Source organism: Cryptomeria japonica, chromosome 6 (assembly GCF_030272615.1).
Source record: "Cryptomeria japonica chromosome 6, Sugi_1.0, whole genome shotgun sequence".
Classification (NCBI taxonomy): domain Eukaryota; kingdom Viridiplantae; phylum Streptophyta; class Pinopsida; order Cupressales; family Cupressaceae; genus Cryptomeria; species Cryptomeria japonica.
The window spans coordinates 555,320,424-555,392,512 of NC_081410.1; the positions used below are offsets into that span (position 1 = coordinate 555,320,424).

Genomic DNA, 72,089 nt, shown 5'->3' on the forward strand with positions numbered 1-72,089 from the left:
ATGTTGATGCTAAAGTTGACCTTGAAGGAGAGCTAATATGTGCTCTTGAAGAAATAGATACATTAAAGAAAGAACATGCCAAATACAAAAGGTCAGCCATAAAGGAACAAAATCCGCTGAGAAAAAGCCTTGAAGGATTTGATCTGAACATCATCACTTTGAGAAATTAGTTGGAAGAAGCCAAAAGGATGAGTGAAGTAATTAAATTAGAGTTGGAGTCAAAAGAAAAGGAGTGTCAAAAGTTAGAAGAAGAAGTCGTAACTCTAAGGAAAGAGATTGAGAAATGATCTTAAGCTGAGATTCAAATGTGAAAGTAGCACCAATGAATTAAATGACATGTTCAGCAAGAAAAGGAAGAAGAAAGACAATCATGGTCTAGGATATGAACGAGGAGAGAGCTCTAAGGCAAAATAAACTCCTAAGAAGAAGATTGATTTGAACTCCCTTATTGATAATAAAAAGGAAGTCAATGTTACTTCAAAAGAAGAGAATGCTACCTCAAAAGAGAAGACCGAGCATAATAATGATGGCTTCACAAGAATTAAAGACACAAGAAGAAATTTTAGAAGACCTTTTGTTGAAAGAAGACCAATATGGAATAACCATTAGTTCAATAATCGGTATGTACCTGAATTATTTGGTAGTTGTTATAAGCGTAATGTTTATGCCACAAATTTTCAAATTGTAAAATCTACAATAGACCAGCCTAGACTTCATTAGCAAAAATCCTTTTCCTCCTTTATGGAATAAGGATGTAGTTTGTTATAATTGCAATATGCTAGGACATAGGAGTTTTGAGTGTATAGGAAGAAAAAATCAGTCTAGTAGAAACTCCTTCACTCCCCTGTTTAATGAGAACATAGTATGCTACAAGTGCAACAACTTTGGCCACATTGCAAAATATTGTAGAAAAAAAGTAGTCAAACAAGAAAAGAAAATGGACATTTCTCCTTTGGACAAATATGAATCAAAAGTCGCAACAGAGAGGAAGAAAGAAACTAAGCAGGTTTGGAAAGAAAAGGGAAAAGAGAAGGTTGAGTCAAACTTGCTAGTTCAAATAGCACTTCATGTCGAAAAGAAAAATCTTTGGATTATTGACAATGGCTACTCCAATCACATGACAGGAGACAAAAATAAGTTTACAAAACTTGAAGATTGGAATGGTGGTTCAGTTAGGTTTGGTGACAACTCTTCCATCAAGATAAAAGGCAAAGGAACTTTAATCATTGATAGAAAGTTACTTACACATGATGTATACTATATGGAAGGGATAAAACACAATTTGTTGAGTGTTAGTCAAATATGCGATAGCGGCTGCACATTCACATTTAATTCTAAAGGTTATGAAATCAGAAGAGAAAAGAGTGGAAGGCTTGTGGCTGAAGGTAAAAGGACTAATGGAAATGTGTACAATCTAAAAGAGTGCCATCGGTCACAATGTATGATGGGTCAGGTGGATGAAAGCTATTTATCGCATAGAAGATTAGGCCACATAAATTTTGGTAGTCTTGTTAAAGTAATTTCAAAGATATGTGAGACACTTGCCTGAGATTACTAGACTGACAAACACTATATGTGATGAGTGTTAAAAAGGCAAGCAGAAAAGGGTAAGTTTCAAGACAAAGGAATACTCAACCACAAGGTCATTGGAACTACTACATACATACTTGTGTGATCCTACCAAGACAAGAGATCTAAATGGTGAAAAGTACTTCATGTTGATAATTGATGATTATTCAAGGATTACTTGGGTAACTTTCTTACAAGACAAGTCACAAGCATTTGACAAGTTTGAAATTTTTAGAAAAATGGATGAGAAAGATAGTGGATTCAAGATAAAATATTTGAGATCATACCGAGGAGGTGAATTCACTTCAAATGAGTTTGAAGAATATTGTGAACAACATGGAATTAGAAGACAATACTATGTTCCTAGAACACCCCAACATAATGGCATTGTGGAGAGAAAGAACATGACAGACAAAAAAATGACAAGGACATTGCTAAATGAATCAAATTTGCTATATGTCTACTGGAAAGAGACTTTCCATACAGCAGCCTATACTCTTAGTAGAGCTCAACTAAGAGTGAACAACAAAAGGACAACATATGAGTTGTGGTATGGTAAAAAACCCTCTGTCAAATCCTTTAAAGTTTTTGGAAGTAAACTTTTTATTAGAAAAGATGACCATATGCTAGGAAGTTTTGATGCAAGGTGTGATGAAGGCATATTCTTGGGCTACTCAACTCATATTAAGGCATACAAATGTTTTAACAAACACCTTAAGAAATTTGTTGAAAGTGTTAATGTAAGGATTGATGAAAATTTACAAAAACCAAAGCTAAATTTTGAAAATATAATTGAGGAACCATGTTATGAAGATGAAGAAAAAATAAAAAATGAAGAAGAGGTCACTAAGAAGCCCCCAAATAGGTATATGCAGAAAAATCACCCTAAAGATTAGATTATAGGCATCAAGGAAGAGGGTGTACAAACAAGGAGAAATGAACAAGTCAATTTTTACCTCTTGACTGAAATGGAACCAAAGAACTATAATGAGGCCAGTAAGAGAAAAGATTGGGTAAAGGTAATGCATCTTGAAGAACTACAATAGATATAGAAGAATAAAACTTGGGATTTGGTACCAAAGCCAGCTGATAAAAATGTTATTGGCACTAAGTGGGTCTACGCAAATAAAGTAAATGAGGATGGCAAGGTGATTAGAAACAAAGCCAAACTTGTGTGCAAAGGATACTCACAAGTAGAGGGCATAGACTTTGAAGAAACATTTGCCCCTATTGCCAGACTTGAGGCCATTAGAATTTTCTGGGCATTTTTAGATTACAAGGGTTATAAAGTATACCAAATGGATATTAAATTAGCATTCCTAAATGGAAACCTTGAGGAAGAAGTATATATTGAGCAACCTGAAGGGTTTCAGTCACCTGAGAAAGGAAATTTTATTTGTAGATTGAGGAAAGCACTATATGGTTTAAAACAAGCTCCCAAAGCGTGGTACTCTAGACTAAACAAGTATTTACATCAATAAGGCTTCAAGAAGGGATGTGCTGACAACAACTTATACATTAAAGCTTAAGGTAATCTCATGATTATAGTTGTTGTTTATGTAGATGATATTACCTTTGCTGGGAACAAAGATAGCTTGCATAATTACCTTTGTTGGGAACAAAGATAGCTTGCATAAAGACTTTGTTGATCAAATACAATTAGAGTTTGTTCAAATTCCAATGTTAAGAGAGTTGTCCTAATTCCTTGGTTTGAAAATATCCTAGTTAAGCAAAGACATATTTATTTCACAAACCAAGTATGCAAAGGATATGTTAAAAAGGTTTCAGATGGATGATTGCAAGCTTGTTAGTACACCTATGGTGATTGGATGTAAGTTGATAAAAAATGATGATTCACCTGAATTTGATTAGACCATGTATAGATCAATGATTGTAAGTTTATTGTATCTAATTTCTTCTAGGCAAGACATTGTACAAATGGTGTGCATGGTAGCTAGATTTCAATCTACTCCAAGGAAATCTCATGTCAATGTAGCAAGAAGAATATTAATATATCCACAAGGCACTTTGGACAATGGTTTGTGGTACCCTAAGAGTGCTGACTTTACCTTGCAAGCCTTCACAAATGCAGATTGGGCAGGTTGTGTTGATGATAGGAAGAGCACCAGTGGTGGAGCTTTCTTCCTTGGTGGTAGATTAGTTTTTAGATAGTTCAAATAATTGGAAGACAACTGAGAGGGGGGTGAATCTATTGTCAAAGATTACCAAAACATTTAACAATTTAAAATTTAATACCGGAACCCAAAACATTAATACCGGAATGCTTAAACCAAATACCAGAATAGCAGATAAACCAATTAATCATAAACAATAATTAGAGAATAAATACCATCCACATGACACCAAGATTTATATGTGGAAAACCCGGTAAAGGTAAAAACCATGGTGGGAAGCGTACCCACATTCATATAATACTTCTGCAGTAAGTCTGTGAATTACAATTGAGGGGCCTGCACTTGCAGGAAGGCCAATAGCCTAGAGTGCACTGCTCATCACAAAAGGAGTCTCACTGACTACATAGAAATCTAGACTACAATCCGGAGAAATGATGAACTGCAAAGATAGCATCTCCTATGCATGATTACAATTCCAGTTAAGCTCAATACCTGAGGACTAAATCCTCTTACATAAACCCAATTCAATCTCCAATGATTGACCAAATCCTCTGCCTGAATGATGGTTTATCTCCAATGATCGACCAAATCCTCTGCCTGAATGATCGACATAATCAAGATCCCCATTCAAAAATACACACTTAACATACATCTGATAAACCTTGTAGTTCTTATGGGCAGCATAGGCAAGAAATAATCTTACAACTTCAATCCTAGCTACAGGTGCAAAAGTCTCACCATAATCAATTCCTTCCTTTTGAGAATATCCTTTACAAACCAATCTATCCTTATTCCTTACAACTTGACCATTCTCATTCAGTTTAATACTAAAAACCAGTTAGTTCCAATAACATTCTTATTTTTAGGCCGGGGAACTAAAGTCCATGTGTTATTCTTCTCAATCTGATCAAATTCTTCGTCCATAGCTTACAACCAACATTCATCTTTACATGCTTCAATTACTGATAACGGTTCAACTTGAGAAATTAAACATACCTCATTAGTTGCCAATCTTCTTCTTGTCATCACTCCATTATTCTTATCCCCAATGATCTAATCTTCTAAATGATTCAATCTCACATACCTAGGAGTCTTCTGACTCTCTATTCCTCTTCTTGGTTCTTCAGTTACTGTTGAATTTTTTGATACTACCGGAGTAACTAGTTCAACACTCTATTCCGGTAAAGGTGGTATCGGTTCAGATATAATCATTTCCACTGTTGGTTCTTGCTTATAAATTCTTATTTTACTTCTATTCATCTCATCTACCTTGACATTAGCACTCTCCACAATTCTCTGCAATCTCTTGTTATAACATCTATATGCCTTGCTTTCATTAGAGTAACCAAGAAATATGCTTTCATCACATCTAGGATCAAATTTGCCAATGATATCATCTCTCCTGATATAACATTTACTACCAGAGATTCTGAAATACTTAACTGTAGGTGTATTGCCAAACCATAATTCATAAGGTGTCTTACCGGTTTCTCCTTTGATATGTACTCTATTGAATATATAAATTGTTGTGTTCATTACTTCTCTCCAGTAGATATGAAGTAGACTAGCTTCCATCATCATTGTTCTAGCAGCATCCGAGATAGTTATGTTCTTCCTTTCCACAACTCCATTCTGTTGAGGTGTTTGGGGAGCATAAAATTATCTCCTTATACCATGCTTCTCACAAAATTTATTAAACTCACTGGATGTGAATTCTCCACCATGATCTGACCTCAAAAATTTAATCTTCAATCTTTTCTCTGTCTCAACTTTAGCTTTAAACATTTTAAACTTTTCAAAAGCTTTAGATTTATCCCTTAGAAAAGTAACCCACATCATTCTAGAATAATCATCAATGATTAGCATGAAATATCTATCACCTTGAAAACTTTTAACTCTAGCAAGGCCACACAAATCAGTATGAATAAGATCAAGAACATCATTAGATTTATCTTGTATACTCCTAAAAGAGTTTCTGACCTATTTTCCCATTTGACATTCTTTACATACCGGATTCTAGGGCTTCACAATCTTAGGTATATCTCTAACTGCCTTAGTTGAACTAATCTTCACAATGCAATCAAAATTCACATGAAATAGCCTCTTATGCCATAGCCAACTCTCATCAATTTGTGCAATCAAACATGTCTTTTCACCGGAATTCAAATGAAATATATTACCTTTTGTCTGTGTACCAGTTGCAATCTCCAAACCAGATCTGTTAATGATTTTGCATTTTCCATCCTTGAACTGTAATTGAAATCCCTTATCCACCAATTGTCCTACACTCAAAATATTATACCTTAAACCTTCAACATAATGAACATTATCAATATTGTGCTTACCATCCAATGATATAGTTCCTTTTCCTTTGATCATACATTCTTTGTCATCTCCAAATCTAACCAGACCGCCATCAAATTCTAGAAAAGATACAAACTTCCTTTTATCTCTAGTCATATGATGTGGACAACCACTATCAATTACCCATTCATCCTTGTCTTCAACTTTAGCATCAAGTGCCTTCTCTTCAGGTACATTCTCTTCTAGTGCCGGAACATCTTCCTTGATAGCCAGGAACACCCATTCCTTCCCATTGTCAGAACCACTAGCAGAGTCTTCTATCGGTTCATCATCAGAATCAGTAACACCTTCCTCATCCGCTATGTAGCATGATTTGTCTTTATTTTTCCTGTACCTATACTTGTTCTGATATCCAAGGTTAGGCTTAAAATATCTTCTCACTCTTTCTTCAAATCTTTAATTCCTTTCAAGACATCTAGATGCAAAATAACCAATCTTATTACATGCAAAACATTTAAAAGGTTATTTTCCTTCATACTTACTTCCTACCGGTCCTTTAGGTACTCTTCTAGCAAATAGTGCTTCAAGTTTCTCAAACTCATCATCTTCTCTCTTCATATCATCCAATTTTGTTGCATATAAAGCTTTCCAATCTTGCTTACCAATTGATGATGCAGATGCATGAAAAGCAAGTTCAAACTTCACAACTCTAGAAGGTCAAAATTCTTCAAGCTCAAAAGTAGATAATTTCCCAACCAGGGTATATCTGTTGACATAAGTATTATCCATTGTTCTCAATTCATTAATTGCAGTAGCCTTCATCTTGTAAGCTAGTGGTAGAGCTCTCAGAACTTTAGAAACAATTTCATCTTCACTCAGAGTTCCACCACAACATTGAATTCTCATAACAATCTCATTTACCCTTTCCATGAATGCAGTAATCCTTTCATCTTCTTCCATCTTCAGGTTTTCATATCTCACCCCGTAACCATCAAGTTTAGCAATCTTCACAGTAGGGTCACCTTCATTAAGAGTCTCCAACTTATCCCATATAGCCTTCCAGATGATTTATCGGTTAATCCCATTATTTATTGATCAGAAAGTGCACACAAGAGGGCTTCTCTTGCTCTACAATCATTCTCAAGCTCCTTATCCAAGTTTGTCAGAGGAGGATTTCCAGATGTCGGATTATAAGGTGTAACACCATTCTTTGTGATCTCCCAAATCTCCTTACCGAGACATCTCATATGAGTCTCCATCTAAATCTTCCATACTGTGTAATTTTTTCCATCAAGCCTGGGAATATCTCTCCAAAAGATAGCTCCAAATGAACTAGAAGAACTTGAACTATTATTCACCATAGGATCTTCCTCAAGTGGTTAATATTTCTGCTGAGAGGACCAGAGCTCTGATACCAATTGTTAGACAGTTCAAATAACTGGAAGACAACTGAGAAGAGGGGGTGAATCAGTTGTCATAGAGTACTAGAACATTTAACAATTAAAACTTTAATACTGGAACCCAAAACATTAATACCAAAATGCTTAAACCAATACCAGAATAGAAGATAAACCAATTAAGCATAAACAATAATCAGAGAATAAATACCATCCACATGACACCATGATTTATACGTGGAAAACCCAATAAAGGGAAAAAACATGGTGGGAAGCCTACCCACAGTTAGATAATACTTTTGCAGTAAGTATGTGAATTACAATTGAGGGGCCTACACCTGCAGGAAGGCCAACATCCTAGAGCACACTGCTCATCACAAAAGGAGTCTCACTGACTACATAGAAATCTAGACTACAATCTGGAGAAATGATGAACTACAAAGATAACATCTCCTATGCTTGAGTACAGTTATGGTTAAGCTCAATATCGGAGGACTAAATCCTCTTACATAAACCCAATTTGATCTCCAATGATCGACCAAATCCTCTGCCTGAATGATATTACATTATTCGCACATTACATATTCATATCCCATTCCTATGACCATTATAATCTACAATAAGATCTTACATCATATATATACAAACCCTCGACCATAAACAATCAGGTCGGCCACCAGACAATAAACCAATTACATAATTACAAAACATGTTGGCCTTAGACCAAACAAATAATATCCAACTCATAAGACATCCCGGAAACACATCAAGAGGTCCAATCCACATGTTACATTAAGTCAGTCCATAACCTAGATCAACAGGGACCCAATATAGGTCCACACACTAAAGTAATGATCCCAATCTACCAAGTCTCAAACATAATCACCATCAACATCCTGAATCCATACCAGAAGCTGCACCAACACCACTTACGCATATCATCAAAGATCTTCAATAAATCTTTGTCGGTGAAACCCTCGTCGGAACCACAAACCAATCTTTCAAGCAAACAGGACAGCATTTGTTCACCAGATCAAAACCAACTGACTGAATATGAACATGAGTAGCATGAATAAGAAAATTCCATAAACAAAACATACCGGAGCATACCAGATCATGTCAGATCCAACCCAACCAGAAACCATACAACCTACCTAGTCCAAAAGGGTGCCAGTAAAGTATCCAAAATAGCTAGTGTTGACATCAATGACAAAATGTCAATGCAACACATAATCAATTCCTCCAAATGGCCAACATTAGTTTCATGGCACAAAATATGTAGGAATCCATATCTTTATCTACTACTGAGGCCGAGTACATAGCAGTTGTTTCATGTTGCACACATGTTCTATGGATGAAACAAACACTCGAGGATATTCAAGTATAATACTCATACCTCATTTCCATTATGTGTGACAACTCTAGTGAAATTAATGTTGGAAATTGATGGAAGTATGCTACAAATATGTGATTGATAGATACTTGAGGATGTTTGAGAGATGTGTTGTCATTGATGTCACCATATTTCTCTGTTTGTGACAGTGATGCAGTGAAGTTCGGTGAGTTGGTTTGTTCTGTATGGTGATGATCAAAGTTTGTAGATTAAAAGGTTTGTATAGGATTGTGTATAGATGATTCAGTGTAATTTTTTGAGGTCCGCATAAATATTTGATTGAGCTATGAGTATTTGTGTTGTGGCCAATTTTTTTGTTGTTCTATGATGACAGTGTTCTGTATTTTGATCTGCATTGCTCCGCATTGTAATATCTTGTTCTACGGATTTGGATTTATGTTTTGGACATTGATTTATGTCCTCAAGTCAAGTGGTTCATGATTTGGAGGTCTGCAAGCGATTTTTCTAGGTTGACAGTCATTGCAGTTTGTGTTCTTGAGGTTCGATATAGAGATAATGATGATTCTAGTAATTTGAGTTGGTGTGAATGTTTATGTGGTTATTCATTATGATTGCGGATGTTTTTGGATCATGTGCCTTTTGTGTTGGTGGTCTACATTGATCATTGAGATCGTATTAATGATTTTCTTGGTATGTTTGTGTTATTCGATTCTTGGCTGACTGGATGATTATAGCGTGTTGCGGATGTTCGATGCATAATTCTTGGAGGTGTAGCATGTTCAAGGTAGTTGATTTAGGTATGTGCTATGTCTTAGCCAAAATTTCTTGGTCTGCATATGATATTGTAGCGTGTGTGGTTATATTTTTGTAATTAAGTGGTGGGTGTTGAGCCAACCTTGATGATCTTCACAAAGTTGATGTCGTGTATAAATAAATGTAATATCTTTGTAATTGAGTGTGTGTATGGATGAGAATCAAAATCTATGTGTCCATAATGTATTGATCTTTCGAAAGCCAAGAAAAAGTATGAGAAGAAGAAAGTTGTTATCTTCTTAACTGAAACTATAACCAAGCATTAAGAAGATGCTATTTTTTAGTTCATGATCTTCCGGATGTGATCCGAATTTGTTTGTAAGACGGTGAGTCTTCCCTGGGTTTTAGTCCTTGTTGTTTTTAAGCAGTGAGCTCTAGGCATTGTGTCTGAATGCATGTGCATTCCCCATTGTAATATTTCTAATACTTCTAACAGAGTATCATCATATTGTGGGTAGGTTCCCACCATGGTTTTTCCCTTGACCAGGTTTTCCATGTCAAAAATCTTGGTGTTATGTGTGTTCTTGATTTGTTGTTCATTAATGTATTCATGCTTAATTACCAGATCTAAGAATAAGTTTAAATTGTGTGAGTTTTTGAGACAACTGATTCACACCCCCCTCTCAGTTGTCTGCCCAAAATCAGAGCTATTTCATCAATTAATATCTCAAATGACCCGATCATGCACTCAAGAACCAAGCACATAGCCATTAAATATCATTTCTTGAGGGGAAAAGTGGTTGAAAAGGAAGTTAAACTTGAATATGTGAACAAGTAAAAAATATATTCACAAAGCCACTACCTAAGGACACTTTTGAATACTTGAGACTGTGGTTGGGAGTTGTCCCTCCCTCTTTCAGTACTTAAATGCATATAGTGGTTTTTGGTTCAGGAGTAGTTCATTGTTTTAAGTATACATACCTAAATTGGTTTGTGCTCCAAGGGAGATGAAGCATAAAGATTATAGGTCTCAGGGGGAGATGGTTTCTTAGTAAGGACAACAAAGAGATTAGTACACAAAAATAGGGGGATAAAAGAAGCTTAAAATTCTAGGTACACCTTTTGCCATTGTTGTCAAGTGTGGTTGACATCAATGCCAAACAAGGAGATTGTTGGCATTGGATTGTCATTGATGTCAACTTTGAGAAAATTGAGTGTCACTGAGATGAAAAGGCATTGAGAAGATAGGTCAGAACAAGTAGATTTGAACAGAGAAGAAAAGCTATTGTGATGTCATAAGGATGAGTTAATTTAGTGTTGCAGTTGTATGCATTCGTAGGGAGAGTTGAATGAAGTGTTGACCTCAATCGGGTTGGTAGAATAGACAAGTCGAACATTTAATGGATAGACCTGTGCGTATAATGGTTTTAACTATTTATCCCACATTAGCAATATGGAGACAGTATCAAATCTTTATATTGATCAACAAGTATAGGTTAACTGAGTAATTTCTCACTTGTTTTTGCCACCCAACTTGGAGCATGCATCAGGCGCAAATTCGCAATGGTCAAGACAAAACCACCGATGAAGGTTGTGATCCTGCAATGGAACTATAAAATGTGACATTAAGTGTTTGGGTGCAAGTTTAAAACTGTCAAGATAGACCGCCAAGGAGGCTGCAAAGATGCAATAGACCATCAAGCACATGATTGCAGTGGTCAGAGTTAATTGTTCCTATGACCTGCGATGTTGTGATAAAACCGTGAATAGTCACACAAGATGTCAAGCGCATGATCATGGCTTGGAGATAACAATGAAAAGTTATCTTGTAGTGTGGCAAGAGACTGACACATGTCACTCTGCACCATTACATGGATAGGTGATGACATCAGGAAAGGCTTGCGATGAAGCGACCAGTTGCCATGTGTTGTGTCAGGCCCTACAAAGCTAGAAGAAATAAACAAAGCGTGTCTTTGCAAGGTTTGATATAAGAAAATGTCAGGTTGCAATGTTGTGACTTAATGCCATGTGTCGAGGGAGAAGTAGTTGAGGTTTTCATGATAGTCAGATAGGACTACTAACCAAGATAGACCTGCGGATTTGTCAAGCACAATATTAATACTGCTTACCAAAGAGAATTTATTTTGGTCTGTTCGATCAACTAAGGAAGAGTGAATAAATGCTAATAGAGAATTGTTACATGAGAATACCAAAAATGGTAGCTGGATGCCTGATCAAATCTTATCACAGAGATTGGAAACAAAAGAAGGAAATGATGCATTTGATTTTGATGGCTACCAGACTGCAAAATAGAGACAAGATCAAATGTGTTAGTGGCTCGAGAAGATTTGAAATCTTCAGTGAATGGTAAATCCCCAAATGAGCAGGTGAAGAACCAAAAATAGTAGTTGGATCAAATCTAAATTCAGGGATGTGAGACAAAAGATAAGCGGTGCATTCAATGATGGCAGACAATAGTCTGCAAGGTAGGTGGAAGATCAAATCTTTATGCAGCTCAAGAAGAGTACAACCAGATGGATGGGAGGAGATTACTTGAGATAGAAGTAGAATATCATTTAAAAAGTTTGTTGATGGTATAGAGAAGTGGTAGAGTGTAGAGGTGTAGAGAGCGGGTGCAAAATAGAGAATTGTAAGTACACAAAGAGAGGTTATCTGAAGGGAGTGCAGAGGAGAGACAAAAGAATTTGAAGCTACATAGGCAAATAATTTCTAAAAGATAGAGAGGAAGAGTTGTAGACAAAGAGCATAGTTGAAGGCAAGACAAAAGAAGAGATCAAAAGTACAAAGTCTTACAAACCCTCATTTGTAACAAGGAACTTAATTATAACTGAAACTTATCTTTAAATCATCTTAGTGGATGCTCAGATTAGGGTTTGGTGCTCCTTTGGGTTTGCGCCCATAAATTTAAGGGTTAGTTCTCCTTTGGGTTAGTACCCATAAATTTGTAATCAGATATTTTCACTATGAGGCTGGATTAGAGTAGTAGACTCTAGCAGCTATTCTCACCGAGGTTTTTCCCCATAGTGGGTTTTCCTTGTATACCTAGTGTTATGTGTGTTCTTGTCCTGTGCATGTGTGTTCAACATTTCTTCATTGATATTCTTGTGCTATGTCTTTAGTGTTTTAAAAGCTTAAAAAACAAATTTTTAATATCCACTCATTCACCCCCCCCCCCCCTTAGTGGTATGTTTGTTTTCCTTCATCACTATCCTCCTCTAACTCACCAACCTCCTCAATCTCCACATCCATCCTCTCCTCACCCACTCTTGTTGACAGCATTGGTGTTATCACTATGGAATCCTATCCTAGAATTCATCCCCCATCTCTCCCTCGACCTCCTCTTAGCCTTCATCTCCCCATGTAGCCTCAGCACATCCATCTTTGCCTCCATACCTACCTCTCCTCCTCCCTCTCCCTTGGCCTCTATCTCCTCACCCTCCATCATCTCCTTTGTCCTCACCATCACCACCATCACCTCCCTCACCCTGACCATCTTGCCTCTATCTCATCCATCACCCTATGCCACCAACAATGGGAACTATCAAATTTTTCAAAGAAGTAGGCCTGTGTACTTCCACCATATGTCATATTATGGAGTAGTGTTAGCATCAATCACTACTTGTTAGAGTAATCAGGTTTTTACTTGATTAATTAAACGACATTTGTTTAATTAATTAAGTTCTCCTTTATCTCTTTTACACTTAAGCTAACATTAGGTGCATAATAATTAATTCTTTTATTAATTATTATGTACAAGCCTAGAGTTTTCCCTTTTAGGGTTTTTTTGACCTATTAGAGGTTGAATTCTTTCTTTTGTATCATTATTCTATTACACATTTTTGTGAATACAAAGCTCTCATATTCTTGAGCATTTTTCTATGTTTATGTTTTTCTTTGTTGCTTCCTTGCTTCTCCTTGTAACAGGTTTATTCAACTTGCAGAGGTCATTTGGGCTCCTGTGGTGTTGTATTTCTCAACTCTCACATGGTATCAAAGCTTCAGATCTGCAGCTACCTGTTCTTGTTTTGAGTTTCTTTTACATTGGAAGCAGATCTGGAGTTTCAGAAGTTTTTTTTTGTGCACCTAGGGATAGGCCTTTTTTTCTGAGCACTTTGGGCCTAAACGAACCTCGCCATCGTGCTCAGAAGGGCCAAAAACCGCCATGGTCATATAAAGCTTGATCATTTTTGACACCTGAGCCTTTGGGGGTATTTTTTTGTTCTGTACCAGGTCATACGACCCTGGCAAGCAATTCAAGAATTTATTTTTTTTAAATCATTTTTTTGTCTTTTTACGACATGCAGGCTGAAATTTGTTTTTCTTAAAAAAAAAATCATTCAACAAGTTTGGCAAAATTTTGTTTTCAAAAAAAATAAAAAATAAAAATTGTTTGGGTCAACCCACGATACGTAGGGTACCGTGGGCCCCCTGGCCTGCAGCAGGCCCGTACCTCTGCCAGCTGCCGACCCTGATAGAGTGGACCCCGCCTCCACCGGCCCCACCAATCGCCTCCCGACCCTGTCGGCCGCCACCACAGCCCGATCATCGCCCCTAGGCCACCTCTGCTCGGCCCTGCCACCAGACAGCCTCTCTCTTGCCTTTGTAGGGGGAGGTTGGTTGTTTCTTCATATCTTGAGCATACGGAGTCATTTTTTTGAAAATGAATAGGCGTTGGAAAGATAGTTCTGAGCCAGACCTCATGGTATTGGAATTTTTTTCAATTTTTTCTGTTTGACTATACTTTTTTCCAGTCAAAGTGGAGTCACTTTTCTGCTCTTTTGGGGCCGTAGAATGTGCAAACAGACTCCGTTTTTCAAAAATGAATAGGTGCTGGAAAGCTCTCAACATTCTCTATTCAAATATGTGATCTTGTTTCTCAGATATTTCACTTGGTACATTATATTTCAGTTTAAAGTTTTTTTGCTTGTGCACTGCTTCATTCTCATCAATATGTACTAGGGTTTGGGTTTATCTCTTGTGGGGGGGTGTTTTTTCTCACTTTCTATCATTTATATCAGAAATATAGAAAAACAAACCTCTCAAAACAAACAAACCCTTATGCATCTTCTGTCTATTCTGAAAGATCACATAATAATAAAAATCACAAGCAGGTACAGGTGCAGAGTTTTATGACAGATTCTTCAGTTGAGTTGTTGACATCACACAACTATCACACCTGGAAGCCTCGCATCATTAGGCTTCTCAGGGCATGAGGGTTGTGGTCTTGTTTGGATGAGTTTCAGCCTCTTTTGCAGCGTCCTTTTGAGATTCTTCGACACAGATTCAAGATGGATGAGGCCATGGGTTTGCTCTCATTACATGTTTCCGACAGTCTTTTGTTTCACCTTGATGCTTTGCTCGCTCCTCGAGCTATGTGGTTGAAGTTTGAGACTCTCTTCAAGAGAGTTAATGAGATCTAGGCATTACAGATTGAGGCAGAGTTGGTTTCCTTGTCACCTGATTCCTTTCCCACCATTGAGGATTTTTTGAACAAATTCAAGACCACCGGATCTGTTCTCCAAGGGTGTGGAAAGATCAAGACAGACCCAGAGTGCATTCACTTGATCCTTTCGAAGCTTCAAGGTCCCTTTCAATTTTTTGCCTCTACTTTCTACTCCACCATGGATGGCTTGGGTGCTCATTTTACCATGCCTACCTTTGATGTGTTTTGTGAGCGTTTGCCTCGTGAGAAGTCTCACCTTTCTCAACTAGACATGCTCTCAGGGTCCAAGAACAAAGCATTGGTTTCTCATTCATCTAAGGAGAAGAAAAAGCCGAAACCGAAGCCAAAGTAGAATTTTGCAGGTGGTGAGCATTCCTCCAAGCCACCTCCTAAGTCTGATTCTAAACCACCATTTAATCCGAAGCAAGGGAAATCTTCATAGTCTGGTGAGTCTTCCTCCAAGACTAAGAAGAAATCAGGAGATACTTGCAATTTTTGTGGAAAGGAAGGACATCTAGTTTCTAGGTGTTGAAAATGATTAGAGGCTTCAGAGGAAGCCATGCAGCAGCATCACATCTCCTCACCTCAGGCGTCTTCTCCTTCCATAGGGAAAGGTCATGCTCTCACTACTTGAGCTTCGACCTATGGGTCCATTTGGATTTTAGATTCTGGTGCTTCTCACCATATGACTCACACTCAGCATTTGGTTACTTCTCTTGCTCTTGTGGTACTTCACAGATTGCAGTGGGTGCTCTATTCAGCTTTCAGTCTTGAGTTCAGGTTTTGTCTCTTTGGATGGGGGTACTTTGCAGGATATTTTTTTTGTTCCTGACATCTCGACGAACCTCCTATCCATTTATCAGATTTGTCATTCTATCTTTGGTAAGATAGTTGAGTTCTCACCACATGATGTGGTTATTTGGGACCTCCATGACTCTGATTTGGTTGTGGCTACTGGGAGTGTTTCTACTGCATCTCATCTCTACAGATTTGATGGATTTGAGCGCTCTACAGGTATAGGTTCATCTCTTATAGCACATGCAGATTCAGTGAGTAAGCTTTGGCATGAGCACTTGGGCCATGTCAATTACAAATATCTTCAGCAAATGAGTACACAGGCACTTGTTCTTGGGCTCCCACAGATTTCCTGCACTGATGGTGTTTGTCATGGTTGTGTGCTTGGAAAGCATCACAAGGATCTCTTTCTGAAGGGAAGAGCCCCTCATGCTTTGGCACCTTTGGAGTTGATTCACACTGATCTCATGTCATTCCCTACTCCTTTTTCTGGGACCAAGTATGTACTCACATTTATTGATGACTTCTCCAGATGCACATGGGTGTACTTTCTTAAGTACAAGTCTGATGTCTTTGATTCAATTTGAATCTTCAAGACATTTGTAGAGAAGCAGTCTGGTTGTTCTATTTTGCAGATACGTACAGATAATGGGGGGAGTATGTGAATCAAGCTTTCAGAGATTTTTGCACTAAGCATGGTTTACAGCATCAGTTTATTGTTCCCTACACCCCTCAGCAGAATGGTGTCGCTGAGAGAAAGAATAGGACTTTACAGGAGATGGTGAATTGTATGATTCAGTCCAGGTCCATGGATTTGTCTTTTTGGGCTGAGGCAGTCAATTGTGCCAACTACATTCAGAATCGAATGCCTCACAAGGCGATTCGACATATGAATCTTGAGGAGGCTTGGTCTCATGACAAGCCTGATGTTTCTTTTTTCTGAGTATTTGGCAGTGAGGCATGGGCATTTATTCCTGATGCTCAAAGGAGAGAAATGGAGCGGAAGAGTTGACCCCTCATTTTTATTGGCTACTGTGAGGATGTTAAGGCATACAGGTTGTTTGATTCTGATTCCAGAGAGATCATGTTTTGACGGGATGTTCAGTTTGATGAGCGCCTTCCTACAGTGGATACCCTGTCTCCAGTGTCTACCCCTCTACCTACTCCCACCGCATCTCTTCAGAATCATTTTGAGGATGATTTTGATGACGCTGATGATGATCCACCATCTCCACCTCCACCTGCTCCACCTCAGATGCCCAAGTGGGCTCGCTTTACTGTTGAGGCGGCAGGATCTATGGCCGATGATCCTTTAGATACTCGTCACACCCGTTCTCATACTGTGGGTTCTATTCTTTTGAGTCATGCCATTTCAGCTGATCCTCAGAAGTTTTCAAAGGCAACAGGACACCCTAAGTGGGATTGTGCTATGGAGGAGGAGTATTCTTCTTTGATGAGGAATAATACTTGGGATCTTTGTCCTCTTCCTAAGGGCAGAAAGATGGTTTGGTGTCGATGGTTGTATCGCACCAAGTATGTTGTTGATGGTTCGATTGATAAGTACAAAACCCATCTTGTTGCAAAGGGTTTCTCGTGGGTTGAGGGTATTGATTACTCTGAGACATTTTCCCTTATCGCCAAGATGAACTCTATTCGCTTTGTACTATCCCTTGCAACTTCTAGGGGATGGCCCGTTTTTCAGATGGATGTGAAGAGTTCTTTCTTGCATGGAGACCTGCAGGAGGAAATCTATATGGAGCAACCTCAGAGATTTGTGTCAGACAGTTCTTTGGTTTGCAGACTTCGATGTTCATTGTATGGTCTCAAACAGACCCCTCGGGCTTGGTATGAGAAGATGGACTCTTTCTTGCTCTCCACTAGTTTCACACGCTATCATTCTGATCACACAGTGTACATTCAACATCTTGAGGGCGAGATCCTGATTCTTGTGCTATATGTTGATGATATCCTCATTACAAGTAGTTCATCCTCTATGATTCAGCATGTTCAGCGAGCTTTTATGGACCAGTTTGAGATGACAGATCTCAGTCTTCTGCACTATTTTCTTGGTCTACAGGTGATTCAGTCTTCTGATGGGATCTCCATTTTCCAACAGAAGTATGCTCTTGACATGCTTCAGCGCTTTGGCATGCTTGATTGCAAGCCTTCCCCCACTCCTTTTCAGTCAGGGGTTGTTATGATTACTACTTGCCCCACTCCTTCAGTAGAGTCTACACTTTACAGGCAGTTGGTTGGCAGTTGGTTGTACCTGACACACACTCATCCTGACCTTTCCTTTGCAGTTGGCCTTATCTCTGGATTCTCCCATGATCCTCATGAGAGTCATTGGTAAGCTGCCAAATGTATTTTGTCGTACATTCGGGGCTCTATTTCTCATGGCATTCACTACACATCAGGGGAACCTCACATTGTTGGCTACACTGACTCGGATTGGGCTGGTGATGTCAATGATCGGAAGTCTACTTCTGGATTTTTTTTCTATCTTGGCTCTATTCCTATCACATGGTCTTGCAAGAAGCAGACTACTCATGCATTATCATCTACAGAGGCTAAGTATCGATTTGTTGTGCTCGCAAGTCAGGAGATCCTATGGCTTCAATAGTTGATGACTGAGTTTGGTTTTCCTCCTGATAGTCCCACTATTCTTTGGTGTGACAATCAGAGTGCTATTCACATTTCTTGCAACCCGGTGGAGCATCAGCGAACGAAGCACATTGAGCTTTGCATGCAATTCATCCGCCAGTTGATTCAGGATGGTTCTCTCATTTTGGAGTACATTCCCACTGTCGAGCAAGTTGCAGACATCTTCACAAAACCTTTTGCATCGCCGCGCTATCTTCAGTTGCGCTCTATGCTTGGGGTGAAGGAAGTTATCCTTGGGGGTCTTTATGAGGCCTTCCTTCCTTCATATTTATTTCAGCGTGTTCTTTTATCTCTTTTTGGAGAGGATTTTTTCTCCCACTGGGTTTTCTCCTTTTTCTCCATTTCATAGATATTTCCTCTATTTTTGTACTTGATCGGGCCTTGTTGCTGGAACCCATATTTCCTGCTTTCAGTAGTTGTTCTAGGTTTTAGCTTCTCCCTAAGTCTAGCTTAAGGGGGAGTGTTAGAGTAATTAAGTCTTTACTTGATTAATTAAATGACATTTGTTTAATTAATTAAGTTCCCCTTTATCTCTTTTACACTTAAGCTAACAATAGGTTCATAATAATTAATTCTTTTATTAATTATTATGTGCAAGCCTAGGGTTTTCCCTTTTAGGGATTTTTGACCTATTAGAGGTTGAATTATTTCTTTTGTATCATTATTATATTACACATTTTTGTGAATACAAAGCTCTCATATTCTTGAGTGTTTTCTTGTGTTTATGTTTTTCTCAGTTGCTTCCTTGCTTCTCCTTGTAATAGGTTTATTCAACTTGTAGAGATCATTTGGGCTCTTGTGGTGTTGTATTTCTCAACTCTCACACTACTAACCCCCATCCCCACTATACAATAAATAGACTATCAAACTCTGCAGATGCAACCTATGCACTAAAACAAGGACCCCAATCTAATACCTCCCTAACTGAGCAAGCAAAGAAGGTTATGGCCTAAGGAACACCATGTACCTCCCCAAACTATTTGAGAATACGATCCAACAACTACACATCAATTATCTTCTATGACCTCCCCAAACATCATCTCATAGAGTACCTGACCCCAACCAACAGAGAAACCATGATTTTGTGGATCCAAAACCAGAGTGCCAACAATCAAGATACAAAGAACTACACTAAGCATGTCATACTCCCTCATCATAACCCCCCACCTAATCTCATAAAGAGCCTCTATGCCAAGCTTGTCCACCTGACACTCATACAAGTAACACAATTTTGCAATCCACGTATGATCATACGTAACTCTCTCTCCATGAATGGGAATGTGAAGTACCCATACGTTCTCTAGAGTTATAGATGCCTCCCTAATAAGTAAATGAACGAAGCTCATCTTAGAATTCCACCACTCTGCAAGTGCTATAATCAAGCCCCTATTGGTCGTAACCTCAGGCAAATATAAAATATGATAGAGACCAACTTGACGAAAAAAATCTTGCTCCTCCTCATCTAATTAATGACACAAGGCAAGACCCTTAGGCCTATTCTCCTGCACACCAAGGACTGGGAGAACAACCTGCAAATGCATTTTGTTGTCAGCCAAAACCTATCAAAATACCTAATCAACCCAATGTAAATACCTAAGTATAAGTGCAATTGTCAAATAAATATAATTCATCAATTGTGAAAATTTGTTAAAACAAATGTGCGACCCTTAAAAAAATGCAAAAATCCAATAATAAATGTGAAGCATAGTAAATAGATGTGAAACTCTTTTGCAAAATTGCTAAAATTCAGTCAAACTATTGCAGAAATGACCATTCACATGTATAATCATTAATGATTGTGAAAAAACAAATAACAATTGTGAAAACAAATTACTAAAAATATGAAACTCTTAAAACAATAATATCAGACGCAAAACTTTAAACAAGAAATTGATGCAAAAATTGACAAGTACGAAGGAAGCACTTACCCTAATGCCTAAGCTCGTTGGTCTGTTGAATGTCCAGACTCGCTCCAATAGGTGTTGCCTCTTCCTAATGCCTTCCATTGCTCCTTAGATTCTCAAAATTCGCTCTTAAAAATTCCAAGCTCCAAGAATGGAAATGGTCAAGATGAAGCCCTAAAAAACAATTTATAAGTAAAATCGAGCCCTAATTAGGATTTTTTACCCTATTGGTTGCGGTGAAATTCAACTTCAAATGTCGTGCAGGTTCATATGAGCTCGAAACTTCTCCAAACTGCATATTTGAGATCCTGGTCACATTAGTGTTAAATTAGTCTTCACATCATAATTTTTCAACCAATTTCCTGAGGGAGCACAATTATACCCTATTATCATCATGGCATACTGGGCCATGTTTTTCTTGATTATTTTTTTAAACAATGCCTGAAAACGCATTATCTCAAAGAGGGGCAAAACATAGACACTCAAAATTGTCACGCTTCTACATTGTGTTAATATCATTAATTATTCTTCTAAATTAATTAAATAATTAATTAATCTAATTTCATTCTTCTAAGTCAATATCCTCCTTTTTCAAAAAAAATTAATCATTTATTCAATTAACCCTTTCCCCTTTGAATTAATTAAATAATTTTCTTATTTAATTAATCTCAATTTGATTAGATGGCCTTTATTGTTTAATTAAAATCAAATTTTATTTTCCCATAGGTAACTAATTTATTTAAATTATTTAATTATCTAATTATGTCCTCTTAATTAAATAAATTTCATAAAATTATTTAATTTGATTTCCCTTTCATTTCAAATAAATCAAATTCAAATTCAATTCATCTCCCATTAATTTCAATTTCGATTTCACACCTTCAAAAACTCAAATGACATTTCATCTAAATTTCCTACATCACATGTCAAAATTCCTCACTACCACTGACTCTCAGTTAATCTTTAATCACCTCTTTGCTGACCAATCAATCAATTCAATCTTCACATCAATCAAATCAATTAACAATTCAATCAATCTGGTTCCATTCTCAATCATGTCTCTTTAGTAGTCAATCAAGTGAGTTAATCTCTCAATTATATTCAATCAAGATGAGTAATTCTCTCCCACCAACCTGTCTCATAAAATCTCGACTGTTGATTAATCATGTTTCCAAATCGATCTTAGCCATCAAATCAAACCTTCTAGAATCTATAAATTAAATGTCAATCCTTCCTTTTTGACAAACATAATCTTCGTAATTCTTGTGCCAATAACATTGTAGGTATTTCCCAAAGTGCAATTTTGAGAGCCACATTCCCAAAAGAAGAAGAAGGAAAATGGAGAGGAAGCATATTGGAGTCAACATTGATTTCATTATTTTATGATTTTGTGATTTCATGTTGATTTCAGTTTTTATTCTCTTTTGAGTTGCAATTAAATTTAGTTAGTTAGATTCAAGTTTTGTGGTTGCCTAGTGATCTAATTGACATGCAAATTTTCTCTCATGTACAAATACTATCTGATTGTGATCTCATTTACAGTATTACAGTAAAAAAAATTGCAATTGTTTATGACCCTTTACTTTTTCTTCGTTGTTTCCCAAGTTTTACTTGACTGTTTTAGAAAGTGTTTCTAATATTTTATCGTTGTATTTTTACTCAATCTTGCATTGATTTTGAGTTTTCACACTTTTATCTAATATTTTCCTATTACAAACCTAGGTAACTAAATTCAATTTGTGTTATGTCTAGTTGAAATGAGATGGAATTGAAATTTGATAGGTGAAATTGAAAAACATGGTACGCTGGATGTACACATCACTTTCCCCTTGACCATCACTTCTCAAATTACCTATCATTACATCATTACTACAACTCCAATATCATACATATTAGATACCCCATCCTTCAATGTTTTGCATTTCAACTCCATTCTCATGGTTAACTCTATTTTGGAAAACAATATGTAGGTTCATTTTATGTTTGAATTCCTATTTTGAAATTGTTGCATGTGGCTTTCCCAATGCCAATGAAATAGATGAAAGGCATTATTTTGTATCAAAAATCATAAAAAAGTAAGTTAATGATGTAAACCCACATCGTTTGGAGGTTCCCATACTCACGATCAAGATAATGCAATGACAGGGTGTAGAGCACATTAAGGATAACATTGTATCCCAAGAGAACCCCAATAGAAACCCATATTTTTATAAGTTCATGGAGTGGATATGAATATACATGTAGCTACATATATGTTTATAAATAGCCTAGTAGACGATGTAAAATTGTACGAAATAAATAGCTTCTAGAGGGATAGTTACATTTGTCATTACATTATTAGTTTTGACCATGTCAAGTTTTCTTATAGTGGGTGAGTGTCTTTTTCAAGATGATTGTTTTTGTGGAAGAGAATAATAAATAAATAAATTCCAGCTTCAATTATATGCAAAATATGATACAAGCTTTATATGATCAATTTGTTTTTGTCAATTATGATTACTATGTTTAATATGTTGTTTTGTTTATTGATTTTGTGAAATTGTTGTTTTATATTTACTCACATTTATTATTTTAGTTTGATCTAAATTTATTAAATATTTATAATTTATGTAATTATTTTCTCATTTCAAGTTGTTGATGTTTCTTAACCTACTTAAGATCTGGATATATTCTATTTGAAAGTTCTGAAAAGATAAAATACCATGACAAATGATAGTTATATATCCGACTATTAACAAAACCAAGGGTCCATTATGTTGCCCCTTATGTACCAGATCATGTCTCTTACAAATTACAAAAGGAGACATCGATGTATATCTAAGAAACTTAGACTATTTTATGCCATAAACAAACTGCATAGAGATAAAAAAAATTAATCTCCAAAGTTTAATTTGTCATAGAGTACCAATGAAGTCACTTGAAACCAAAGAAAATAAAGAAGAAACATTATATTTGCAATTAATTTAATCCATTGTGTTCATGTCCACTATGGTATTAGCATCTTGCACTTCTTCATCTTCATCAGTGCAAAAGACGACTTCAAGGCCCAAGGCATGGCCATTGTCTACATCCACGTTCGTGATGACATCTCCTACAAATGCATCATATACACCATTCGACACAATCTCCCCACCACTGGGGCCAACGTCACCCTCAAGACCACGAGCATTGCCATTCACTCCCATCACTTCCTCAGCTCCGCCTACTCTATTGTTCAGGTGGTTATCTTGTGTTACATGCATGTTTTGATTATTTTGAAGGTCGGTCTCTTCCTCCCCATAAAGGAGATTGTAGGCTCAAGTTAGGGGGTGGTTGTTATGGGTAGTGAGAATAAACAAGGCTTCATATTTGTCAAAAACTATATTACAAAGACGTTCTCCTAATTCCAATTTGTGGGTAGATATAGCATCCAAGAGAATCATGTCATCCTTGGAAATTAGGGGTTCCTTAAGGGTTGTAAATACATATAGAAAGCCAAAAAAATTGGCCAAATCTTTTCTATAGAACAACCCACCCACTAAGGCTTTATCTGAATGTAAATCATATCCCTTGATAGAAGAGGCTAAGGTGTTTTATGGGTAGTCCCTTAAGTAGTCGGTGGCCGATTCAGTTATAATAAAAAAATAATTGAGTAAGGTCAATGACATTAGAAACAAAAATATTGGTCACCTTATTAGGATATAGCAGGTGGGGATAGGCATTAAACAGATTAAAATCCAATCACAACTCTAATGAAATGCTCAACTCTATGACATTGTAAGGAGAAAATATTGCTAGGCATAACCTATGAAATCTCACTTGATTCTGGAATTTCCCCATCTAGAATTGGCAAGGAAATGCACTTGTTGATGAGAGAGATGTCCATGTTACAAAAAATTTAGAAAGTAATTAATGCTTGAGAGAAGAGGTGTTGGCTTCAAAAAAACCTGGAAATACTCTTCAAAAAAATGTGTTGGGAAATGGTGAATTTGCCACCCTAAATAGGCCCAAATGATTCCCACGTCATTTGGACATAGGGATGAAATGATGGCACAACAATTTTGGAGTATGCAGGCTTAAGATGAACCACCTTAAGGAGAGTAGGTTTGAAGACGAGAGCAAAACCATTTTTAGTCTGTCAGTATCTCTTCTACATTAAGCTTGGTGATCTACCTCCTAAACCATATGAAATATTCATCCTCTATAGCTTGAGTAAATAGTGCCACTAATATTAAATGCTCCATACTTCGAATTGATTTTAGCCAACAAGTACCTGCCATCTTTCTGGTGATATGTTTATTTTTCTCTGCAACCCAAGACAAATTGCTTTATTTTAATTAAAGACATTACTAATATCTTTCTCTCTATAAAATTTCACACACTTTTGGAAAAAAATCAAAATTCGATTCCTCTAGCACCATTTATGAATTCTTGGGTTGAATACAACCTTGATTTGCTAGCCAATCTACTAGCTTATTTCCTTCCTTGTAGGTATGCACAATTTTGAAAGATTCAAGGCAGTCTAGGATATTCCAAATATTATGGAGTATGTGTGAGATCTTCTAGTAGTTCACCTTTCTCTATTTACATGCATTGATAAGAAGAAAGGAGTCTCCTTTAATGATGAGTTTCTTGATATCCATCTCTCGAACCAATGTTATTCCTCTTAATAGAGCAAAAGCTTTTGCAAAATTGTTCATTCCAAGGGGAATGTTATGAGCTATGGCTTTAATGATTTTCCCTTTGTAGTTTCTTGTTACATAACCACACCCTAATATACCTGGATTTCCATGAGAGGCTCCATAAATTTCAGTCTATAAAAGTCCTTAGGTGGGAGAATCTAGGATATCTAGTTGCGATCCATTTTCTGATTGACTTGGTACATGGGACTATTTATATAAGAGACTTTTAGGTCTTCCCAATGTTTTAACTGTTGGCAATTGACACTCAATTGGTTGGTTTCACTATGTTGTCATTGATGGCAACATGGTATCTTATTTTGGCTTCATGTTTTGGTTTAGTTGTGTACCGGCAGGCACTTCATAGACACTACACCAGCACCGACACCGACAGGATGAAAGGATTTCTTTGGTTACCGATAATGCAGGTCGACATGGTTTAGAATAAAGTTATCAGTATTGGAGGCCGACATCTCTTGGATTCGGCATCGACAATTATTTTTAATATTTATGCATTCATGTTATCTAGCCGACATGTAATTTGATATTCTAATTATCTTTGTAAGCCGACATGTAATTTGAAATTGTAATTTGTTGGCATTACATTAAGTTTGTTGGTATGATGATATTGAGAAGGTTGTTGGAGATTGATGATATAATTGATAAAGGATGATTACTGTCTTAATAATATTATTTTCTCATTGATGTCAAGCAATTGATTTTTTGATTCAATATGATGTTGCCATATCTTAAAGAGCATGTTTTGATGAGTATAAATATGTCGGTAAGTGACACAGAAAGAATGTGAAAATGAAGGGGATTAATAAGTTATTCAATGGGCAACTAGTACCGAGTTAGACAATGATGATATTATGCTATTTTGATTATTTTGATATCCTATATATGTGTATTCAAAGACTAAATAAGGAGAAAAGATTTCATGTAATAGAATGAGTAAAGGTTTGATACTATTCTATTTTACCGAGCAAGGAACTAGTCGATAAACACCAAGGTTATCAATGTCGGTTAAAGAAGGAAGAAGTTACTGAGTAAAGTTTTATATTTACCGAGTATGAACCGAGCAGTAACAGAATGCATTGGATGAATAAATACACTATTAAATGAAGGATGCCAATGAGCCGGAGATTTATAGAAGATTGGAATGTCGTGCAAGAAGTTTGTTAAGGATCAACGGCAATGAAAAATCAAGAGTTGGATCTACAGCACAGATTGAATGGTCATAACCGAGCACAAGTACCAAGGAAGGTATACAAGTTTCAAGGCAAGTTAAAACGTTTTTCAGTTCGAAGGATTCAATGAACCTAGTCAAGTTTGAAGATTTGATGGCTAAGATTAATCATGGCAAATGTGATTAAGGAGATTAAGCGATTAGGAATTGCTTATAAATAAGGAATAGTTGATGAACAATGCATGCGAGCAAATAGAAGAGCAGTGATACTGCAGAGGTGATTACCGAGTACAAAAGATTGAAGATCTGATTGAAGAACAGATTGAGAAGCCCAGCAAGGAGGAAGATAAGTCTTTTGACAAGATTATTTTGAGCACATAGAGTCTACTTTAACATTTCAGATGTGAAGTTACAGATATATTTTATTACTGTTATTTATTTTTGTAAGTGACAAGAAATCTCTTAACTGAGTGGACCTAACAGTCTTATTTGTAAATCCTCTAGCAAGGTAACATTCTGAATGAGTGTTTGAAATCCTTTGACAAGGTCACTTCTAACAAAGTGCAAGATTCTGATAGATCTGAGGGAAATCCTTTGACCGGGTCACATCTAGCAAATGTGTTTATGTAATCTTTAACAGGATTGGCTTTTAACCAAGCATACTCTAGAAGAGTATATTTTCTTAGTGGGCCCGAAATCCCACAGTGGTTTTCCCTATTTGGGTTTCCACGTTAAATCTAGTGTTTTGTTGTTTCAATTTTATCAATTTATGAGTTTGAATGATTTACAGTCATAGTTGCATATCAAGTAAGTTCTATCGAGGTTGAATCTGGATAGATCATTGTATTGTGAGTTTATCTAATTCACCCCCTCCCCCTCTCATCTAACTAACAATAATTATCTTTGTAAGCTGACATAAGGCATGATAAATTGTATAGGGTATATAGGTCACTTTGATAGATCATTTTGATATCATCATCATACAAATATGTAAATGGAAGGAGATAATGAAGGAGATGTGAAATATATCAGAGAGATTATGTATGTGAGGATATTTATGTAAGGGTTATTCCGGTAAAGGGTTTTAGGGTTTCAGACCGGAACAGATAGAGCTTAAACTGGAACTGTATTCAAGCATAGAAGATGCTATCTTAGCAGTTCAACACTTCTCCGAATTGTAGTCTGGATTTATATGTAGTCAGTGAGGCTCCTTTTGTGATTGAGTAGTGTGCTCTAGGTTGTAAGCCTTCCTGCAAGTGTAGGCCCCTTATATTTTGTAATATCTCTTCATATGGCTAGTGGATTGATATTGTGGGTCACAAATCCTACCATGGTTTTTCCTCTTTGAGGTTTTCCACATATAATTTTATGTGTTATGGTTCTCATTTATGTGTTTGGATTATTGGTTTCTTTACTTCTTTCAATTTTGTATGTACCTGTATACCGGTTGGTGGATGCATGTTTTAATAAGGCTAAAATTGATCATTTCGATATAACATTGATTCACCCCCCCCCCCCTCTCTCGGTGTTATTGGATTCCAACATTAACAATCGAGCATCCCAATCTATAAAGGTCGAGACTATGATTTTATTCTTTTTGACATGTGTGTTAACTTCCTCTATGATTGATTTCACAATGCTGGAGATGACTTTTTGGGATTCAGATGCTTGTTTTCTGAAAATTATTTTATTATGTTCTCACCAAATACCCCATACTATCATTGGTAGGGCTCATTTCCAAATACAAGCAAAGAAGGATGACTTGAACAATATTGTAGCAAAGAAGGATGACTTGAACAATATTGTCTTGCTAGGAAAAAGATCCTAGGCATTATTAGGCAGATGAGCATACCAACTTAATTTTTGCATGACAGAGAATTAAAAATGGTAACTAAATGGGCAATTAACAAACAAGTGATGTGTATCTTCCAAGTACCCCTCAATATGATCTGTCTATTTTCAATCTAAAACATCTCATCCATATTATAGCCTGAAATAGCTAGAATCATTAAAATAAATAACTAGAAGTGTTTATCTATTATCTTATATAATAAAAAGTGATTGGAGAGGAAATAAAGAAATGATATCACTAGGTCAAATTTTGATAGCCCTTTTAGCTGCTATTATAGTATTATTTTTAGCTTTCAGGTTAGCTAGAGCACTGTATGCTTCATAATTTGGTCAATTATTCTTATCTAGGGAAGATAATGACTTGGCCAGATACTGGGTGGGCTAGAGAAAGCGGAAAATCGTTTGAAACGAAATAAAGAAAAAAAAAATGGATTCTCACAAATCTTGGTCTTTATTTAGTGAAATGTTATATTCATTTTAGATCTCTCATCTAGGAGAGATGGTTGAGCAGACTAAAGTGGTGGATTTCTAATCCATTGTACAGACTATTTGTACCAAGGGTTCGAATCCCTCTCTCTCTGTTCAATCACTTAAGATGACCACTCAAAACCTATAGAAATAGGCTTTTTACAAAATCTACATTCTAATTATTTTTCATCACTATTCTTTACGCCCGAGATTTCATCCTGGATCGTTTGATAGGAATCCAAAGATAAAGAGAGAAATAGAAAATATCACTACTATGTAAATGAATAGCTTAAGAGTAAACATTATGTAATCTCTGGGATTCTTATTAGAAAACAGAATAGATCATCAATTTTTGTATCATATACTTATTAACCAAGCAAAGAAAAAGAGCAGATTCAGAATTGAATCTATTTTGTTTCTCTTTTCTTCTTACGGATTTGAATAGGATAAATAGGAACTTGAGTACCAATTAAACTATCCTAAACTTGTTTAGGATTATCACAATTTAAAAATTTATCTATCACCTTTTCAAACAAAAAAAAAGAAACGAGTATATAAATTGTCTAAAATAGAAGAAAATTTTGGAATACATAGATAAATTCCCATCCTTACTCATTCTTTAACTAAATATCAAAGATATGCCCCTCTATTAATAAAAATGACATATTCTAATCAATACCTAATAACCTAAACTCCAACTATGATGCAGTTGATATTGACTAATCTGAGGTATTTTGATTTGTTGAGAACAATTGATGTATCACAAAATAAAAATTAGGACAAGGAAAAAGAGTTTTACACCAATTTGGTTAATGAAAATGATCCAATAGAAATAGTTAGAATGTAACTATTGAAACAATAAAATTGTTTTTGTATCAAGTGAATACAAAAAACTTTTTGTAAGATTTTCGTTATCGAAAACTTGCGGCAGCTTGCTAAGCAAAGGCTAATAAAAAAAAGAATAGAGGGATAATTGGCATTACATTAACATTTGGATCAAAAATCGCATAAGCTTCAGGCAATTTGGCTAAAAAGGGATTATTCAAATGACAAGCGGAATCATCTAGATAAATATGGAGGTTGAGGATAACTGACATTTTGATTCTCTGATGAATAAAAATGATGTAAAGATCCAAAAGTATTTGGCCAATCAATCGAATTTTTTCGGCAAGATTAGACTTTTAGTCTTCGAGTTGGAAGGGATCATTCTTCATATAATATTTTAACCATTCTGATAGAGAATGACCAATGAATGTATATTCTTGTTTATTTTTAGGTTCCCCTATAATAATATAGATCTGAAGAAATGCCCCTCCAGTTTTTCTATGCATAATTGCATAGCACCAGATAAGAATGAATTAAAATAAAACATTGTGTCAATTGATATTAATTGATTAAAATAAAGCAACAATGGGGCATGGCCAAGTGGTAAGGCAGCAGGTTTTGGTCCTATTATTCCAAAGGTTTGAATCCTTCCGTCCCAAGTGGAACAATATTATTGAAATAATAAATAAGAAGAAAAAAATTATTTTCGATTTCTCATCCTTTCATAGACTATACTTATAGAATGGAAATATGATTTCAATAAGATCTAAATATAGAAAGGGATATTTTTGTGGTGTACGATGGGGATACAGATAAAAACATTTCATAAAAAATACATAAAGAATATAATATGAATGCAAATGAAATAATTGAGATACAATTATTGTTTTATGATTTCGTTCTACAAGAAGGGGATATGACAGAATCAGTAGACGCTACGGACTTAAATTTTTTGAGCCTTGGTATGGAAACCTACCAAGTGATATCATCCAAATCAAAGGAACCTTGGGATATTTTGAATGGGGAATCCTGAGCCAAATCCGATTTATAGAGACAACAGTTTCCTTTCCGAGAAAGGGATAGGTGTAGAGACTCAACGAAAGCTATTCTAACGAATCAACATAATTTGAATTAGATACAATACATTATTTACAGAATGTCTTTTGTATTTTATTTAATGCTTGAAAAAGAATTATATATCGCCAATAAACAAAAATAACGATTAGAACTTGAATTGTTCTAGGTTTGTTTTGAAAAAACATGCCTAGCTTCAAATTGAAATTGAAGGATTTTTCCAATTAAGAGCTTCTCTAGAAGGAGATTTGCATTTACTTCCATTTTTGGAAGTAATAATTGGACGAGAATAAAGATAGAGTCCAATTCTACATGTCAATGTGAACAACAATGAAAATTGGAGTAGGAGGAAAATCCATTGGTTTTATAGACCATGAGGGTTCGCGTCTCTCTATCCCCATCAAAGAAGACTGTTTTTTTTCTTTTCTATTTTTTATGTTACTAAGAACAATTCAAACTTATATATATACCTTTTTTGTTTTTAGTTGACAGGAGTTTGGTTACCGTGCTAGTATGATGCATAGGAGAATAGCCAGGATAGCTCAGTTGGTAGAGCAGAGGATTGAAAAACCTTATGTCACCAGTTCAAATCTGATTCCTGGCATGTATACTTTTTATAAGTATGAAAAAGGATTAGTAGACCTTATTATGATATATATGTGTGTGATATATATGTGTGTGTGTGTCTATATATATATATATATCCAAGTTATTTCAAAGGGAATAAAAACTACTTGAAATAACTCGAACTAGAGAGCAATTTTCTCTATTTCATTCTATTTATATCTCGTAAAGAAAAGGGAATAACTAGGCCTATTAGATAGTTTCCAATCTATCTGGAAGGTTAAAAAAATGATTATTTTTTAATAGAAAGATTGAGAGAAAATAGCTTCTACCTTAGCATTATATAAAAATAGAACTAGATCATGGTAAAGACCAATACATGTGATTGGTAGAAAGAGACAGATCAAAATAATAAGGATTCGGGACATTCAAAACCTTATATCCATAGAACATTTGATGTAACATAGATAACAAATAAATGGGAGTTAATATCATTCCAATTACCGCTATTATAGTAATAATGATCTGAAAGGTCAAAGAATATTTATGATTAGTAATTACGCCCAAAATTTCATAAATTCTGCTACAAAATCACTCATTTCTAGCAATGCAAGAGAATCCATTGAAAAGCTACTAAACATACTAAAGATTTTAGGAATTGGTATAGCAATTCCTCCCATTTCATCAAGGAAAAGAGTATGTATCCAATCATAACTTGTTCCTACCAAGAAAAAAAGTGCAACACCAATTAATCCATGAGAAATCATTTGCAAAATGGCTCCATTGAGACGTGTATATGTCATGGAACCAATTCATATAATTACAAAACCCATATGAGATATTGATGAATAGGCTATCCTTCTTTTCAAATTGCATTGACCCATAGAAGTTAGAGTTGCATAGATAATTTGCATTTCTCATATTTGTTGGTAATTGACACTCATCTGATTTAGTTGTGTTGTCATTGATGGCAACACACATCATTTTGGGTTGGACACTTAACCGGTACGCACCAGTATTCATGATTTGGCAACTAGCATTCAATTCATCCGGCAGACAAGGTAAACCGGCAAACTTGGAACTGATATATGAGGCCGACATAGGAGATTGATCTGACAGGTCTACACAGCAACAATCAGCGGCGTCGGTCACAAAGTTTAATGTATTTATTTTTGTCTAGGGTGACATGTAAATAAAGTGTAATATCATTGTAAGCCGACATAAGGCATTCATGTTTATGTTTGGGAAGGATATTTAAGTCCTTCTAGTTAGATTATTTTGGATATAGATACAAAGAGAAGGATTATATAGTGGTGTGATATTGTGCGAGCAATATTGATTGACTGAATGCGAATATAATATTCTGTAGTTGGTCTTGGTTATCGGTTTAAAGGTTTGGGATGCGAAGTAAGTTACCGGTAAAGAAGGACATAGTGAAAACCGATATAGACAGTGCTTGAATTGGAACTTATCTAGCATAGGAGATGCATTCTCTGAGTTCAGAATTTTGTTTGTAAACCAGTATTTGGTGTTTGTAGTCAGTGAGGCTCATTTTGTGATGAGCAGTACGCTCTAGGCTATTGGCCTTCTTGTATGTACAGGCCCCTATTTTAATATTTATTCATTTGGCCAGTGGATAGATATCATGGGTCACCAATCCCACCATGGTTTTTCCTCTTTGAGGTTTTCCACATATAAATAGTTATGTTATGGTGTATGTTCTTGTGGTGGCATCAATTCTACTTATTGTTATATTCTTTTATGGTTATCGATTATTGAATTACTTTGTTAATAAGGTTAAAATTTATTTCAATGATAGAACACTAATTCAACCCCCCCTCTCAATGTTCTTGGATTCCAACAATTGGTATCAGATCCTGGTACCTTGGAGTAAGTGTAACAGCTTAAGGAAGATCCTGAGTTTGGAATCCATGGAGATGAGTTTGGAGAAACAACTTGAAGTAGCATTTGAAGATTATGATGTTGAAAGGATGAAGAACTTGAAGTTGCAAGATGAGTTGAGCTCTACAAAGGAATTCATTCTTATCCTACAAGAGAGGATGTCATCTACTCAATCTAGAAGAAAGGAACTTTTACAAAATCAAGATGATGAAGAAAAGAATGCCCTTAAAGAACAATGCCAGAAGTTGAGTTAGGAGAATACTATCATGAAGAATGAAATGCAATCCCTAACCATGAGGATGTCCAAGGATATTGAAGATCGAAAGAAGAATGTAGAAAATCTTGGCAAATCTCTGAAAGACAGATTTGAGGAATGCATTAGGCTGGCACATGAGAATGATATGTTGAAAACTGAGATGGTGCAATCTCATAATAATGAGCAAGAGTTGGAAAGATTGATAACAATCCTAAAAGGAGATCTAGATACTAAAAATGAATACAAAGACAAGTTTAAGGACAGTTCTCTAAAGCTTGATGAGCTATTGAAGGGTCAAAGGCGCAAAGGAAACACTAGGGATATTGGATTTGAGCATGGAGAAAGCTCTGGTACTACAAATGAAGTTGAAGCAACTGATCAGAAGGAGAACCCACCTGTCAACCGGAACCAAAAATCACCGATAAGGCAACCCAATGCACATAAATTAAATGGTAGATGTTTTGTTTGCAATAAATTTGGTCATATGGCAAGACATTGCATAAATAGAACAAATCAGGATGATAATGCAATTCTCGGTCAGTGTTCAAATTGTAAGAAATATGGTCATAGGACAGAAGATTGTAGAATGAATGTGAAATATCATGCATGTGGAAAGTTTGGACATATGGCTAATCAATGTAGGTCAAGGAATGATCAAGGATACAATAAAGCAATTCAGAGAGATAATGTCACTTGCTATGCATGCAACAAAATAGGACATGTTGCTAAATTCTGCATAATCAAGAACAATCTGGTAGGAAATGATGAGAAAGGAAAATAGAAGGTTGATGATATCCGAAAGGAGCATGAGAGGAAATGGGTTAGGAAATCTAAAGATCAACTGGTAGAGACAAACAACCCGATTACTCAACCGGTAGAGCAGAATGTTCCTGCACCGATAGGAAACTCATCCAGTAACTAACTCATCTGGTAACTAAGGCATTAGCCTTAGGGGGAGGCAAATTAATGATAGATCTTGCATTACCCTTGGTAGTGGTCTAAAAGCTTGTTTCAGATCATGGAGAATTCAGTCTGAAGGTTTTCCGATACTTAGCTGATGGATTTTGAATCCGGTATGATAAGCCGACATGCATTTATGTCAATGTGAAATTAGGATTTTTCGCATAATAAGAGGGAAACGTTGGTTCATTTCTAATCACACGGCGTTTAGAGTGAAGTAGAGCAAGTTTAGGGAGATTCAAGGCAATCAAGAGCATTCTCAAGCAAATTTTAGTGCATTTAGAGCAGATTTTCAAGAGCTTTAACCGATGAAGGTTGTGAGGTATTTTATCAGTTTCCAAGCTATCTTTTGTTTACAATGACTTCTAGATTAGTTCCCACTCCAGTAGGTTTGGATACCCCTATTGTTGTTGACATCAAGGATCATCCACGCCCGACTTTCAAGGAATTCCCTTAGATTGTGAAGGTCGATGATTCAGTCAGCACGTTTTCTAGGGTTCTAGACGGAGTTCTGTATATTAAATATGTTCGTGCATATATCCACTGCACTCTGGAGGATTTAGGTTCTGCTAAAATCAAAACAATGTACATGACAAATCTGCTGGATAGGAAGGGATCGATGAAACCGTAATTCCAAAAACTTTTCGATCAGGGTTTCACAGACATTTTGGAGATGTTAGAATTTGAAGATGAAATGATCTTGTATGTGTTAAGCCGTATCCGCGGGGAATTCATGTGGCTAGACTGACCTTACAAAATAACCAAGGAGGCTATTCGTGCAATCACCAATTTGCCCCAAACTGGTTAGACTCCTAAAAAGAAGAAAATACCTAACACTAAGGTGGAGAAGTTAACTGGTGCAACTTTTGACAATCGGTCATTGAGGATAAGCACTATCAGAGACAAAGTTGTTCAATTTGCAAGCATGATCATCGGTTACAAGGTAACCCAATCAAACCGATTGAACTCTGTTTCTAATTCATGCATTTATTGTGCTCATCAGATGGTCAAAGAAAATGATAGGTATGATCTATGTCAATGGATGTGTGAAGAACTTATTTCAAACCTAGGGAAGATTAAGGGTAAGAAGAAAGGAGTTTTCTGGTATGGCAACCTTGTTGTTTTCTTGATGCTTTTCTTTTTGAATGAGTTACCAGGATCCAGTAAAACACAATGGCCATTTGATATGCCGGTAGGGAAACAAAGAAAATATGTTATAAGAGGCTTGGGACAGGACAAGGAGAGAGACTCCATTTTGTGGGGTTATTTCAAATATTTTTAGAAGACAATGAAGAAGAGAGAGAGAGAGAGAGAGAGAGAGAGAGAGAGAGAGAGAGAGAGAGAGAGAGAGAGAGAGAGAGAGAGAGAGAGAGTGCCTAAGCATATTGTTGATAAGTACTCTACATAAATATGCTTTATGGTGAAGAATGATGAAACCTTGATGGAGGCAATGCAACCACAGAAGATCTAGATCGTTGATATGGGTTATGAGGTTGATGCTAAGATCTTGGACTTATATGCCAAGACACTTATTGATGCCCTGGTTGATGAAGTTGAGAAAACCTTTGGGACAACAAAGCAAAAGGAATCTGAAGTTCAGATAGCTTTTAGCAAGAAGAAGAGGGAAGGAAAAATCAAGAAGGTTGGTGAAGTTGTGGAGAAGATGTCCTCTGAAATTAAACAAATCATTGGACTAGCAGAAGAGTCATCTCCGACAGTAGTTCAGACTCTACTAGCAGCAACAGCCGACAAGGGTGTATTGAAGAGGAAGAAACCGAAAACTTATACTACCCATGTTGAATCCGGTTCTGATACTGATGTTGTTCTCTCAAAGATTCCCAAGACATACATCAAGATACCGAGGAAGAAGCCTGAGGAAGGAAAGAAACAAGAAGTGAAGGTCACTCCTTCGACAGCCCCACAGAAAATTTTGAAGGAGAGGAAACCCACAGAGAAGAAGAAACCGGTTAAAGAGTCTACTTCTACCCCTGGCAAGAATAAATCAGATATAGATATGGCTCTCAAATCCAGTAAGAGTATTGAAGTCATTCCTCCTCTCTCAAGTTGTTGAATTGATAGATCAAATAACTAAATATGGATTTTTTAGTAATATCCAACATTACTATGTACATGTGGATGGTAAGGATCAAATGAAGATTGAGGAAGAAGTTTTTTTATACTTAAATATATATAAGAAGGCATTACTTGAGATTGAAAATCAAATACCGGGAGATTTGTACAATAAGCTAGATGTTAGGAGATTGTCTAAGGTTGAAGAGGATAAAAATATAAAGATGCAGGAATTATTGATTATTTGTGGTGCAATAACTGATGAGGAGTTACAGCAGTGTCTGGAATATGCAAATAAAACAATTTTCTGGAGTAGACACCGACATGTGATTCTAATGGTAAGTAGAGTAAATGAAATAGTTAAGGAGACCCACAAGGCATGGGTAAAATTCTTTGTAGATAAACCTGATTTCTTTACTCCACCTGTATTCCCTCCTAAGTCTGGTATTCAAGACACATCAGTTGATGGTAAAGGGAAAGGTATATTAGGTTTGGATTCACCGGTTTTGGAATAGAAACTAACAGAGTACATTCATCTGACAGTATCACCTATACATAATGTAGAGAAATCGATAGCTAACACTAAAGTTGTGCATGATAAGCAAGATACACCAAAACATAACATTCAGGATGTAGAGGTTATTGATGTAGATATAGAAAATAAACAAGTTGAGGATATTGAACCTCTGACAAAAAATGTACATATAGAAGAGGTTAAGGTTGAGCAGGTTACTGCACCAAGTGGTGAAGCCACCAGTGCCAGTTAGCAGGTTGGAGAGTCTAGTAATTCATTGTTGGCACTTGGCTCATCCAGTCAAGTTGATTTTGGACAAAGGAATATTGAGCAACTGAGAATTTTTAAATTGATGTATGTTGCAGCTCAGAAGCTAAGGAAGGAAGGAATAGAAGATGAGCAAGTCATTGAGCAGGCCATTCTGGTTCTACAGCAACTAGTTCTAGGATACACTAGTCTGGTAGCTAGCCCCTCTGGTAAGCTTAAGGTTTGACTGAACACATTTCAAAAGAGTTTTGAACTCTTCAACAGATATCAAACCGGCAATTGATAGGGAGATACAATGCAGCTAGGAAGGTCACCTGTGACAATATGATCATATCAAACAAGGTGAAGATGACAAAACAACTAACAAAGATTGATGAGGCTCTTAATCAGTGCAGTTGTATATATAGGTCTTGTACTAACACCGGAAAACTTACAACTAACCTGGAGGTAAAAACAAAAGCGGCAAAGGCTCAATTGGAACATTTGGCTAAAAATTTTGATGGTACTTAGTCTTTGACCAGTTCTATTGATGGTCAAATTTTGGTTGCAAAATCAGAGATATCAACCTTGGAGAAAGATATGGACAGATTAATTTGGCGAGCTAGGGAATTGAGAGGATTGATAAGTCCCTGGTTGAAAACTCTATTACTTCATAAGCGGGAAAGTTTAGAATTAATGAATAAACCCACACCGGCAAACCTAACTGAAGAAGAACTTCATGCATACAATCTTAATGGGTTTGTATCTATTTTGGGAACATTGAAAACTGGTTGGGATATTTACTTAGTATTTTTGAAGGGTGCTTACTTGGATATATTCAAGTACATCTAGATCCGGTAAACACATTATTTTGCCCTGCCTTTGTCATTGATGTCAGAGGGGGAGTGGTTGTGGTGAAAAATGTTAGGGACATAAGAAGTAATGTATAGCTCAAGGTGAGCAGGGTTAGTTTTTAGGAAGAATTGGGACAACACTTCAGTGACACATTTTTCACATGAGTGTTGCCATCAATGCCAAAGGGGGAGATTCTTGGCAATTGACACTCATCCGGTTTAGTTGTGTTGTCATTGATGGAAACACACATTATTTTGGGTTGGACACTTAACCGATACTCACCGGTATTCATGATTCGACAACCGACATTAAAGTCATCCAACAGACAAGGGAAAATGGCAAACTTGGAACCGATATATGAGGCCGACATAGGAGATTGATCCGGCGGGTCTAAATGGCAACAATCAGTGGCATCGGTCACAAATTTTAATGCATTTATTTTTGTCTAGGCCAGCATGTAAATAAGTTGTAATATCATTGTAAGTTGACATAAGGCATTCATGTTTATGTTTGGGAAGGGTATTTAAGTCAATCCGGTTAGGTTATTTTGGATATAGATACAGAGAGAAGGATTATATAGTGGTGTGATATTGTGCAAGCAATATTGATCGATTGAATGCAAATATAATATTTTGTAGTCAGTCTTGGTTATTGGTTTAGAGGTTTGGGATGCGAAGTAAGTTATCGGTAAAGGGGGATAGAGTGAAAACCGGTACAGATAGTGCTTGAACCGGAACTCACCCAGCATAGGAGATGCATTCTCTAAGTTCATAATTTTTTTTGTAAACCAATATTTGGTGTTTGTAGTCAGTGAGGCTCCTTTTGTGATGAGAAGTACACTCTAGGTTGTTGGCCTTCCTGCATGTGCAGGCCCCTATTGTAATATTTATTCATTTGGTCAGTGGATAGATATTGTGGGTCACCAATCCCACTGTGGTTTTTCCTCTTTGAGGTTTTCCACGTATAAATCTTTGTGCTATGGTGTATGTTCTTGTGGTGGCATCATTTCTACTTATTGTTATATTCTTTTATGGTTACCGATTACTAAATTACTTTGTTAATAAGGTTAAAATTAATCTCAGTGTTCTTGGATTCCAACACTATTATTGTCAATCATGGAGAAAACAAAGAATGAGCATGAAGTCCTTTTCATGAGGCTCAAGTGACAAAGTATTTATGTCTTTCTATTTGGTTGTACATCATTTTGAGCTTGGTAGTTCTATATAGTCTTTTATTTTGGTCCCCTAATTTGATAAAAGGATCTTTCTAACTATTTTGTAATTCTAGAAGATTTTTTAAGGGAATGTATCCATACCATGAATCTATTGGAATGATCTGATACCGACAGTAAATTGAGAGGAGGGGGTTGAATCAGTTTACTCACAAGTACAACAATTAATTCAGTTATAAACCTTATACCGGAGCACAACACAATGAAAGATATATCATGAAAGCACAACACACATAACACCAATATTTTGACGTGGAAAACCCGGAAAGGGAAAAACCATGGTGGGAAACCCTACCCAAAATCAGATGAATACTCTGCAGTAGTATTATGAATAATTATAATGGGGTTTGGACTTGTAGAAAGGCCAATAACCTAGAGCACATTGCTCATCACAAAGGGAAGTATCACTGACTTACATAAACATCGGACTACAATCCGGAAAGAAAGAAATTAGCATCTACTAATGCTTGATACAGTTCAGGTTAAGCACTGATGTCTGCTCTGCAATACAAAACCTTTCCAACCTTCACTTGAATGATATGACTTTATTCGCACATAATCCCTCCTCTAATAATGCAAATATAACCATCCATCCCATCGGTATCCAAGTTACATGAATAAGTCACCTATAAATACAGATCATCAACCTTATTGACAAGGTCAGCTAAACCCTAAACCCATAAACCCATAATTATAAAAATGCATCACTCGATATCACTGGACCAATATTATGATTTACATTACATAGCATGGACCTAAATCAAGTAACCAAACAATTATATCCGTCAGAGATTTCGCTAAGACCAAAATCCAGCACACTTCACCAACTAGTAGAAACCCTTAGTGAAATAGCAGAAAGCTTAACCAGATCCAAATAGGACCATCATTACAACACGCCATCCAATGCAAAGTCACCAAATACTCAGAACACAATCAAGAAACACCTTTAGCATGATACAAATCGATTCCACAAGCCAGACCCAAAATCCACTGACCATGTCACCAAATAATGCATATCGGTAAAGTTAACCGGGATAGAAGAGGCAAGCCAGTAAAGCCAGAAACTAGCCGATACCGGTAAATACTAAAAGCGATAACAGCCAAAGCACCAAATCATAAACCAATAGAATATAGAAAGTATGTAACCAACCAGAATAAGCATCCAAAACCAAATCTAGAGATATGATCATAACGGATAAGAATCTCAGCCAAAACCAAGAAGATCACCAAGACTAACCGAGATAGTCTCCAACCGGGATAGTCTCCAATCGAGATACAGTGTTGACATCAATGACAACACTTAACCAAATCCAACATATTGCCAACAGAATCTTCCTAGAATATTGCTTGTGAGCCATCATTTAACTCCCATGTGAGATAGGGAAAAATAACCCCTTTACAAGATATTATAAAGTTCCACACTGAAGAGCCCTCAAGAGGGCTAGTTATTATGAATATTCTTGTTCGAGAGTCTGAGTCTAAGTATTTACCTTGCACTATCCTACACCATTTTTTGTGGGATTACTATACATTTTCCAGACCAAGTTATCTCCCAGTGCTAAGTTTCTAGCTTCTATATTGTGTAAGCATGTGCCCCCTTTCATTTTCTATTTGCAGATGGATTCTAAAGACATTAGAAGGGTTTTTTTTTATTATCAAAGTTTCCCTTCCATAAAAACCTTCTAACAGATTTCTCAATATCCTGAATGATAGTTTTTGAAGCCTTGAGTACTGCCATAAGATAATTTAAGATGGCTAGCAAGACTATTTTTACCATGAGTAGTCTTCATGCTAATGACAGACACCTTCCTTTCAAAGAGGTTGTATTCAAATGAATATTATATAGGATTTTATGCTACTAAGAAACTTAATTAGGGCTTGAAAAGAATGGAATACCTAGATATTGACTTCGAAGTTCTTCAATTTCAAATCCTAAAATCTTATGGACTTCTTTTCAGATTCCTTGATATGTTGAAAAAATAAATTTTTGATTTGAGTTCATTGATACATTGGCCTAAGGAAGTTGCAAACTCAATGAGTTTTTGTGTGATTTGTTTGGCCTCAGAGATGGTTGCATTCCCAAATAATATGGTGTCATCTACAAACAAAGAGTGTGTCAGAGAGATATCTATTCTTGGAATTTGTATACCCTTCTAACTTCCTTGATTATGTTGTGTTGTCAATTCACTCAAATCTTCAATCATGATAATAAATAAAGATGGTGATAAGGGGTCACCTTGTCTAATCCCCTAAGATGAGCTGAAAAAACCTAGTGGCTTGCCATTCACTAGGACTAAATTTTTTTGTTGATATATAGGATAAGATCTATTTACACCAATTGGGAGTAAAGCCAAACTTCATAAGGACATGAATCAAACAATCCCAATCTACCCTATCATAAGTTTTCATCATATCTAAATTGGAAATAAAGGAGGGGATTTTATATGATTGGATTGAGTGGAGGACTTGATGGTGTTGGCAACATAGCTTTATAACAGACAATGAAAGATTGTTGGCATTTCAATAAGGATATTGAGAAGGTTGTTGATGATTATGGATATAATTGATTAAAGATGTTTACTGTCTTGATATTATTATTTTGTCATTGATTTCAAGAAATTGATTTTCTAATTCAGTATGATGTTGCCATATTTTGAGAAGAATAAGGTATTCAATGGGCAACTAGTACCGAGTCAGACGATGATGAGATCATGATGTTTTAGATTGTTTTAACATCATACATATGTTGTAAAATGTAAAGGTTAATACTATACTATGTTATCAAGCAAAGAACCTAGTCGGTAAACCCTAAGGTTATCGCTATCGGTTAATGAAGACGGAATGTCTACCGAGTGAAGTTTAGTATTCACCGAGCTGTTACAAAGTTGTAACCGAGCTATAACAGAATGCATTAAATGTTTACATGCGGTATTTAATGAAGGAAGCTGATGAGCTGGAACTGATCAATGATTGGTGAGTCGTGAATGAAGTTTGTTAACGAATCTAAGGAAATGAAAAGTCGGCATGAAGATCTACAGCTCAAATTGAACCGCAATACCCTGACACAAGTTCCAAGACTAATATGCAAGTTCCAAGGCGGGGTAAAACATTTTCAAATCGGAAGATGCATTAAACCTGGACAAGATTGAAGATCTGATGGCTATGATTGATAATGGGAAATGTGATCAAGGAGATTAAGTGATTACCTAATTGTTTATAAATAGGAAACTGTTGATAAACAATGTATGCGAGCAAGTGTATGCATAGGGATGCTACATAGTGATTACCGAGCACAAAAGCTTGAAGACCTATTAGAATAACAGAGTATAGAAGCCCAACAGATAAACAAGATTAGTTCTATGTCTAGATTGTATTAAACAAATAGGAATCTGCTTTAGCATTTTAGATGTGAAGTTGCAGATAGATTTTATTACTGTTATTTTGTGAAAGTGACAGAAAATCTCTTAACCGAGTGGACTTAATAGTCTTATTTGTAAAACCCTCTAGCAAGGTGGCATTCTAATTGAATGTTTGAAATCCTTTAACAAGGTCACTTCTAACAAAGTGAAGATCCTAATAGATCTGAGGGAAATCCCTTAACTGGGTCACGTCTAGCAATGTGTTTGTAATCTTTAACAGGATTTTCTTTTAACCGAGCATACTCTAGAAGAGTATATTTCTTAGTGGGTCTGAAATCCCGCAGTGGTTTTTCCCTATTTGGGTTTCCACGTTAAATCTGGTGTTATGAGGTTTATGATGTTCATATGCTTTTGAGCTTGCATGTTTGACAGTTTTGGTTATATTACTGATATACATGTTACCGAGGTTGAATCTGATGTTTTTAGGGATGATTAAGTTTTTATGATTAACCCCCCCCCCCCCCTCATCTTGTTGGCTATTAGATCTGTACTTATATTAAGTATCAGAACTATCAATTGGTATCAGAGCATTGGACTCCGGAAGGAAAGTTTAAAGGCACTTGAGTTAAAGATCCAAGATGTATAAGAGGGATGCACCGAAGCTGAACAAGTCAAGTTTCTCTACATGGCAGAAAAGGATGAAGCTACATCTATCAGGAATTGGAGAATATGTGGTATACTATCTGAAGAATGATTTTGTCACACCGAGCACCTATCCATTGACTATGGAAGAGATAAAGAAAAAGCAAGAACATATTCAAGCAATGATTGAAATAACATCTGCATTGACCGATTCAAAGTTTAATGATCTAGAAGGCTGCAATGATGCAAAGGCAATGTGGGATAAGCTCATATCAGTATATGGAGGAGATGAACATGTTCAAAGAGCAAAAGTAGATAGTCTAAGAGGACAACTTGAATCTATGAGGATGAATGAAGGTGAGAACATAACTCAGTACAGTACACGACTAAAGGAGATTGTCAATCAAATCAAAGGAGCAGGTGGAACTATTGAAGAAAAGGATATAACAAGTAAGTTGTTAAGAACCCTTCTACCAGCTTATGCAATCTAAGTCTTTGCAATCAATGAATTGAGGTTTGTACCTAATATGCCAGTTTCTTTAGATGCTACTATTGGTAAGCTACATGCATTTGAGCTAAGTAATTTTGATAACAGTGGATCTTCGGTAAATAAAGTTGAATCTGCATTTAGTTATTTTCATCTTGATGAATCTAATGATTTCAATGAAAGAAAGTATAAGTACTCTGAAGGAGATCACAGTGGAGCAAGTGAAATATTTCGTAAGAACATGGAGGTAGTACACAAACTGTATGAGGAAATCAAAAAGCAAGAAGAGTTTGAAGCACTATTAGCCAAAAGGTTACCGAGAGGCAAAGGTAAGTATAAAGGAAAACTACCTTTGAAATGTTTCAATTGTGATAAGATAGGACATATGGCTTCTAACTGTCCTAACAAAGATTCTACTGAAAAGAGAGATTACCGAGATGACAGACAGAAAGATAACTATCATAGAGGACACCAAGACTTCAGAAGAAGAGATAGCAAGACATGCCTAATAGCTAATGAGGAATCCAACGATGATAAATCAGATGATACTGATATAGAGGAAGTAGTTTATGTGGCTATCAAGGATGGATCAGATGAAGAAAGGTATGAAGAAAAAGCCCTAATATCTCACATAAACACTAATGATTCTTGGATTATAGATAGTGGATGCTCACATCATATGACAAGAGATAAACACAAGTTTGTTATGTTAGAAGATTATGATGGAGGCTATGTTAGATTTGGTAATGATGCACCATGTCCAGTGAGAGGTAAAGGATCTATAACACTTCTTGATAATGCAAGATGCAATGATGTTTATTGGGTTGAAGGTTTGAAATACAATTTGTTGAGTGTAGCACAGCTAAACAACACAGGTTACCGAATAGAATTTCAGAAGGGAATTGTCAAAGTTCATGACAAGAATGGAAAGTTAGCTGCTACCGGGACACAAACAAAAGGTAACACATTTCACCTTGACTCAACTCGGAATAAGTGTTTGCATGCAAAGTTAGAGGATACCTGGTTATGGCATAAAAGGTTTTGTCATGTAAATTTTGATAATCTAATCAAAATAAGTAAGAAACACAGAGTAAGAGGTCTACCGAGTCTTGAAAAACCTGAGAATGCTATGTGTCGAGGATGCCAAATGGGTAAGATGACAAGATCAAGCTTTACAAGTAAGTCTTACACTTCTAAGGGAATTTTAGATCTAGTGCACACTGATCTTTGTGGTCCTATAAAAGTTCAAAGTTATTATGGTGATAAATATTTCATATTATTTGTGGATGACTATTCAAGGATGATGTCAATAATGTTTTTAAAAGAAAAATCAAAAACTTTTCAAATGTTTAAATGGTACAAGGCAAGAGTTGAAAATGAAACAGGAAGACAACTGAAATGTCTTAGATCAGATAGAGGAGGAGAGTTCACATCTGATGAGTTCAACTTATTTTGCAATGATCATGGTATTAAAAGACAAGTCTCTGCACCAAGAACTCCACAACAGAATGGAATAGTTGAGAGAAGAAATAGATCTATTGTGGATTGTGCTAGAACACTGATGATTGAAAAGAAGGTGCCACAAACATTTTGGAGAGAAGCAATAAGCACAGCAGTTTACACCCTGAACTGAGTTCAATTGAAGAAAGGTACTTTGAAGACACCATATGAAATATGGTACGATAAGAAACCTAATGTTAGTTATTTTAAAATCTTTGGAAGTAGATGCTATGTTCATAAAGATGATAGAAATGGCAAATTTGATCAGAAAAGTGAAGAAGGAACGTTTCTAGGTTATTCTTCTAGAAGCAAAGCATTTAAATGTCTGATCAAATCATCTAACAAAATGGTAGAAAGTGCAAATGTAAAAATTGATGAATTTGCAGAAAGAAATGATGAAGGAAATTCCAAGGAACCAGGAGACTATGATGAATTTGTCTATGTTCAACCGAGAAGTCCTACCGAGAAGACTGTTGAAGAAAATGAAGAGAATATCCAGTTACCGAGTGATGAAGAAGATCATACAGAGCCTACCGAGCCTATATTAGCCAAGTATGTTAGAAGACATCATGCACCAAGTCAAATTATAGGAGATAAGGATGATCCAGTGATGACAAGGAACAAACTGAGACAGAACACATGTTTGATATCTGAATTTGAACCGAGAATAGTGAAAGAGGCATTTAACAGTGAAGATTGGATAAATGCTATGACATAAGAGATTGATCAAATCAAGAAGAATGACACATGGACACTAATCCCATGACCGAAGGACAAAAATGTAATAAGTACAAAGTGGATTTTCAGAAACAAGCTAAATGAAAAAGGAGAGGTCATTCGAAACAAAGCAAGACTAGTTTGCAAAGGTTATGCTCAAGAAGAATGAATTGATTATGATGAAACTTTTGCACCTGTTGCTAGACTTGAAGGAGTAAGAACATTGTTGGCCTATGCTGCTTTCAAAAATTTCAAGGTATATCAAATGGATGTCAAATCTGCATTTCTGAATGGAATATTAGAAGAAGAAGTTTTCATTGAACAACCTGAAGGATTTGTTGAAGACAATAATAAAGATCAGGTATATAAATTGAACAAAGCTTTATATGGTTTGAAACAAGCACCAAGAGCATGGTATGAAAGATTGCACTCTTATTTGATTAAGATTGGTTTTATAAGGACAAGAGAGAATAGCAACATGTACATGAAGAATGATGAAAATGGAATACTGATCTCAGCCATATTTGTTGATGATATTATATTTTGTGGAAATGACTCTTTATGCAAGAACTTTGGAAATGAAATGAGCAAAGAATTTGAGATGTCATTAATCAGTGAGATAAAGTATTTTATAGGTTTACAGATACTGCAACTAAAAAATAAGATTTTCATTACTCAATCCAAGTACATAAAGGAAATCTTGAAGAAATTTGGAATGGAGGATTCAAAACCAGTAAGTACTCCTATGACTACCAACTGTAAATTATCAAAGAATAATGAATCTGCATCTGTTGACGAGACACTTTATCGATCCATGATTGGAAAGATACAATATGTTGTTCACAGCAGACCAGACATAGCACATGCAGTAGGTATAGTTGCAAGATTCTCTGCAGATCCTAAGGAAACACACATGACAGCAATCAAAAGAATTTTTAGATACTTGAAAGGCACAGAGGATTATGGCTTAGTATATCAGAAAGGAAATGATTTTGGTTTGAAAGTTTATACTGATGCTGATTGTGCAAGCAACATTGATGACAGAAAAAGCACAAGTGGAGGAGCTTTCTTTTTAGGAGAAAGACTAGTGAGTTGGCTTAGCAAGAAACAAGGATGTGTTTCACAGTCAACAGCAGAAGCTGAATACGTTGCTGCAGCATTGAATTGTACCAACATTGCATGGATCAAACAACTATTGGAAGGTATGAATGAGAAAGTTACCAAGCCAGTAGCTATATTCTGTGACAATACTAGTGCCATTAACATTTCAAAAAATCCTGTTATGCACTCTAAGACAAAGCACATATCTATCAAATATCATTATCTTAGAGAAGAAGCTCAAGAGAAGAAAGTGGTGTTGGAGTATGTTAGCACAAAGGAACAAATAGCAGATATCTTCACCAAGACACTACCAAGGGACACTTTTGAATATGTCAGAAGTAAGTTAGGGGTCCTACCCCTATCTTCTACTCACTGACCGAGTTCGGTGAAAGCATCAATCCGATGACTCTAATGAATATCTTTTGGGAGTTGATGCTGATTTATACACTTTAGGATGTTTTCTAAAGGTATACAGGAAATAATACAAGAAATATTACAGGGAACAGGAATTGAAGACAAATGCTCTGACCGAGACTCGGTTGATACACAACAGCAGGAAATAACTTCTTACAGAAAGTAATTATGTTTTAGTTCTTTACTTTTTGGCATTGTTGTCAAAGGGGGAGAAGACTACTATAAAGGGGAGAAGACTAATATAGAGGAAGAGGACCTATCAGGGGAGAAGACTAAAAGAAAACTGAGCAGACTACAGATTAGAAAGAAGATTGAAACCAGGAGAAGTCTAATGTATGGGGGAGAGCATTTCAGCATTTCAGAATCACAGCAATCCGAATCTTTTAAGGTCAAATCAATTGGTTTTTCCATCAATGCCAAAGGGGGAGATTGTTGGCAACATTGCTTTATAACAGACAATAAAAGATTGTTGGCATTTCAATAAGGATATTGAGAAGGTTGTTGATGATTATGGATATAACTGATTAAAGATGTTTACTGTCTTGATATTATTATTTTGTCATTGATGTCAAGAAATTGATTTTCTAATTCAGTATGATGTTGCCATATCTTGAGAAGAATAAGGTATTCAATGGGCAACTAGTACCGAGTCAGACAATGATGAGATCATGATGTTTTAGATTGTGTTAACATCATACATATGTTGTAAAATGTAAAGGTTAATACTATACTATGTTATCAAGCAAAGAACCTAGTTGGTAAACCCTAAGGAACCTAGTCGGTAAACCCTAAGGTTATCGCTATCGGTTAATGAAGACGGAATGTCTACCAAGTGAAGTTTAGTATTCACCGAGTTGTTATCGAGTTGTAACCGAGCTATAACAGAATGCATTAAATGTTTACATGCGGTATTTAATGAAGGAAGCTGATGAGCTGGAACTGATCAATGATTGGTGAGCCGTGAATGAAGTTTGTTAACGAATCTAAGGCAATGAAAATTCGGCATGAAGATCTATAGCTCAGATTGAACCGCAATACCCTGGCACAAGTTCCAAGACTAATATGCAAGTTCCAAGGTGGGGTAAAATGTTTTCAGATCAGAAGATGCATTGAACCTGGACAAGATTGAAGATCTGATGGCTATGATTGATCATGGGAAATGTGATCAAGGAGATTAAGCGGTTACCTAATTGTTTATAAACAATTTATGCAGGCAAGTGTATGCACAGGGATGCTACATAGTGATTACCGAGCATAGAAGCTTGAAGACCTATTAGAATAAAAAAGTATAGAAGCCCAGCAGATAGACAAGATTAGTTCTATGTCTAGATTGTATTCAACAAATAGGAATCTGCTTTAGCATTTTAGATGTGAAGTTGTAGATAGATTTTATTACTGTTATTTTGTGAAAGTGACAGAAAATCTCTTAACCGAGTGGACTTAACAGTCTTATTTGTAAAACCCTCTAGCAAGGTGACATTCTGATTGAATGTTTGAAATCCTTTAACAAGGTCACTTCTAACAAAGTGAAGATCCAAATAGATCTGAGGGAAATCCCTTAACCAGGTCACATCTAGCAATGTGTTTGTAATCTTTAACAGGATTTGCTTTTAACTGAGCATACTCTAGAAGAGTATATTTCTTAGTGGATCCGAAATCCCACAGTGGTTTTTCCCTATTTGGGTTTCCACGTTAAATCTGGTGTTATGAGGTTTATGATGTTCATATGCTTTTGATTTTGCATGTTTGACAGTTTTGGTTATATTACTAATATACATGTTACCGAGGTTGAATCTGATGTTTTTAGGGATGATTAAGTTTTTATGATTCACCCCCCCCCCCCTTCCCCCTCTCATCTTGTTGGCTATTGGATCTGTACTTATATTAAGTATCAAAACTATCAGATGGGCCCATAAGGCCCCTTTTATTCTTTCTCTATTAGGGACAAAGCCTCCTTATTCCTCCAAGATAATTCTGGGGATGATGGATTAGAGTCTCAAGTATATTTTGTAAATATGTTGTATATTATATTATATAATAAAATTGGCCTCAACTCCTTAAAGGAACTTAGAGATTTCATTTTTGGTATAATTTTTATGTGTGTCACATTAAATTGTTTAAGCAGTGTACCTAATTTTCTTGATTCCTTGATTGGTTTTAGAAGATCAAGGGAGATAAAATTCCAGCTTGTTTGAAAGAATGAAGTTGTGAAACCATTAGGACTTGGAGTTTTCTCTAGGGGGAGGGAGAACACCACCCCTTTTATTTCTTTCATAGTTAAAGGCTTCATTAGAAGAGCATTATCTTATGTTGATATTAATTTGGGGATACAGTTAAGGATAGTAGATCTTTGTATGCTTATATTAGCATTTCTTGTTGTGTTCTTGTTGGTCAGGAGTTCTATGAAGAAACTGACTACTTTTGATTCTATAACTTGGCTATCTATAATAATTTGACTAGATTTTTCATGTTTGATAGAAAAGATAGCATTTATTTGCTTTCTCATTTTTGTTGATATGTGGAAAAAATTAGTATTCTTGTCACCATCTTTAATTCATAATTCTCTCAATTTTTTCTTCCAATATATTTCTTCTTGGGTTAGGAGTTCAAACCATTCTTTTTGTAAGATTTTATGGCGATCTAAGGTAATTGCATCTAGTCCATTGAAGATAATGTGTTTATGTATCTCCTCTATGTTGGAAATATGAAGGAATTTATTATGTGTTGCATTGATGTTTTGTCATTGATGTCAACACTAGTTGTTATGGTTGGTTACCAGCAGACAGATTTTGGTTACCAGCGGAAGAACTTGTGTTACCGGCAGAAGGGACTATCAGTTGGATACTATCGACATGTTTGGATCAATGGAATATGTTTGGTTTGATGTTTCTAGAGTATGTTTTGGTTAGTTGGTATTGACTTGATGATCGGATGTTATTATACACTCTAGTAAGCCTATACTGATAAGGGTTTAAGGTTTTACCAATAGATCTTTTACTGAGAATCTTTGACAAGATGCATAAGTGGTGTTGGTGCAACTTCTAGATGGAATTCAGGATGCAGAAGGCGATCCTTGATTGTGCCTCGACTAATTGGAGACATCGCTTTGGCATGGTGGACCCAAATTAGGTCTGGTACCTAATGAGTTGAGACATTGGCATATTTTTTATCCTTAGAACTCTTAAGATTTTGTCATATTTTGATTTACATAATAGTAATGATGTATCGGAAGTTTACTATATGTATTTCAGATGTTAGCCTGAACCTATTAAAAACGTGTTTTGTCTTTGCCTGTTTATTCCTGCAGCCATGTTATTCATTCTTGTTGCCATGCAGATTGTTTAGGCAATATCATGTGTGAAATTAATAGATGTCCTGATTAATTAAAATATGTATGTATGTTCTTGTATGTTATTTCTTTTGAAGTGCGGGGAATAAATGATGCTACGGTGGAAGCTCGCCTATTACGCCAGTTGCGGGAAGAGATATTCAAGGAGATGACTGAAAGATTGAACAATAGAGATGTTGAAGAGCATAAGGAACGGTAGAGGAGAAGTAATCACACGATATTACTGATGTCTAACTCAAGTGGACATTAGTGTTGTAAATACCACCACAGTGTGTTATGACTATGGTTTGGTTTAGATCCGCATTTTCTGTAGCTTAACTCTAGCTATCTCCTTTCTCAATTAAGTTATTTGCCTCTTCTCTTCAGAGTGATCTGTGTTGTTTAAAGTAGATGTTTTCTTTTAAAATAAGCTCTTCATCACTTCTCAGAGGTTATAAAGAAAAGAGAGAAAGCAAAGCAGAGGATTTTGGAAAATAAAGTTACAAGTGTTTTTGAGTTTCTTGTTATGTTGAATCATGTAATGACTTTCGAAGAACAATGAATAAAAATATGTTATTCTGAGCACTTAGAGTTGTTTTTGGGAAGCCTGGAATCACTCATCCAATGGGGCCCACTTGGTGAGTGTTCATGTGCCTTCGTTAAGATTAGTTTTCTTCTTTAGCTTCAGTAGACGTTCTTGCATTGACCGTTCCTGTAGCCATTGGAAACAGATCCACTGACTGTTCCTGCAGCCAAACCAAAACAGAGTAGTTTATGTTTATCAGCATTGAACTTAGCCAGTATTGTGTGAATGAATTTATGTTAATGCAGAATTTTTCCTATAGCCTTTCAATAGTTTCAATTCCTGTTTATCTTTTCCACATAATGTTAGTTGTTGCAGTAATGCAGAGTAGTTGTTACAGGAACTTAGTGCATATATAGTGAGGACCCATTTCAAGTATTACATCTCTGGATTGACAATCAAATGAACACTAGCTATAGAAATAGTGACTTTACCAAGTGAATGTCCAAACTTCAGGTAGAGACTTCAACTAGAGTTATTATTCTTATTGTTGGGTTGAACATTTTTGGTGTCGTTGCCGGGGATGGTATCAAACTAAGAACCTGTTATGGTTATTGTCTTTTCAGTTTTCAGTTAATTATTTTTCTGGCATATCTGATTGTTCGAAAAAAATTATGAACCTGCATGCATAGGTGAAGAGGAGATGTTCTAGGTAGATATCTACCCAGTCATCCTAATCATGCAGAAATTAATTCCCTGAATATAAATCCTTTTGCTGAACTTTATCAAACCCCAGAGAATTTGAACCACCCTGAATCTGAATTTCCAGAAGGCAGTCTTCAGTTCCTCTTTGGACCCCCAGAAGAAGAATTTCATTTGGTAATTCCCCCCACTAGTCCAATGCAAGGAAACCCACCTCCTAGTGGAAATAATCCACCACCACCACCTTTGGACTCAACGTTTGAGTTCCCCATATATGATCAGCATGATAATGCTAATCTCAAGAACATTCCAGCTTCTTCCCTCCCTAAATTCTATGGATTAGTGACAGAGAATCCAGACACATTTCTGTTTGAGTTTGATGTTCTCTATAGGAGTTTTGATTATACTACAGATGCCCATAGACTCAAAATATTTCCTGCCACTTTGAAAGAATCATCTTTAAGATGGTTTATGAGTTTGGGTAGTAGCACAATCAATACATGGGATGAGATGAAATGATTGTTTCTTGCAAAGTATGAAGATTATTGTAGAGGCACTGGTCGTCATGGGGATGATATCTTTAGAATGACACAGAAAGAAGATGAGAGTCTTGAAGATTATTTGGAAAGGTTTCTGTTTAGTGTCAAAAAGTCCAAGCATAGTACTCTAAATGAAGATTCCCTCAAGCTGATATTTTTGAGGGGACTCGGTGATGAATGCACTAATGCTTTGGATCTTATGGGAGGAGGTGACATTACACAGTCTACATGGAATGAAATAGGACAAATTTGTAAGAAGTATTTTAGAATCACTTCTAAAAAGAATAGGCATTTCAAGTCAAGAGTGTCTTCATCAACATCTAGTACTGGAGTTTCTAGAATGGAACTTAGCCATTTGTTGAAAGACTTTAAGGAGGACATCATAAATAATATGGCTACTCAGTTGGATACACTCTTAGCTAAGAAGAAGCATGAAGAAGCTGATGCATTTCTTGCAGAATTTTGCCCTCATTGTAGACAGAGAAAAAAGGACTGCAGATGTAAAATGGTTGCAAATCTTGAGGTTCTTAACTTCAAGCCAATACAAGGTGAGGATGAACAAGTTTTCTATGTTGCTCAAAGGAGGCCAAATTTCCAAAGACAAGGTATGCCTCCGGATCCACTTTCTTTTTATGGTTATAATGGAAATTCTTATGTTCCAAATAATCAATGGAAATCACCATATGCTCAAAATTTTGGTAATTATCCAAACATGTATGGTTCTCAAAGCCAAGGGTAGCATTTTACTAATCAAATGCCACAATGGCAGTAGCCACAGGGAAATTGGTATCCACCTCAGGGCCAAGGGAACTAGTTTCAAGGTAATTGGCAACCTACTCCTCAATGGAGGGGGAGTCAACCATGGACTACCCAATCTTCTAGAAACAACCTATTCAGCAGCCACAACCCCCTGCAATAATGCCTCCCCCTGCAGCCACTGTTGTTCCACCTAAACCAACACAGTTGCCCACTCAGCTAATGCCAAATCCTAATATTAAATCTCAGCAACAACAACAAGCTTATTCAGTTGACACTAATCAATACCCATCCTATTCTCTATCTATAAGTGATATTCACCTTAGATACGGGACAACACTGCCTAATCCATCTCCTCGAGTTATCACTGAGGTGCAAGAGGAACAATAAATCTCTAATCCAACAGCCACAATACCTCAGAAGCAGAGACTACCACCATTTCCCCAAAGATTGCAAGAAAAGGAAGTTCTTACAGAACAGGAGCAAGGTTTTGATATCATAGATCAACTAAAGCATATATGTGTTAAAATTCCATTGTTGCAAGCAATAAAAGTTGTTCCTATATACAGTAAGGCACTTAGGGAGGCATGTCTCAAAAAACCTGGCAGGAAGAAGAGGGATTCACAAATAGTGCATGTGATGGGTCAACTGGCAAATATTATGCTAGGAAAGGTTTCAATTCCTAAATATTTTGATCCTGGTAGTCCTGTTGTGAATATAGTCATTAATGGCACCCATATAAGGAATGTTTTAGTTGATTTACAGGCAGCCATTAATGAGATGACAAGAGAAGTAATGCAGTAGCTTGAAATCAATAGTCTCAGGCCCACACCTATAGTCCTACAGCTCTACAGTGCGACCTGATGGTATGATTGAAGATGTGGTTGTTATTTTGGATTCCTAGGAATACCCTGCAGACTTTATGATTTTGTCTCCAAAGGCGACACTGGGAGGATATCCGGTGATTTTGGGAAGACCTTGGCTTGCCACAGCTGATGCATATATTGGATGTAGATCAGGGGATATGACTATTTCAGATGGGAACTCTACAAAAACATTAGCTTTGTATTCTCCTACTCAGCCCCAGTTTGATCAACAACAAGTTGTTTGGCCTACTTTGGGAGAAGAATCTGAGGGATTTGACTCTATTAATCACCTTATGATGATTAATTGAGGGTCATTCATGCAATTACATGATGAAGACTCAATTCTTTATAAAATTCTGACAAATGAGTTAAAACAAGAACAACAATTGCAGGAGTTGGTACCAAATATTGTTGATTTAGACTTTCTTGCAGCCACTAATATATTGCATACTCTGCTACCGTAGGAAGTCTATACTTCTCATTTTTCTGATATATCCCAGATTGATCTTACTATCAAAATAGAAGTTGATTTGAATAAATATTTGAATATCAATAGTCATCTTGCGGATACTCAAAAAGTAGCACTCATGGACTTGCTTAAATGTCATAAACATGCCTTGGCATGGGATTACAAGGATATGCATGGAATAGATCCAACAGTTTGTACCCACCGTATCTATATAAAATAAGAATGTTGCCTACTCAGACAGCCACAAAGAAGAATCAATCATGCATTAAAAGAAGTAGGTAAAGAGGAATTGCAGAAGTTGTTAAAGGCTAGATTTATCTATCCTATCTCTGATAGCCAATGGGTATCACCTTTGGTAATAGTTCCTAAGAAAGGAGGAAAATGGAGGTTATGTGTTGATTATAGAGCTTTGAACTTAGCAACAAGAAAATATCATTTTCCATTGCCATTTGTGGATTAGGTATTAGACTCTTTGGCTAGGAAGAGATACTTTTCATTTCTTGATGGATTCAGTGGTTACAATCAGATTGAGATAGCCCCAGAGGACCAAGAGAAGACCGCATTTACTTGTCCTTGGGGAACATATGCATATTTTGTTCTTCCTTTTGGATTGTGTAATGCTCCAGCCACTTTTCAAAGAGCAGTGATCAGTATATTTTCAGATATTTCTCAAGACATCATGGAAATTTATATGGATGACTTTACAACTTATGGTTTTGAATTTGAAGAAGCATTAAGGAACCTGAAGAAATTTTTGCAACAGTGTGAAGACTATAGTTTGTCATTAAATAGTGAGAAGTGCTTCATAATGATGCAGGAAGGAATAGTCCTTGGTCATCATATCTCTATAAAAGGAATATAGGTTGACCCAACAAAAATTGAAGTCATTCAGAATATCAATGCACCGGTAAAGTAAAAAGATGTTAGAAGTTTCCTTGGTCATGCTGGATACTATAGAAGGTTTATCAAATATTTCAGCAAAATTGCACGTCCCTTATATTCTCTACTTACCAAGGATATGGAATTTAAATGGACTTCTTCATGCAATGAAGCTTTCTTGAAGCTTAAGCATGCTTTGACCCAAGCACCAGTTCTTAAAGGTTCGAATTGGTCTTTACCATTTCAATTTCATACAGATGCATCTGATTATGCAATAGGAGCAGTCTTAGGACATAAAATTGATAACTTGGAAAGTGCAATATATTATATTAGCAAGAACTTGCAGGGGCCTGAGTTAAATTACATAGTCACTGAAAAGGAAATGTTAGCAGTTATATATGCACTCAACAAATTCAGGCACTATATAACAGGGTATCCCATATTTGTGCATACTGATCATACTGCAATCAGATATCTCATGAATAAGCCTTCAATTACCGGTAGATTAGCTCACTGGTTATTGTTGATGCAAAAATTCGATATCACAGTTATTGATAAACCAGGAAAGTCCAATATGGTTGCAGATTATCTTTCAAGACTTCAGTTACAAGAAGATCCTACAGCCATAGATGATGTTTTTCCGAATGAACATCTATTCCTTATACAAGCCCACACTCCCTGGTATGTTGATATTTCCAACTATTTAGCTGCTGCTAAAATGCCACTTCATTTCTCTCCTAAGGAAAGAAGATTGTTAGTGGAGAAAATATTTAACTTCTCATGGATTGTTGATTGTTTGTTTTATACTAGACCTGACCAAGTCATGAGAAGATGTGTAAGAGAAGATGAAACATATGATATCCTGCATGCATGTCATGATGATCCATGTGGAGGACATTTTGTTGCTAAAAGAGCAGCACTCAAAATACTGAATACAGGATACTATTGGCCCATATTATATAAGGATGCAGCACAGTATACAAGAAAATATGATAGATGCCAACGCATGGGGAGACCTACTAAATCTGATGAGATGCCATTGTATCCACAAATATTGGTTGCACCGTTTGATAAATGGGGATTAGATTTTGTTGGCCCAATTGATCCCCCTTCTAATGGCAAATCCTACATTTTAGTATGTACAGATTATGTAACCAAATGGGTGGAGGCTCGCACCATGACACATGCAAGAGATAATAAGGTGGTTGAGTTCCTTTATGAGGAGGTATTTACAAGATATGGAGTACCAAGGGAAATTGTATCAAACCAAGTCCCACAATTTACTTCAACATTAATTGCAGCCTCAGTCAATGAATACAATATAAGACACAGAAAATCTACCCATATCATCCACAAGCTAATGGATAGGTAGAGGTTACAAATAGGAAGCTTGAGGCTATTCTTACCAAGATAGTAGTTGTTCATAAAAAAGACTGGTCACGTAGACTTTCAGAAGCAATTTGGGCATACATAACAACTTGGAAGACACCAATTGGTTTTACACCTTTTGAAATGGTGTATGGAAAAGCAACAATGATACCTATTGAGTTTGAGCATAAAAATCTGAGGATAGCTTTGCAATTAAATATGACACTTTCTGAAGCACAAAAGGAACGTATTCAGCAATTGAATGCTTTGGATGAATGGAGAAAAAGGTTGTCCAGCAAACAGAACTGATACAAAATCAAAGAGCAAAGTGGCATGATAAATACATCACAGAGAAAAAGTTCAAAGCAGGTGACTGGGCAATATTGTATGACTCCAGATATAAAGATACTATGGGAAAGCTGCAAACCAGATGGTTAGGTCCATATGAGATAGAGGAAGTTTTCGACAATGGAATTGTTCATTTGACCTCAATTGATCCAGTTTGCTTCAAGCTTTTGGTAAATGGTCACAGATTGCGTCTTTATCATAAGTCAGCCAGCAAAGAGGAGTTCCTACAGCAATTTGCTAAAAAGGATCAAACACAAGTTCCTGCAGCAACTGATCAAGTTCCTGCAACCACTGATCAAGTTTCTTCTGCAATTGAGCAAATTATTGGAGGTAAGGTTCCTGCAGCCACTGCAGTGAACATGCTTGCCGCTTCATAATTCTCCTCACATCATTTCACAAAAATATATCCATGTCTTGTGGAAATATTATTCTCCATAAATAGAATTTTTCATCCACGTCATCCCATCTCATTTCCTTATCTGTCATTTCATTTCATTTCGCCATTCTTTTCGCGTGACTGCAAGTATGTACATATTTTATTTTATATTAATTAGGTATTTATGATTTCATTATGATTATTGCCTTTGCTAAATCCGCATACACTTCCCTAAATCCTTTCAGCTTGTGTGGACACGTGCCAAAGTAAGTTGGGGGGGGGGGGGTGTTTTATGGTTCGGTTTCCAAAATTAGTAATTACTCGTCCTTTTCAGTACCTTGATTTGATTGCTTGCCATCATTTCTTTAACAAGATATTCTTTGGCATAAGAAAGTAATGAACTCTGTGGTCGAATTTGGAAATACGTAAGGAAGTTCAATTTTCAATTTGTAGAAGTATTTTGGCTCTTTGTTTATCAGCTGCAGAGTTTGCTACATTAACAGATTAAGAAATGGGTGAAGATCCAATCCGCCATGAACCAACAGTCCATGATGCGTTGCTACAGGATGCTCTTTGTGAGCATTATTTCAGGAAGCATGGTTGGTTTGTCTACTTTCTGAAAATAAGGGATTATAAAGAAGAAATTGCCTCAAAGTTTATGCATTCATTCAATGAAGGAGAGGCTACTATTAAAGGATTAAGGATCATTGCTATAGAGCAGCGGATAGCTGAAGTTACAGGGTTGCTGCAGGAACGAGAATTGTTTCCAGAATCAAAAGACGCCAGAAGCGCCAGAGCAGAGTTTACACTTCCCACAGATGGACCTCTAACAATGGACAAGCAAGGAACCAGGAGGGTTTCCCTTGCAGCAGAGTGGCCCCAAGTGGCTTTATATGTAATGAAGTACATTACTTGCGAAGGGAGGTATTCAAATTTATATTCACCCCATTTCAAATTGCTTAGTCATTTACGACATGGCTGAAGAGTGAATGTTCTTAATTTTCTATACCACCTCATTTCCATAAGTGCCAAAGAAATGCGAAAGAATGGAAATCATTCTGTCAGCCATCATGGTCTGATTAAATTGTTGGTAGAACGTTCTCTTAGGGATGTTTCATAGATCGAATGGGGGGTATTTGAAGACATATTGCAGTTTAGGGTTGAAGATGTTCCTGTTGCAGATGAGCCAACAGTTGAAAAAAGAAAATATTGAAGAACCCTCTTCTCCTATAGTTTCTATAGAGAATGAATTTCTCATCACTAAAGGAGTTGTGACTATTATGGAGGAAGAGATGGTTGAGACAAATGTGGAGCAACCCTCCACTTCTTTTCAAAGGGAATCATCATCTTCTAAAAGAAAAGGGAAAGAATTAGAAATAATTGATGCAGATGATGAACCTATGGTTCAGTCACAGGCAACTCAAGTTTCTCCTACAACCAAGAGGCATAGGTCAAAAACAAATACTCATGCAGCAAAGCCACATGTAGAAACCATTCCTGCAGCCACTCCAAAGGTTTATGTGAGAAGGACTCAGAGAAAAACCTAGAAGGCTCGTCTAGCAGGTGATCCGGTAGAGGTTATTTCAATGGAAACATCAGAAGAAGGGAGCCCTACATATTTTGAAATTCAGAAGGAAGATGATGTTGATAGACTCTCAAATCTGGCATATGTGGCAGAGCAGCTTGAAGAACCTGTTGAAGAGATTCCACGGCCTAAGGTAACAGTTATTAGACCTCCACCGTCTCTAAACAATTTATCTATTGTGTTAACATTTTATAGGCAATGGGAAATAGAGAGGGCTAGATTACAAGGGATTATTGACAAACAACAAAGGGAAATTGAGGCTAAAGTTGACACAATCACTAGTATGGTCCCCGAATTGATGCAATGTAGGGCACCGCCAAGAGTTTATGCTCTGCATTTAAGGGAGCAGTATTTAAATTTCAAATTGAACCGCATTAGCAGGGACCTTAGCCCCTCTTTAGAAACCCCTAAGGAATTTTATGATGCTTACTAGACTTCCCCAATAGATGTGAAAAAATTGTTGTGTGAACTTTATTTGCATAACTATGTTGTAGCTTCTGATAGTGAGTGGAATCCCTTGTTATACATTGGTGATATCCACATAAAGGCTTTAATGTCATGGATTCAAAATGAGATCAGCATGGGGGCACAAGCCAGAGCACACAAGGATTTCGAATTTGATTGTCCATTGCCATTGAGGAAGGAAGAAAAAGAGGCAAGAGTTATTTATTATGAATGGAAAAAGCTACTGGTAAGGCAAGATGTTCAAAATCTAGTGTTGTCGATGAGGGAAGAAATATTCCAAGCATATGAGCATTTAGTTCAAAATGAAAGTGCAGCTGCAATTGGTGGCTTAACTCAGCACTGGAATAAATTTCCAGAAGAATTGAAACAGGGAGAACCTCATTCACTGCCAAATTTCCATGCAATTATGGAAAGAGCCCCTAAATATATACAACTAGGTAGAGTGAAAACCAATAACTGGGTATCTTTGATCTTTCAGCCTCCTATTCTTATGTGGCCATTATTGGGATGTAAGAATATAGATAAGCCCTATGAAGAAGTTACAGAAGAGGCCAGATGGTCCAGGTTGGAAAAGATGAAAGGGTTTTACTAGAATTTAGCTTCAGGAGGAACAGGTCAAGGAACCATAACCATTGGTGACCTAAGACTTAGTGCAAGAATCAAAAAATTTCCTCTTGCTAGAGGATCAACAAGACCTTAAAGTTGGGGGGCATGATGAGTTGAGACATTGGCATATTTTTATCCTTAGACTCTTAAGCTTTTGTCATATTTTGATTTACATAATAGTAATGATGTATCAGAAGTTTACTATATGTATTTCAGATGTTAGCCTAAACCTATTAAAACATGTTTTGTCTTTGTCAGTTTATTCCTACAGCCATGTTATTCATTCTTGTTGCCATGTAGATTATTTAGGCAATATCATGTGTGAAATTACTAGATGTCCTGATTAATTAAAATATGTATGTATGTTCTTGTATGTTATTTCTTTTGAAGTGCAAGGAATAAATGATGTTGCGGTGGAAGCTCGCCTATTACACCAATTGCAGGAAGAGATATTCAAGGAGATGACTGAAAGATCGAACAACAGAGATGTTAAAGAGTGTAAGGAATAGCAAAGGAGAAGTAATCATGTGATACTACTGATATCTAACTCAAGTGGATATTAGTGTTGTAAATACCACCACAGTATGTTATGACTATGGTTCGGTTTATATCCGCATTTTATGTAGCTTAACTCCAGCTATCTCCTGTCTCGATTAAGTTATCTGCCTCTTCTCTTCAGTGTGATCTATGTTGTTTAAAGTAGATGTTTTCTTTTAAAATAATCTCTTCATCTCTTCTCAGAGGTTAGAAATAAAAGAGAGAAAGCAGAGCAGAGGATTTTGGGAAATAAAGTTACAAGTATTTTTGAGTTTCTTGTTATGTTGAATCATGTAATGACTTCCGAAAAACAATGAATAAAAATATGTTATTTTGAGCACTTAGAGTTGTTTTTGGGAAGCCTAGAATCACTCATGCAAGGGGGCCCACTTGGTGAGTGTTCTTGTGCCTTTGTTAAGATTAGTTTTCTTCTTTAGATGCAGTAGACGTTCTTGCATTGACTATTCTTGCAGCCATTGGAAACAGATCCACTGACTGTTCCTGCAGCCAAACCAAAACAGAGTAGTTTCTGTTTATCAGCATTGAACTTAGCCAGTATTGCTTGAATGAATTTATGTTAATGAACACTAGCTATAAAAATAGTGACTTTACCTAGTGAATATCCAAAATTCGGGTTGAGACTTCAACTAGAGTTATTATTCTTATTGTTGGATTGAACAGTACCTATCTAGGTTATGGATCGGTATCATGTTAATGTGTTCTCTACACGTTACCAAAATTATTTATGGATTGGTTAATGTTGTTTTGGTCTATAGTCGACATGGCATATCATTGTAATATGGATGTATATAATGATCTTATTCTAATATCTTTTCAGTGGCCGACCTAATTGGTTTAGGCCTTAGGGTTTGTATAAATTGATGTAAGATCTCATTGTAGATAGTGGGTGTAATGGTCATGGTCATGGAATGAAATATCATATGCGAAGGAGATTTGGTCAATCATAGGTGATCGAATTGGGTTTATGTAAGATGTCAAAGGCCTCCGGTATTGAGCTTAACTTGGACTGTAATCAGGCATGGTAGATGCTATCACTGGCAATTCATTCTTCTAGATTGTTGTCTAATTATCTTTAGGTGGTTATAACCTCTCTGTAGTCAGTGAGACTCCTTTGTAATGAGAATTACGCTCTAGGTAGTGTTCCTTCCTGCATGTGCAGGCCCCTTATTGTATCACATACTTTCTGCAGAAGTATCATCTAACTATGGGTAGGCTTCCCACCGTGGTTTTTCCCTTTACCGGGTTTTCCACATACAAATCATGGTGTTATGTGGTATGGTTGTATTGTGTTAGTTCTTTTTTTCATTCTTAAGTTTTATTACTTACAGGTATCTATTTTTTCTATTCTGGTATTCAATGTTTACGTGCTCCGGTTAAGGTTATAAAGTGGTTTGATTAATATAATTTGTTGACAATTGATTCACCCCCCCCCCCCCCTCTTAGTTGTCCACCGATTATTCTAACAATTGGTATCAGAGCTTTGGTCCTTTTTTGTAGAATCTTAACCACTTGAGGTAGATCCTATGGCAACTAATACTTCAAATCCACCGGCAACTATTTTCAGAAGAAAAATCCCTAAGCTTGATGGAACAAACTATTAGATATGGAAAAGCCGAATGGAGACTCGTCTTAGATGTCTTGGCAAGGATATTTGTGAGATCACTAAGAAATGATATACACCTTATGATCTGGCATCTGGCAATCTTGCTCCTATAGACTTGGACAAGAATATTGAAAATGATTGCAGAGCAAGAGAAGCCCTCTTGTGTGCACTCACTGATCAGCAAATCATGGGATTGATTGATAAATCATCTGCAAAGGTTATGTGGGATAAATTGAAAACTCTGAATGAAGGTGACCCTACTATCAAAATTGCTAAACTTGATGGTTACTGGGTAAGATATGAGAACTTGAAGATGGAAGATAATGAAAGAATTGCTACATTTATGGAAAGAGTAAATGAGATTGTCATGGGAATTCAATATTGTGGAGGATCTCTGAGTGAAGATGAAATAGTTTATAAAGTCTTTAGAGCCCTACCAACGGCTTACAAGATGAAGGCTACTGCAATTAATGAATTGAGAATAATGGCAAACACTTCAGTTAACAAAGACATTCTGATTGGGAAATTATCTGCTTTTGAGCTTGAATAATTTGGACCCTCTGGAGCTGCAAAATCTGAACCTGCTTTTCATGCATCATCATCTACTGGTAAAAGTGATTGGAAAGCCCTATATGCAAAAGAATTGGAAGATACGAGGAAAGAGGATGAAGAATTTGAACAACTTGAAGCCTTATTTGCTAGAAGAGTACCTAAAGGACCAATAAGAAGTAAGTATGAAGGAAAAGCACATTTTAAATGTTTTGCATGTAATAAGATTGGTCATTTTACATCTAGATGTCTTGAAAGGAATGCAAGATTTGAAGAAAGAGTTAAGAAATCATTTAAGCCTAATCAGAACATATATAGATTCAAGAAAAACAAACAATGTTACATAGCGGATGAGGAAGTAGTAACTGATGACTCAGAGGATGAACCGACAGGAGACTCTGCTAGTGGATCCGGCAATGGAAAGGAATGGGTGTTCTATGCTTTAAAGGAAGATGAACCAGAATCGGCTATCAAGAATGAAGAAAAGGCCCTAACTACAAAAGTTGAAGACAAGGATGAATGGGTAATTGATAGTGGATTCTCACATCATATGACTGGAGATAAAAGAAAAAATTTGTCCCTGCAAGAATACAATGGCGGTCAAGTCAAATTTGGGGATGACAAAGCATGTATGATCAAAGGTAGAGGTACTATTTGATAACTCAATGATGAGAAAATAGTACCAAACCGGTACTGAGAGGGGGGGTGAATCAATATAGACAAAAATACAGTCCTAAACTAGTTTGATAGCAGACACTTCAAATGACTGGCAGACAGTGACACTGGTTTGAAACAGAGTGCAACCGTAAAGCTAAGAATGTCTAAGACAAGCATTAATCGGTTACCCACTTAGCTTTTCACTCAACTCGAGACTACACTACCATTTCACCCTTATGCATAAATAGGTAATCTATCATCAGATCATAATAACAGCTAGTTCAACATGTTATATTGACAGGCATAAAACACAGAACCATCATATGCTTGACAGACAATATCAAAGCATCACAAGATTAAAACATCACACATGACACAAATATTTTTCATGTGGAAACCCAATTGGGAAAAACCATGGTGGGGATGAATACCCACAAGCTATTTTGAACTCTTTAGAAGTCCACTCTGTTAGGAGCCTTGTCCGGTTAGAGACATTACAATAGATTCTGCTAGGAACCAATCCTATTAGAGATCACTCAGTTAAGGGATGGCTACAATACCCGGTTAAGGGTTAAACCCTGTTAAAGGTTACCTTGTTAGAGGATTTCAATAACTCAATAGCTAAAGGACTTCAAACTCAGTAGCTTTGAATTACCTTGTTAAAGGATTTACAGCAAGTCGGTTAAGGCTACCCTGTTAAGAGATTTTCCAACTGTTGAGGTGGTTAGAGATCAACAGGTATTACAATGATCTGGTAACAGCACTCAATGCCAATGCAGATCCGCTTAAGCTCCTCTTCACCTTCTGCACTTACACTCTGCAGGTATCACTTCTCTCCTTTTGGTCTGGCAAGAATCACGTATCCCTTCTCTTGGATACTCACACACAACTTTTGCCAACAACCCTAGAAAGAGTCACAACATCAACCTTATACGAAAACAGTTAGGTTGGTAGCATAAACCCTAAACCTATTAGGTTAAGGAATTCAAACGGTTCAATCCTGATCATTGAGCACACTGCATTAATCTCCATCGTTCGTTTTCCACCGATTTCATGGCGACTGATAACCCATCACACGTTATCACTGTTTTACAGACTTCGCACATTCCCGAGGTAGATAGGAACAATATTCTTCATGCAAGATCCTTCACGCACACAAGGCTTACGTGGGAACATAGTCTGTTCTTTGCTATCATGCTAACTCATCACACAAAGTCATCGGTTGAGCCACACAAGCTTGAAGCACTTTAACCGGAAACCCTAAAGTTGAGACTACCAATCGGTAGTCATACAACGCTTCCATGTGTCGGTTCCCATAACCATATACCAGTTCACCTTTGAACAAGCACATTTCTTCACTTTGGCACACATGTCGGTTCACAGTGTTATACCGGTTCTCTCATATACCGGTTCTCACCTCTTCAGCATATTGACATCAATGACAACATACAATGTCATTATGTCCTCATACCTGTTCACATAATGCCAATACTATTTCTCTAGATGGTAAGCATAATACTAATAATGTATATTATGTAGAAGGTTTAAAGCATAATCTTTTAAGTGTTGGTCAATTGGTGGATAAGGGATTCCAACTTCAATTCAAAGATAGAAAATGCAAAATCATTAACAGAACTGGTTTGGAGATTGCAACCAATACTCAGACTGGAGGTAATATCTTTCACTTGAACACTGGTAATAAGACATGTTTGATTGCTCATATTGATGAGAGTTGGTTATGGCATAAGAGGTTGTGCCATGTTAATTTTGATTGTATTGTTAAAATAAGTTCAACAAAGGCAGTTAGAGATATACCTAAGATTATAAAGCCTCATAATCCGGTATGTAAGGAATATCAATTGGGAAAGAAAGTTAGAACTTATTTTAAGAGCATACATCATAAATCTAATGATGTGCTTGATTTGATTCATACTGACTTATGTGGTCTAGCAAGGACCATAAGCTTTCAAGGTGATAGGTACTTCATGCTAATAATTGATGATTATTCTAGAATGATGTGGGTGAATTTTCTAAGGGAGAAGTCTGAAGCTTTTGAGAAATTCAAGATCTTCAAAGAAAAGGTGGAAACAATAACTGGATTGAAAATCAAATGTCTGAGATCAGATCAAGGTGGTGAGTTCACATCTCATGAATTTAACAGCTTTTGTGAGACAAATGGAATTCGGAGACAGTTATCTGCACCCCAGACTCCTCAGTAAAATGGAGTAGTGGAAAGGAAGAATAGAACCATTTTGGATGCAACAAGAACCATGATGATGGAAGCCAAATTGCCTCACATCTACTGTAGAGAAGCAGTGAGTACAACAGTCTACACATTCAACAGAGTTCATATCAAAGGTGAAACCGGTAAGACCCCTTATGAATTATGGTTTGGACATACACCTACTATTAAATATTTCAAAATTTTTGGAAATAAATGTTATATCAAAAGGGATGATTCAATTGGGAAGTTTGATCCTAGACATGATGAAGGGATATTTCTTGGATATTCAATTCAGAGAAAAGCATATAGGTGTTATAACAAAAGATTGCAGAAAATTGTGGAGAGCGTGAATGTGAAAGTGGATGAGAAATACAGAGATCAATCTATATCATATGACAGAGAACGGACAGTGGAAATGATCATAACTGAACAGGCAATGCCTCAACTAGTACAAGACATTAAGATAGTTACATTGGTATAATCAGAAAATTCAACTGTAACTGATGATCAGAACAGTGAACCTAAAATTCAGAAGACACCAAGGTATGTAAGGTTAAATCATTCTGAAGATCAAATCATTAGAGATAGGAACAAGGGAGTTATGACAAGAAGAAGACTGGCAAATGAAGAGGTATGTCTTATTTCTCAAATTGAACCAGCATCTATTATTGAAGCTTGTAAAGATAAACATTGGTTAAAGGCTATGGAATATGAATTAGATCAGATAGAGAAGAATGAGACTTGGACTTTAGTTCCCCGGCCTAAAAATAAGAATGTTATTGGAACTAAATGGGTTTTTAGAAATAAACTAAATGAGGATGGTCAAGTTGTAAGAAACAAGGCTAGACTGGTTTGTAAAGGATATTCTCAAATGGAAGGAATTGATTATGGTGAGACATTTGCACCAGTTGCTAGAATTGAAGTTGTTAGACTATTTCTTGCCTATGCAGCATACAAGAACTATAAGGTCTATCAAATGGATATTAAATGTGCATTTTTGAATGGTGAACTTGAGGAAGAAGTATACATTGAGCAACCTGATGTATTTTCACTGACAGATGACAAAGATATGGCTTGCAGGTTAAGGAAAGCCTTATATGGATTGAAACAAGCTCCTAGAGCTTGGTATGCAAGGTTGGATAAATATCTTTTGAAGCTTGGTTTTACCAAAGGCAGTGTTTGACAGTAATGTATATTACAATATCATTGATGATGATATTCTGATTATTGAAGCATTTGTTGATGATATCATTTTTGGAGGTGAAGATAAATTGTCCATGGAATTCTCTAATAATATGAAAAAGGAATTTGAAATGTCTGATTGGTGAGATGAGATTTTTATTAGGTTTGTAGATTACTCAAACTGACAAAGGCATATTTATCTGTCAAACTAAGTATCTAAGGGAATTGTTGAAGAAGTTTGGTATGGATAATTCCAAACTGGTAAGTACTCCTATGGTGACAAGTGAGAAATTAACTATCAAAGACACATTTGCACCGGTAAATTCGACAAGGTATAAGTCTATGATTGGTGGCTTGTTATATCTAACTCAGACTAGACCAGATATTATGAATGCAATAAGTATTGTTTCAAGATATCAAAGTAATCCTAAAGAAAATCATGAATGTGCAGTAAAGAGGATATTCTGGTGTTTGCAAGGAACAAAAGAATATGGCTTATGGTATTCTAGAGATGATAACTTCACTTTATGTGCATAACAGATTCAGATTGGGCAGGAGATACTGATGACAGGAAGAGCACTTCTGGTGGAGCTTTCTTTCTTGGAAATAAATTGGTTTCATGGATCATCAAAAAATAGTCATGCATTTCTTTATCTACTGCAGAAACTGAATATGTTGCAGCAGCAACTAATTGCACTCAAGTCTTGTGGATGAAGCAGATGTTGAAGGATATCAAAGTAAATTGTAGTGAATCAGTAGTTATCTATTGTGATAACTCTGCAGTTATTAACATGTCTAAGAATCCAGTATTTCACTCTAAGACTAAGCACATTTCAATAAAATATAACTTTCTGAAGGACAAGGTGGAAGAAAAGGAAGTTAAATTGGTTTATGTGAACACTAAAGAGTAGATTGCAGATATATTCACTAAACCGTTGTCTAAGGAATTATTTGAATATTTGAGAGACAGGCTAGGGGTACCTACCCCTCTAACAAAGACTTAAGTGATGCAGGTTGGCATCAGTTCGGTATGCATCGTCAGCTTTATCCTTTACTCTGGATTGATGTAGTGGTGCTACTACTCAGGGGGAGTAGTCAAATTTGAGATTCACAAGATTTTGATATCTATGTCATATCTTTGGCATTGATATCAAAGGGGGAGAGTTATATGTGAAAAATAATGTTTATGGGATTCAGATCAGTTTCAGATTGGACTGCACTCCTCAAGGGGAGTTGTTGGGATTTTTCAGTTTTTCATTGTTATATCTTCTATGAGAAATGTTTAGCATTTCTTGGCACTTAGATGTCTTCTTTTTCACATCTAGTGTTGCCATCAATGCCAAAGGGGGAGATTGTTGGAAATATGAAGGAATTTATTATGTGTTGCATTGATGTTTTGTCATTGATGTCAACACTAGTTGTTATGGTTGGTTACCGACAGACAGATTTTGGTTACCAGTAGAAGAACTTGTGTTACGGGTAGAAGGGACTATCAGTTGGATACTATCGACATGTTTGGATCAATGGAATATGTTTGGTTTGATGTTTCTGGAGTATGTTTTGGTCAGTTGGTATTGACTTGATGATTAGATGCTATCATAAACTCTAGTAAGCCTATATCGGTAAGGGTTTAAGGTTTTACCGGTAGAGATTTTATTGAGAATCTTTGACAGGATGCATAAGTGGTGTTGGTGCAGCTTCTAGATGGAATTCAGGATGCAGAAGGTGATCCTTGATCGTGCCTCGATTGATTGGAGACATCGTTTTGGCATGGTGGACCCAAATTAGGTCCAGTACCTATCTAGGTTATGGACTGGTATCATGTTAACGTGTTCTCTACACGTTACCGGGATGATTTATGGATTGGTTAATGTTGTTTTGGTCTAAAGACGACATGGAATATCATTGTAATATGGATATATGTAATGATCTTATTGTAATATCTTTTAGGTGGCTGACCTAATTGGTTTAGGCCTTAGGGTTTGTATAAATTGATGTAAGATCTCATTATAGATTGTGGGTGTAATGGTCATGGTCGTGGAGTGAAATATCATATGCGAAGTAGATTTGGTCGATCATAGGTGATCAAATTGGGTTTATGTAAGAGGTCAAAGGCCTCCGGTATTGAGCTTAACCGAGACTGTAATCAGGCATGGTAGATGTTATCACTGGCAGTTCATTCTTCTGGATTGTTGTCCAATTATCTTGAGGTGGTTATAATTTCTCTGTAGTCAGTGAGACTTCTTTGTAATAAGCAGTACGCTATAGGCAATGTGCCTTCTTGCATGTGCATGCCCCTTATTGTATCACATTCTTTCTGTAGAAGTATCATCTGACTATGGGTAGGCTTCCCACCGTGATTTTTCCCTTTACTGGGTTTTCCACGTATAAATCATGGTGTTATGTGGTATGGTTGTATTGTGTTAATTCTTTGTTTCATTCTTAAGTTTTATTGCTTACCGGTATCTATTTCTTCTATTCTGGTATTCAATGTTTATGTGCTCCAGTTAAGGTTATAAAGTGGTTTGATTAATATAATTTGTTGACAACTGATTCAACCCCCCCCCCCCCTCTCAGTTGTCCACCGATTATTCTAACACTCTAGAGCTTATTGATCTTTCTCTTTTTCTTTGAATATATTGTTAAATGCTTGTGAGTTCCAAATTTTAGATTTTGATCTTGCCTTTGATATTTGGAGTTTATAACAAAGTTGGTACATTCTCGATCCTTTGATGAAGGGAGCTTATACCCACCAAGTCCTGAGGAGAGGAATGAATTGTTCATGTCTAAACCACATTTATTCAAATTTAAATGATGGTCTATGTTGTTGTCTCCTTGTAATTTCACTAAAGGAGGCAATTATGGCACAATGGTCTAAACTTGAGTAGGGCAAGATTTTAATGAAACGGTAAATTACGAAATAACCAGTTGGGTGACAACAAAAACCTATCCAACCTTTCTACTATTTGTGAAAAATATTTTATGTGATTTTTCCATGCATGCTTACCATTTGTAGGTGGTATATCTACCAAGGCATTTTCATTTATGAAGGGGGAAAATTTAGACATATCTCTTTAAGGTTGTATTATGCACCCTTTATTTTCCTCTAGTGAAGTTACTGTGTTAAAATCTCCTGTACAAATAAGTTTTTTTCCTCTAATTGAGATAAGATATCTGATAATTCCTCTTGTATACACTAAAAATTGGCCTAGAGAGAATTAATTAAAAATGAGTTATTTAATTAATAAATCCTTAATTCTTCTACTTATAAATAAATTGAATAATTTATTTATATAGTTCATTTTCTAAATTCTTCCCATCATAAATCATTTTTTTCATTTGCCTAATTAAATGAGCAAATTTAATTTATTTGTTTTATTTAATTATCCCCTCCCACTTAATTTAAATTTTTAAATTCAAATTTGGTCACATGCCTCCTAACTTCTAACTACCTAACTAACCCTCCTCTAACCTAACCTACCATCTAACCTTCGGTTGAACCAACCTTATCCTTTGAAACTACCCTTATCCTAACCTCCTATGGAGTGTCTTTCCCCTCATAAGGACACATGGCCTTATTTCCACATGTCCTCCTTCTCTATGCCACTTGTCCTTCCAAGAATGACACGTGTCATATCTCCCCAAGCCTATCCTAAATTCTTCCTCTCTCACTGTTTATCTCTCTAGGCTGAATCTAGACCGTTGAATCTTGCCACCCAGGCTCATACCTTGGAAAATCTATAAATACCCTGACTTTTCATTCATGAAAGGATCTGTTTTTTCATCTTGCATACTTAATCTTTAATCTTGCATTTTGAGCTTTGCATACATATTGAGCATAGCAGCATCCATAGTTTTTTGCATCTTAGCATAGTGTTTATTTGATCATAGCATAGCAATCATGTTAGTCTAGAATCATGATCATTCATCTCATTTTCATTTAGATCATAGGATCATATTATAACATACTCATTATTTAGGTTGTCATCTTGGAGGTCCATGCTACTGAGAGACAATCAATAGATCAACAATGTCCTTGGAGATAGAGGACAATGAGATGCCATTGGGGAGTGCTCTTTTACTTTGTTTATTGATTTATTCCTTAATATAATGTCTCATTGGTGTGTTGGGTATTTTACTTGATTAATTCACATTCCTAGCATACATTTTTTGTGCCCACCGTGGGGCCCTTGCTTCATTTTTAATATATTTTTGCAAGTTTATTGACAGGTTAGCTTGGATAAATAGTTAAGTGCATATTATGCAAATATTAGTGCATAGGTCTTAAATATTAGCACATTAGAGTTCTATTTTGGCGCATTCATTTCCCAGATCAATGCATCCGCCTAACGTTTTCATGCATCCATATAATTCGATTGCATTCTCTATTTTTCATATTTAGTGCATTGAATTAATAGAGTAGCACATAGGAAATTTCTTTTAGCGCATTCACTAGTTTTATTAGTGCATAAAATTAAAGTTTTAGCGCATCTAGTCTATGTTTTAGCGCATTCGTCTATGTTTGCATATTTTTAAATTTTTGAGTCTGATCTATATCTTTCTGTTCTGCAGGTACGTTTTACGTTGTCAAAGACCAAAATCTGAAACTACCAATGGTGTTTGTAGGGGTTGGAGTTATTTCATTTTGTCAAATGAGGCACCTAGTTTAATTAGAAGGTTAAAGAACACCATGTATTATATGCTTGTAAAGTGATAGGCATATGCTCTCCCCTTAATTGGGTGGCCAAAAGACCAAACTCATTCTTTCAATTCATTGCATTAGGATAATACCTTTAGAAGGCTTTCCCTCTAGAGTAGCCCATAAGACTGAGTGAGAGAGGAATGACCTAAGTGAGAATGGCTAAAGCCAAGTTATTCCAACCCACTATAATCAAATGTGGTTATGATGAAAATCACCTCCAACAGTAGTGTCCATTGATATCCCTCCCCTAGTATCCTTGTGATGTGTAAAGCCTTAGTTCTAAAGGTTGGGAGGCCTCTTGAGGGAGTTTATCATTGACACATCGAACAAAAATCCTTACAAAAAACCCTAAGTATAGAATCCAGCCACGTCGGTAACCAAACATTTAACATCATAGTGCAAGGGTGGGGAAGAATCCACCCCCAAGATACTCACCATAAGGATCCTAAGAAAATTATCCAATTGAGGATAAATTCTCTTTGGTTCAACTTCTGACAAAAGGCAAAAAAACAAGCGCACCCTCGAGTGTGACAAGGTTGTTTGAGCTTAAGGAGATTCCAAGTTGTGAGCTATGATATTATA

At 36.3% G+C, this 72,089-nt stretch overlaps 1 non-coding gene and 1 pseudogene across 1 annotated transcript; one reads left to right on the plus strand and one right to left on the minus strand.

Moving 5' to 3' along the window:
* The first annotated feature begins 30,935 nt into the window (after positions 1 to 30,935).
* Positions 30,936 to 31,008, plus strand: TRNAF-GAA (transfer RNA phenylalanine (anticodon GAA)). The gene has a single exon. It is a non-coding gene; the product is annotated as a tRNA-Phe (tRNA).
* A 320-nt stretch (positions 31,009 to 31,328) lies between these two features.
* Positions 31,329 to 31,882, minus strand: LOC131876698 (NAD(P)H-quinone oxidoreductase chain 4, chloroplastic-like; annotated as a pseudogene).
* Between the last annotated feature and the right edge of the window lie 40,207 nt (positions 31,883 to 72,089).